Source organism: Protopterus annectens, chromosome 2.part1, assembly GCF_019279795.1.
Source record: "Protopterus annectens isolate FY-2018-M chromosome 2.part1, PAN1.0, whole genome shotgun sequence".
Classification (NCBI taxonomy): domain Eukaryota; kingdom Metazoa; phylum Chordata; order Ceratodontiformes; family Protopteridae; genus Protopterus; species Protopterus annectens.
Window position 1 is genome coordinate 961,732,362 of NC_056729.1, and position 72,089 is coordinate 961,804,450.

Below are 72,089 nucleotides of genomic sequence, written 5' to 3' on the forward strand. Positions count from 1 at the left end.
ATCTGAGGGCTCACTGGAATGGGTACCATAGGCCTACTGGCTGTGTCCAATACAATTTAAGGGGATGGCTGTATGTCAACCTTAGTGTTAAATTCAATCTCTGAATCCCTGTGACTGTGCCTCTATTTGGCCACCATCTTCATCAGAGTCTGCTAATACTCTAACATCAGGTGGTAGAAGTCCCACACTTCCACTGTCAGGATCACCAGTGATAGTAATCAACAAACACAGGAACAATTAATGCCTAAACTGCTATACTCCAATAGATGCTAAAAAATAAAAGTGCAGCAATACATATAACAGGCCTGACATCATTACACACACTAAAATATGTCTTTGAATTGCTCATCAGTACTGACATAAAAATGTTTGGCTTACCATCTGCAGATGAGGGAATACTCTGCATGCCAGATAGATCTAGAAGAAGATAAGCAGAAGTAAGGACAACATAATCATAATTAACAGTATCATGGGGAGTAATACTTTTACCCCTTTATATGGCCATTAACTGTATTTGCAACAAGAACTTGGATGACAACTCCAAACTAAGCCGATTAATCAGAATGTGATTTTAACTGCAGCAATCTTCAATCCTCCCTGAAAAAAAAATTCTTGTGAAGCAGAAGTAACACATTCTCCTGCAGAAATATGTAGTGAAACTGTGTTGGGAAGTGGTGTGTGTCACTGAAGTGTCAGTAATTTAGAGAGAAAGTCAAAGAAAGAAAGGAAAGGAAATGCGGAAAGCAAAGCAACGACTGATGTATTAACACCCCCTGCTTTAGGAATGTTTTAGCATCCCGAGAGTCAAGAATAAAAAGTCAAAAGTACAATTAGTAGACGACCACACATCTTACACTGAACCACAAAAAAAAATCACTTTACACTTGGTGCCAGTTTAGTGTCTAGTCCTTAAAGAATATCATACACTTAAACTAACAATGTGAGATGTCTATTTGTCCATGTATAATAAAACTTAGCAACCTATGTCACTTCACTTTCAGACTGTGATGGCCACCAGTCAACAGCAAATGACTAAGAAACACACTACCTTGTCACACCTTAGTAATATGAAAAACACACACTGTAGTTGTCTTCACATTCATGTAATTAAGTGTCTAATGTCAGGTCTTTTGTGTAATAATGATAATAATGGTAATTAGATTATCCTGAGTTTTTTGAAAGAAATGACACAATACAACTACCGTTTTAACTCTTTAAAGTGATATAAGCAGTCCAGAGTTGTTGATTTGCAGACCCCAAAAGCAAAAAATATTTCCCTCATCATCTTTTATCACCTCAGATTAAATCTGTTGATTTTGTTTAATGGCTCTTATAAACTCGGATGATACCGCATTGGTACTGTAATGTGGTTGCGATAATACGTAAGTACCAATTGTTTTACTATGCAACAGAATTCAACAATTGAGATACAAAAGCCTACCTGGAAGCTCTCCCTGACACATGCTTGCTGTCCCAGAGACACTACCTCTAATGTTGAGGACATAATGTTCTGCAATTTTTTGGGAGCTGGCTGGATCCCTGACAGTGGACAGGAACTCTTCATTTGGTGTTAGTGGTGGCTCTGTAGCAGTACCCCCCAGTACCCATCCGATCATGCCCCACTACACTGCTCTCCTCCATGCAGATATGATCATATCAATGGCCCTATGGTGTACCTGCTCATATATCCTGCCATGGCCCTCCACTGCATTCATATAATTCACAATATGTTGCCAAGTCTACATTTTGTGTGAGATATCTCCCCATTCCATTTCAAGCAGGAGGGCACCATGTTGCCTAAAAGCACCAACAATAACCTGATTCTCAGCATCAGTGAAGGGTAGTCTTTGAGGATTGAAACACCCAGATAGTATAGTCCTATGTGTTCTAAAGACAAAAGAAGGATAATACACATAAGTATCACATAACTACAAAATAACTGTTCCCAGATAAAACAGAAAAGGTAGCATCTCAGTATTGCCCACTGGACAGACATGAAACAATCTAGAGATCTGAAATATGAACAACAGGCTGTATGCAAAAAAAAAAAAAGAAGTGTAACAATCACAACATATCCTTGTTTGTGCCATAACAGGCATGCAGCTTTGCCTCCCACCAAAAAAGAATAGCCAAATTACACATTTTGCTAACAAACTATTTTTGAAATGCTAAAAGTGGTATAAAATGAACTGTCCCTGAAGCATGCCAACAGATTTACCACAGAACATTCCATTTTAAGGTAATGCCAATCTTGTATATCTCTGAAATGCCTTGACAAACATGCCCATGGCATCAATACAGTTCCAACTAATGCATACAGATAAAAATGTAAAAGTCTTTGCTTCAGATTTTTCTAAATTACATTCCAGCATATGCAGTATGTAGCTGACAAAATGCAAGCATACCTTTTCAAGTTCAGCAATCTTTTGTGAAGATATATCCCAAAGTAATAGCCTCTGTTCTGTCTTCTTAACATAAAAAAGTCTCCTCACCTTCAGTTGTCCTAGCTACATGGTGGCCTTTTATATGGTGCAGATTCAGGACTGTTAGCAAGGTGAAGATGCAAATCAGGTGTGAATTGATTAGAATTGTTCAATCCAAAATACTTGGCTCCATATAGCACATGTAAACATAGTGCAGGGACTCCCTCAGTGTTTGTTTTTAATAGATTGCCACTGTGAATGATTATTGGTTGGGAGAAGGAAAACACAATAGCACTGTATGCTGCCCTACATTCAGAGGGTGTGTTAGCTTAGACTTTACAAAGTGTTAGATGTAAGGTTGGAAATGTTAGTAAGCACTACATAATTCACAGGTTCTGTTCATTAACATCCAACCTCCCCTTCATTTGTTGGCAACTGCATATGCTATTATTGCCATTAAATATACTCACACTTTTTAAGGCCAATGATTAAGAATGGCTTATAGAGTGCATGTTTCAGATTACTGGTCAGATAAGAGAAGAATGATCAGCAAGCACAGAGAAGTAAGACAGAGCTGCATATTTTCAAGCAATAGTCATAACTGGCTGTGCAATCACTTAGTTCATGACATTCAAAAATAATAAATGTAGAAATAACAGTTGTATGGCTTTATATTACTGTAGATGATGTTACAGTTGGTTGTGTGCAGAATTTCAGTTCCTTGCTGCAAAGCTGTTTGTGTGATAAAGAGGGATTAAGGCACCCTTCCTGTGTTCTGAAGGTTCATTGCAGTGAGAGTTGAAATCCAGGTCTATGTCGAAATATCTTATGTGAACCAATCATTTCTAGTATGTATGTCATAGATTAATTTTCCTCATTTGAACTACTTGCCCCTTTTATTTTTTTTTTTTCCTTTTTCTTTTTTTTATTTTTTTTTTGGGGGGGGCAGTGTTTGTGTGATGCGACACTTACCACAAACAAGGGAAAGTGAACTTTAGGTTTGGCTGTGCTTATCTCATTTGCACAAAGCATGGAATTGTGCAAACTGGACAACAGGCCCACCCAGGAAGCAAGCAGAACACCTTCAGACAGGACCCAGACAGCCAATAATTGAAACTGGATACATTCAATTAATTCTGTTGGGCATCATGCAAACCCATTAAGTGGCATTGCATGGCAGTTAACACAGACACCTTAAGAATGATTAGTACATTAGGGAATGCCATGTTACTAGTTCTGTGGCACCAGGTGTGACTGTATGGCTGGTGTACAGATGATCCTGGGTTCTAGTACAGGGTGTACAACCTTTTTTTACTGTTGTGACAGTGCAGTTTATAGCAATGAACTGAAAAATAGACGTGTTATTTCAACATTCTTGTGGCAACAGGTGTAGGTGTAGGACTGCCATACAAATAACCCTGGGTTCTAATACAGGATATTCCATACACTTTTATTGTTGTTCCACTTCCCATTATATTCACTCTCACTTATAACATTTTAGGTAGTGGAGCCGATATGAATTATATGTATGAGGGATGAGACACCATGATTGACTTTTCAGATGTATGTCTGAAAGTATACTGCATACTATAGTTCTGTAAGTATAGTTCTGCTATCTGGACTTTCATGGCCTTCACAATTACCTAAGACATATACACATCTGAATCTATATCCAATAACCGTGTCAGGTTTCACACATACATGTTTAACAGCTCATACTGTCAACCTTATTTATGTATATTTTATGACTATATCTAAGCAGCACTTCTTCTGTGGTAAAAATGTAAAATCACTGCAGTGCAAGAAAATGTTTTGCCCCTCATGCCTAAGTTTGAATCTCACAGTGTAAAAATAAATGTTCTCAGTGTATAAAGATAAAAACAAATGTGCCAGGTCATTACATGTACGGCTTCCAATGCATGTCTAAAAACCTAACTAACCTAACAGTTATATTCCAATTTCAAATATATGTTTCCAGGCTACATCAGCAACCACCCTTAAACTAAGGCCAGGTGCCAGATTAACCTTCCAATTGCAATTATTTAATTCCTCCCTGCTTGGCACTGCTGCTCTCTGCTTAGCATCACATACATGTATTTGGTATCATTGCTCAGGTCTGTGTACTCCCAGTAAACACAATAACTGAAACTGGCAGAAAGGCATCAGTTTCCATTACTCTAATTCAGCTGGTAGACATGGCTAGCATTAGAGGGGAAGATGCCAAGTTTAGAGCACAGACATGGGGTGCCTAGGAGTTCAGGATATTTACTGGACTCCTGGTAAAGCACCACAAATAAAGGCTTCTGCAGTGGGACTATTCTGGCTCCCAATACAAGTTTGAGGCTTGAAATAGTTTGGCCCAGGTTGTATCCAATGTCACTGGTATCACATGCACTGGAGAGCAATGTAGGCATCATTTTAATGACCTATACATGAGAAAAAGGGATAGTCTCAACTTCTAGTTGAAGGAATTTGAGACTGTGGACATTCCAGTGCTGTGTTAGTATGACATTAAAGGAGCACTTGTAAGACTTCTGAAGCTAAATACAGGCAAGACTGGTTTGCATAATATTATTTTGTTCTTTTCTGTTCTTTCCCCAGCTGCCACTGAGAGTGAGTTCAATTGGCAAGCTCATGTTGCTCGACTGGAGAGACTGAGGGAAGCAAGTAGTATAAATGCAGCAGAAGAGATGTGATATTGTAAAATTAAAAGTTAAAGATAGTGTTTTTGTTCTTTTATGGAGTTGTATCATATTGAGTATGCATATCTTAAATGTAAAAGCAAATATACATGCTTTAGTCTGTAGCACAAACCAATTATAAGAGTCCAGTATTAGACTGTGGTCAGAGACTGTGGGTTCTAATGCCACAATTCTCAACTATACAATACTGTTACTTCTTCAATAATGTTTACATTAAATTAAAAAAAAAACATATACCGGTAGCACAAATGCCCTGCTGTAAACTGTAATCTGTATAACTGGAACACACTTATGTGCAATACATGCATATTTCAACGATTTCTTTCAGCAATCTGTAGTAGAGTGTGTATCCGTTAGAAGGTTTGGCCACCCAGGCCATGGACAACCACAAAGTATTCATTAGCTATGTCCACAACCTCAAAGACAATGCACAATTGTGTGCAGAGCTCATTATAAATGGAGCCACCTATACTGAGGCAGAAGATGTAGCAGACCCCCTGGCTGATAAATTCAGCTCCAACTTTACTCCTCTCTCCCCCTCAACCTTCCTGCAGGAAATATCATCAAATATAACTCCCCCTACTATCACTAGGGAACAGGTACTTAATGCTCTCTCTAAGGCCAATAACACTGCATCAATGGGCCCAGACAATATCCTGGGATGCCTAATAAATAGCATGAAACATCACCTATCAGGGCCTTTGAAATTACAATTTAACTGTAGCTTCCAAACAGGCTTCATGAATGGAGAAAGGCAGCAGTCATCCCTCTGCACACAGGTGGAACATCTACAGACCCTGTAAACTACAGACCCATAAGTCTCACTAGTATTATATGTAAAGCCATGGAAAGTATTATCATGGAAATGATCACTAGAGATATAGTAAACCTCCAGACACTGCACCTAACCCCAGTTTGGTTTTGTCAAGGGCAGATCATGCCTACTCAACCTGGTGGACTTCTTTGAGAAGGTGACCAAAGCAATGGATGAGGGAAACATCATTTACACTGCCTACCGTGACATTGCCAAGGCATTTGACAAAATACACCACTCAGGCATTGTTAACAAACTCAGGAGGTTAAGTACAAATCTGTATGTCACCCGGTGGATAGCCAACTGGCTCACAGGCAGGACCCAGGAAGTTAGAATTGGGGTGTCCACCTCTACAAAGAGGCCAGTCACAAGTGGAGTCCCTCAGGGATCAGTGCTTGGACCGCTCCTTTTTGGCATTTACTTCTCAGAAGTCTAGGCCAATGTAAGTGGTCTAAGGCTGACTAAATTTGCAGATGATTGCAAATTAGGAGCTGCCATTGAATCGCACATTGACACAAATGTTCTCCAGGAGGGGCTGACACAAACAAACAACTGGTGTCAGAGCCATGGACTAAAACTAAATGCCAAAAAATACATAATAGCATAATTTAGGAAGTCATCTATCCCTAGTAATTATCAAATTGACAACACACCCCTTAGAGATGACCCGGGAATCAGGGACATAAGGACACACATAGATAGCAATCTAGCCTTTGATTATCACATGTTTACAGTAGTGAGGAAATCATTCTACGTTGCGCAACTTATAAGCAAAGGTATGGCATCTAAGTCCAAGGAATTCATTGTTCCACTACATTCGGCATTCGTCAGACCTATCATTGAGTACAATGTCCCCTTTGATATGTACCTAACCAGGCATATCCAACAACTGGAATGTCCACAGAGGTTCCTCACTAAAGGAACACAGGACATAAGTAATATGTCTTATGCAGACCGCCTCAAGGCCCTATCCCTGTATTCTGTCTCCTAAATGCTTTTGAGGGGAGATCTATGCCTGGTATACAAGGCATTGTCAGACCCCAGTCTGATGGACCTCCTGCATATTTGTAAAACAAACAGTACCAGAATTGCCTGTGATATAAATAGGACCTGCTGGAGAGATAGGTATGTATCCCACCCCATCAATGGAACAGGCTCCTCATCCATGTGAAGCAGAGTTCCTCCATAACGTCCTTTGTTCAAGTGCAACTTGAACAATTTTAATGGGAAACCTAAAATTCATCCCTGGTTTGACACCTATGTTTCTAATGGACACAGGTAACCTGTAAATGTTTCATCTCCCAGGCTCATGCTTACACTTATCAAGGATATCAGAACTCATTAGAGATTTTGGATGCATGGCTAGGCTTAAAAAGGATATTGTGGTCATTAGCCTAGTAAACACATATGAACCTATGAAGTATATTTAAGTGTAATACTTCAGATAAAAGAGTTGTATAATTGTATTAATGCATCTTATGTCACATATGATGGTACTAATTTTATCTCTTTTTTCCACTCACCCCATCCCTTATCTCTCTCTCTTTTTTATTTTCTATTATGTGTCATCAGAATGAAGTGTCTCCATGTCATCCATGTGTACCATGTCACTAAATGCTACACAGCACACTGAGGTAGACCAGCCCAAGTGGATCAGCCTGCCACTGCTCCACCAGCTCCAGCACAAATGCCCAGCATGTCTGGGATCTAATCTGGCAGCACTGCTTCTGCTGCCCCTCCACTACCAGTACCCTCCAGTTGTACTGCCCCAGAAACTGGTACAGTGGTACTCTCTGGGAGCAGTGCCAAGGTGGTGATTTTATCACCCATAGTAAGTTGCCAGGGATGGTGCTTAGGGTCATGCACCACACCACTGGTGTATGACTACACTGGATGGAGAGGCAACATTTTCTCATGATCCAGATGAAGTGGAGGAAACATCAAGCTCTCCTGCCACCAACAGACTAAGGTGACAGTGATGACCGTCCAGTAGGTGAGGACTTGATTCTCACTGTCTCCAAGCTTGACAGGTATGAGCTTGAGTTGCCCCCTCCCTCACCCCAATCATGGTAATACCCAACTTTTTGTGTCCATCACCATCCTTGTCTCTTGTCTCATTTGACTTGTATGTTTGCATTTGCTTCCACACCTATCCAACTTACCTGGCACCTGTCCCGTAAAAAAAAAAAATACTGTCCCATGCATAGCTCTCTATTTTGCACACGTCTTCTTGATACACTTGAATCAGTTGAATTGGCTATGCAACATGATTGTGCTGTTGTCACCCCTCTTTGTGGAGGTAGCAGTCCAACTTCAGTTAATAATCTGACAATACATACTGTTTTCACTGTTCAAGAAATGAATAGCTATGGTTCTTTACTACCTCCCTTCTGTATATTCCTGTACTGCTTTCCCTTTGTTTTTACACCTTCTTGCTGCCATTTCACCATTTTCCTATCTATCCTATTTTAACATCTTTAATCTGGTCAAAAAAATAGAATCACACACAACACAAATAAGTAGCAGAAAAAGCAATGGATCCCTTCACTTTTTGGGCTCTATGTTTGCACAGAGGTGTGCATCATGCACCAATGCACAGCAATGGTGAGTGGAGGCAAAATGCTGTGGTTACCTCCTTGCAATGCCACTTAAACCTACTGCACTATACCAACACGCAGTAACACGTACTATAAAGAATTCATGTGATTGCATTATCAGCCTTCTTCTTTTCCTTTCAGCTTTTCCTGTTAGGGATTGCAACAGCAGAACAACGGTCTGCAGAATGACTGATAGTGGAGTTTTATGTGTTGAGTTGACAGCCTGGTGCCCAAACTTCTATAGATGGTGCGCACACACACACACACACACACACACACACACACACACACACACACACACACACACACACACACACACACACACACACACCTAGGGCCAGTTTAAAGTGCCCAATCCACCTGTAGCATGTCTTTGGGATGTTTATTTAAAAGTATTTAAAAGTATTACATACACCTGGATTCGAACCCAGTATCATCTGGGCTCAAAATGAAATTTGCCAATACATTTACACCTGCTACCACAGAGCAGTTAAGCAGCAAGTGTATTTCATAGACTCAGTACTAACTCTCAGACTTTAGCAATATAGCTTGCATTTGCACACTGCTTAACTACTCATAAATATGAAAAGTATTGGAAATGCATATCTTACATTCACAAACACTTTGCCAACCGTTGCACAAACCTATTGCTCGCTGCACTAAGGAAAAGTAAATATTATTATGTATCACTGCTGCTTACTGTCCATTTCCTGTCTATGACATGAAATTACATGTGTGAATAAAGTGTTTTAACTAAAAGGATCGGACTGCAGTCTTTGTGAACCTTGGCTCTGGGTGGCGATTTACCATCTTCGTTTACTGCTTGGTGGTGTTTGCTGATTATCAGTTCAGTTGCAGTTCCTGTTTTTTGGTTCACATGTGGAAACATAATAAACTGAAGGCTCTATCTAACAATATGTCACATATTTACCATATAACCATCTATTGCCTCTCCTGAATCATTGCAACCCTGGTGTTTCAGTACTTTTTCCACACATATATCCCTAGACTACAGAAATTAATATCCAATGTTGTGTGATATGCAATGCACATCAGCCTGGTAACATGAAGAACTAGAACTATTGACCCACAAACCTAAAAATCCTTATCTGCAAGACTAGGGAAGGGATCAGCATGGATCTTATCCACAGGGATGTAGGTGAATTTCAACACACTTGACCCGATCCATTTTGTTTTTTTCAAAGGTATACTATGCGTTTAAACCTAGTAGACTTCTTTGATACTGACCCCAAAGACCTGGATGAGTGATAACAGGATATATCACCTATGACAATCTCCCATCCACTAATTAACCCATACATTACTAGATGGATAGTCAACTGGTTCACAGACAGAACACCCTGTCAAAGTTGAGGACTGCATCTCCACCACTAGACAACTTACCAGTGGAATAACACAAGGATTTGTGCTAGGCTCTCAACTAGAAATAATTTATCTGAAGCCCAGGCAAAGGTAGATGGCCTGTGGCTTGCTATGTTTGCAGATGACTGTCAACTGGAAGCAGTCATATACAGTCCCCCAATGATGTTAACATATTACAGAAGGGGCTGACACAGACAAATAATTCCTGGCAGACTCGGGGACTGAACCTTAAAGCAAAAAATGACTCATTGCCCCCATTTGTCAATGAAGTACCTCTGCTAATTATGATATGCATAGCACCTGTCTAAGCTGAAACACAGTGTTGCAGGACATGGGAACACATGTTGATAGCAATCTACATTTCAATCACTATGTGCCCATAGTGGCAAGGCACACATTCTACATTGTGCACCACATAAATAAATCCATTACATCCAAGACCAGGGAGGTCATAGCACTGCTGTACTCTACCCTTGTCAGACCACTAACTGACTACAATGCTCCTTTTTGTCTGTAACTCACCAAACACCTGCAGCAACTGGTGAAACACAGAGGTTTATGACCAGCAGAATCCATGGCCTCTGAAACATGACATACATTGAAAATTGAAAGACCTGTCAATGTACCCAGTATCATGCAGGCTGCTGAAAGGTTACCTATGTATGACCTACAGAGCAGTCTCAGACCCTGCCCTATTGGAAATGCTGGGCATCTGAAAATCAACTGGGACAAGAATAACTTGCTCCAGGGATCTCAACCTAGCCTGTGACAGAACATAATGGGGGACAGATATATCTCCCAGAAATTGTCAATCCTCTATAATAGGCTCCCATTGCATGTGAATAAGTGTTCCTTAATGACCTTATTCAAGTGGAATTGTGACAACTGAATGGGTGGTTGTAAATTCACCTATGGGGTGGCATCTCTCTCCCTCATGGACAGGGTCATTAAGTGCTGATCACAAAATCTTTCTGCTAACAATGACCATCTAACTATGCTCAATAAGGGTACTTGTGTTTTTACATAGCTAGGCTTGTAAACTCCCTAGAGCCATTAGGTTAGTAACCTCCTATGACCCTATGAAGCTATGAACCTATGCAGGCTTCTCAACATCTTCTCTCCAACATGCCATGCTGATGTCATCCACTATAAGTTGACCTGCAGTCTTGTAAAAGGCAGACTTGTGCTGTGTTGCTTGAATAAAGTACTGAGTTCTGTAGTCTGTTTACTTAGATAAGTAGGGGTTCTGCTCTCACTGCAGTCAACTGTGTGTGTGTCTAGACAGAAGAGAAGTGTGTATCCTAATGTTACTGCTCCACTCCCATGGATTGACAATATTTTGATTCTTGCACATGCCTACACATCCATTTCATGCAGATCTTCCAAGATCAAGTCTCCAACCTGTCCTGCTGATGTCATCCACTATAAGTTGACCTAAAGAATTATAAAAATCAGACTCGTGCAGTGGCGCTTGTGTAAATTTCTGAGTTCGGTAGCCTGTGTACTTAGATAGGAAGGGTTTCTGTTCTGTGTGTGTGTGTGTGTGTGTGTGTGTGTGTGTGTGTGTGTGTGTGTGTGTGTGTGTGTGTGTGTGTGTGTGTGTGTGTGTGTGTGTTTGTGCCCTTGCTTGACATTGCAGAGAGACTTTAACACCAGCATGCTGGACACGGTTATTACCATATTCTCCTCAACAGACACTGCTGATGTCATCAGCTTTAAAGTGTTGTCTGAGACAATCCATGTCTGATTTGAGCTGTGGTGCTTGCCTTAAATACAGAAGACTGTACTCTGTGTACCTTAGACAGGTATGGGTTCTATTTTTACTGCAGACAACTGTGTGTGTGTGTGTGTGTGTGTGTGTGTGTGTGTGTGTGTGTGTGTGTGTGTGTGTGTGTCTGTGTGTGTGTCTGTGTGTGTATGTGTGTGTGTGTGTGCTCTTGAATGACATTACATAGACCCTTTTATACCAGCATGTAGGACACTGTAATTACCATATTCTCTTCAACAGACACTGCTGATGTCATCAGCTATAAAGTGTTGTTTAAAACAGTCCTAGTCTAATTTGAGCTGTGGAGCTTGACTTAAATACACAGGTCTGTATTTTGTGTACCTATATATGTTGGGGTTCTATTCTCATTGCCGTTAAGTGGGTTTGTGTGTTTGTGCTCTTGCTTAACATTACACAGAGCCAGTTACACCAGTGTGAGGGACACTGTTATTACCATATTCTCCTCAGCAAACACAGTAGCCCAACATGTCATCATGGACCTTTTCTAAATGGACACTAGTAATATCTCGGCTGTATGCAACAGACCTGTGTGAGTTGTTAATGCTACATCTTGTCTGTTACATCTGATATATGTCCTTAAAAGAGGGCATCAAGGGCATGTGTGATGACAGCACTACCATCCTATGGAACCTGACAAGGCCAAGGCATTTGACACAAATCCACACTGAGGTATTCAATCAACACCGTCAGGTGTGACCATAAACAGCTATATCACCAAGTGGGTAGACCAGTGTATCACATACATGGCTCTCACTATGTTGAAATGTTTGAAGTGACCTATATTTCAGGCCCAGTGATGAGGTCTGTACATCAGGACTGTCTGCTAGGTCCTCTCTTGTCCATTATTGAAGTGATGGACATTGCAGATGACATACACATCCTATGTCCAAACAGCTGCTTGAAGGACTGCAGATTGTGGGCAATCATTGACTCCAACTGTGATATCAGTATAATACAGACAGTATCAATACACACTAAAGACTGCTGACACAACCAAGACAATACCTGCAATGACAAGAAAACATGGGGGGATTTGTTATGTCAGGAAAACAAATATACAACCTAAGTATAATGTGGACATCACACCCTATAATCAGACCAATCAGTATGTGATCTGTGTCCTGGGGAAGATGGTAAGTGGAACATCCACCATCATGTGGTCACAGTGCTGACTACTCCCTTGTATGTAACATAAGTACTGCATATGTGAAGGACATCCACATCAGAGGCCATAATACCTTCATAGTTCCCAGTCCTCACCACACCAATAACTGAGTACAATGCACCCTTCTTCATGTACCTCCCTACACATCTTTGACTGATGTGTAACTGAAGAGTACCACCTTTGTCAGAGTGAAGCTGTCATGCAGATTATTGGCCATACCTAGGTATTCTTTATGTTGCATAAACATTACTGTCAGAAGTTGCGGAACTGCCATCAAGTTGTTACACCAAATGCATGTGTGCTACCTGTTCTGTTGATACACACAGTACATACATAGGTGTTTGACAACATTAATGGCATGAATAACATTTGTGACAGTGTGAGTTGTGCCAGATCCTACCAATTTCAGGCCCACAAACATTGCCTCTCCAGTCTCTAAAAATCTTGAAAAATGTATTCCCAACCAGCTACTCAAATACCTAACTCATGAAAATCTTCTAACCCCCACTCAACCCAGCTTTATCCTTCCATACTATTCCTGAAGCTAGAAACCAAAATCAACTTGTTTCCTGTCTATTCCTTGCCATCTCAAAAGCTTTTCATACTGTTTCTCTCACTCAACTATTAACTAAACTCTCTCATCTCAACCTCTCCACCTCTGCTATGCTCTGGTTCTTCAGCTATCTCATTAATAGGCTGCAGTCCATCAGATGGCTATCCACTTGTTTCCCTTTTTTACCTATCCAAACTGGAGTCCCCTAAACCTCCATTCTAGGTCTTCTTCTTTTCAACATTTTCACTAACAACCTCCACTCATCCTGTAGCAGTTCCTCCCTTATACAATCTACAGATGATTCTATCCTCAACTCCCCTGTCTGGTGACATCTCTCACCTTCATTCTATAACTCAAAGCTCATTTCTCTCTATCAAATAATGGCTAACTGATAACCAAATTATTCTCAACCCTAAAAAAACAAACTCACCTCTTTTTTCCTAAATCTCTCTCCCATTACAAATCCATCTTCACCATCACATCTCTTGATGCCACTGTCATTAAAGCTGTTTCACATACTAAGCTCATTTCCATCATTATGGACGACCAATTAAAATTTGATCTCTACATTCACCAATGTATTAAAAAGACACATAAAAAATTTGGACTACTCTATAAATACAGAAAATTCCTGTCTTAAAATTGCAAAGCATCTCTGGCACAGGCATTCCTCCTTCCCTGGCTACTGTATGCTTCTCCAATACTAACACATCTACAAGCTTCCTTAATAACCAAATTAGATCAAGTATATGACAAAATAGCTAGATTGGGCTGCAACCTACCACACAGAACCCACCACCACCTTGCTCTTAAACAACTCATATGGCTTGAATTCCCTCAACAACTGCTCCTATCTCAGGTACAGATCATTCACTCCCAACTGAATAATCCCTCCACCTCTCCTTCCCTCTCCTGTTTAATCTCCCCCTATGCTCCTAAACATACTCTCCATAGCTCCAATAAATAGCTCCAATCAATTCCTTCTTGCTGTATACAAACCTAATAAAAACATTGACAAATTATTCTACAAAAGTAAAGTGCTCCAAGCCTGGAACAAACTTCCCTTACATATCCAAAATATCAAAAACTACAATAGCTTTAAAAAAGAACTGAAAATGACCTTGCTAACTCTAGTTTCAGTCCTTGCCAGGACTCTACCTAACCCTCACCCATTCCATCCTTCTATTCTGCACCTTAAAACTGTATCCTCCTAGGGTTATCTATGGGATAAGTTACTGACTCCACCTCAGTAATGCTCTCTGCAGCTCCTAGGGTTATCAATGGTATAAGTTAGTGACTACACCACAGTAATACTCTTTGCAGCTCCTAGGATTATCAATGGTATACGTTAGTGACTACATCTCGGTAATGTTCTCTGCTGCTCCTAGGGTTATCAGTGGTATAAGTTAGTGGCTACACAACAGTAATGCTCTCTGCAGCTCCTAGGGTTATCAATGGTAAATCTCTGTGACTAGACTACAGTAATGCTCTCTACTGTTCTATTGTATATATCATATATATATATATATATATATATATATATATATATATATATATATATATATATATATATGCCATGTACACCAGCCATCTAGCCTGTATTGCTCATATTGTGACATATAGGTATAGCAGTGTCCCTCGTAACACCTCCAGCAGATGTTTCAGTGTCAGGACAGTGTGCGTGATTACCCTCATAGAATGTGGACGTAGCATAATAGTTGTGTAAGTGTGTTTGTGCAGAATCATCTCTGATCACTCTAAATCACATATGTTATGTCAGAGGCATGGAATTTCTGGTGGCATTATTCTGATATTGTCCATGATTGCGGTTGGTGCTGTTAATGTTGTCCATGAGCCCTTACCTGTGCCCCACTTGCTGGAGACCTCTGCTGAAATAACACTCATATTCCAGCAAATCAGTTTTCACAGCTTCACATTATGCACCCTACCCCAGTTGTATGTCAGATTCCTGATAGATGTCCTCCGCATTATTCATGTAAGGATGCTTATCTCTCACAGACATCACCCCAGTTGTTATGTCACCTTGTGTTTGGACCATATACTTAACATTCATACCTCTCAACTGCCCAGATTTTCACAGAATGCCCAGACATGTTCCTTATCAAATGTGTGGCTTTCTGCCATACCACTGGGATGATCTCTTGACTGATGTGACTCAGTCACATATCTTAACACAAAACTCTGTTTATTCTAGCACATTTCTATAGGACAAATATGTCAAATATGTCCCTATTTCTGGGTCATTGTCCCCCTATTATGTTGGCTTTTGAACATATGTCTTGCATTAAGAGATTGAAAGCTATCTGTGAAGTCCTGGTGATCATTGTGGCATAATGCATTCCACCCAAAACCACAGACCATTGGTGCTCTAATTTTAATAGGGGTGCTATCCATGTTCGCTTGCATGGTTTCCTGGCCAGCAACACTGTTGCCAGTCATGAAGCATCACTTATTTACTTAAACATGGTGTGCAGCATGAATTTGCAATTGTGTGAAACATATATAAAGTTTATTGAATCCCAGGGAGCATTTATTCATGCCCCATTGTGAATATTTTCTGTATCTTCATACCTGTGATAAATGAAAATGTTTCATGTTGTACGACAATGGAAGGTATTAGTCTTTGTTTGCATAATGTTAGATGTGCTTAGAAAAGGTCTGATGTTGCCCAGGATTCAGCAAGCTCTGCACGGTGTACAGGAATAGTGCAAGAGCTGCTGGAGGCAATATGGCTGCCGAGAGATCCAGGAACAAGCTCCCGGGACGTGCACAAGCCCTCCTGCACTATTCCTGCATGGACACAGCTCCTGTATGCTAATTACCCCATTTGCAGGTGAAAACCATGCAAATGAGGTGAATTAGCAATCCAGGAAGCTAACAACCGTCCATGCAGGGATAGTGTAACCTGCAGAAATGTACTTGGTTAATAACCGAGTACATTTCTGCAAACTACAAAATGGAGCCATGACAGCTCCAAATAATGGGTATATATAATGTGGAAGGCATGCTAATGACCAAATATATGGCCACTGGCATGGAAAACAGTTTCAAAATAAAAAATAACTTTTATTTTTTTTTGGCCGATTTTGGCCGTTTAAGCATAGAGCAGTGGCGCACAAACAGGATTGGTCTGAAAATAAAACTAAAACCTTGAAAAAAGCTTTTTCTGAAAAATTACAATTTTGCCATTATAGTCAAAGGCAGGCAGAAGAAAACAAGGCTAGTTAATAGTGGTTGCTAATGCAGAAGGCTCAATGTCAGACTTGTAACTAGGCATTAGCAGGCAATTCTATGCAAATGAAGGGAATGATACTGAATCACATATTTCTACTCATGGCTAGCCTGCACCCAACTGTGTAGGTGCAGAAAAACCATGGTGCAAGCCTAAGAGTTAGCTAACATCATAGAGGGGTGTGTCAGGCATAGTGTAAGCTTATTGGAGCTTTGTGGCTCAAGTTTGCACTTAGCTAAGCAGAGCTAAGGAAGGGGGTGTGTCTGAATCTGCCTCGCACTCTTTACACTGCCTAAATAGGTGTGTGTACCATGCACCAGGTTTTAAACGGAAAAAAAAATTAAACCAGGAATTAGTAGCTCCATTCATATCTTACCACTGGGTTTGTGCAGTGCACCTCAGGGCTTAAACAGGAAGGCAATGGGAAGGGAAAACAGCAGTAGGAAGGTAATCAAGGAGAATTAGGATAGCTGGCAGGTGATGTGTATCAGAATCAGCCAATTACACAGGCAGCAGCCCGGCCTAGCACACTACTATAAACTATGCAAGCACCTTTCCCTCTGGTTTCTCCCACAAACTCAACAAATGGGGAAATTTTACCTAACAAAAGCAACAAAATGATAGGGGCTGCTTTTGCTCTCATAAATCAACATGTGGAAGAGGCTGAGGGTGGAGACGATGAGAATGCTGATGGCCAACCCACAGTGAGGAGAAGGAGAAGACTGTACAGACCCAGGGTAACCTACCAGGGGCTACATGAGCTGGAGATAGTGGAGTGCTATAGGGTGGACAGGGACCTCCTACAGCAAATTGTTGAGCTGTTCCGGCCACACCTCACACACAGCACCAACAGAGGGGAACCCATCCCAGTGGATACCAAGGTATGTGTAGGCTTAAGAATACTATCCTCAGGAACCTTCTAAAGGCCAACTAGGGATATCATGGGGTTCTCACAGCCATGTGCATCCAGGGTACTCCACCAGTTCCTGGATGCTATGTCAGCGCATGCCGGTGAGCCCATAGACTTCCTCAACACGCGTGAGGCACTGACCAACAATATGCATCTCTTCCACCAAATAGCAGAATACCCTGAGGTAGGGGGTGCTATAGACTGCATGTACATACACATCAAAGCACCACCCGATGAGCAGGATAGGGTCTACATAAACTGCAAGGGCTTCCCCACCATCAACTGACAGGTCGTGTGCAAAGCCTAGGGCATTATAATGAATGTGTGTGCTGGCAGCCCTGGAAGCTGTCATGACTCCCACATCTGGCATATGAAGCAGCAGTACCAGAGATTTGCCAATGGGGACATCCCATATGGCCATCTAGTGGGGGATGCTGGTTATACATTGGAGCCATGGCTGATGACACCCAATAGAAATGCACACACACCTAAACAAGAACTCCATAATGAGGCACACACACAGACCAGAATCATAATAGAGCGAGTGTTTGGGATGCTTAAGTCACGGTTCCGGTGCCTGAACATATTCGGTGGAGCCTTGCAGTACTCACCAGCTACATGTACCCAAATTGTCCTTGTATGTGCCATGCTACACAATATGATCCAGCAAAAACAGCTGCAGCAAGAACAGCATGGGGCAGGACCACACTGCCCCCCTCCATTGCCAAGGCCTACAAAGGCACAGAGTGACTCAGAGGAGGAACAACCTGAGCCTGCCCCAGTAGGCAGAAGGAGGCATGCCTAGTATGCCCAGGCCTTTGCAAAGAGGCAACGCATAGCACATACACTGACATGGTAAGAACCCAGGGAATGACAACTTACTCCGGCTAGCACATACAGTAAAAGGGATGCTAAACATGACACAACCTGTTTTTAACCATGTATAGGGAGTGTACTATGTGCATCCAACATAGTCAGCCCTCCAGCACCATCCTCAATACTGGCACAGCCACAAGGTAAGTCACACTCACTATCAACTGCTGAATGTAGTAATATGTTCTGCTACCTGTATCTATGATATGGATGTGAGCATGTTAGGCGATCGGGTGGCTGAATGGGATGTCAGCAGATAGTAGACACCTATATCAGCAGCATGAAATCCTTAACAAATACTGGTGTCAACATAGTAGGTAGTACTAGACAAGGTGACAAAACTCACTGCAGGACATGTGGTGGGGCAAATGTGTGTCCATAGGACACAGGCATGCATGTCAGTGAGGCTCACATAACAATAGTCTCAGCCAGCAGGACAGGTGTAGACAAACACAAAGAAAAGCTGTGCTAAGGCCTCTGATTTATGGCTATGGAGAAAAGCCCCCCTCCAGACCTACACAGACAGACTCAACAGGTCAGGCAGTGGGATGTTAGTTCTGAAGGGTAAGAAGTCTGAAACTGAAATGTAGGTCAATAAAATCTAAGAACTATAGTACACTGATATGCCTCTAGTCTGCATGATAGGTCAGAATACAGAATGAATGGAGTACCTGAAATACCAGTACAGTCATAGCAAATGTTTACAGTTGTCAGGTGTGCCTCCCACCCCCACACAGTTCTATGTAGAAGTGTAGAAACATGTATGTGTAGGTATAATAACAGTGGAACACAGATTACCTGAACTGGCCAAAGTAGCAGGATAGATTGTAGCATGTGTACAATATGCAGGGCTCTGTGTGTTAGGTTTTTCTGTGTTGTATACAGCATGTAGGCATGGAGGGTTGTGTCCTGGGGGCCAATGGCCAGTACTGTTGATAACAGGGCCATGTTCTCACAACTGCAGTGCCAAACACAGTGCATCCCAGCAAGACCTGATCTAGCAGTAATCCATACTAATTGCTCATATGTAATATCTGTCACCATCTGAATGTCATGAATGTGAGCCCAGACATACAAACAGTACACAGGTGGAATTACCCTAGACAGAGAGTGTATAAAATGTTACTGGCAAATGAAAACACCTTTGGAATTGTACATACAGGTTAGCAGCAAAATAGTTGGCTGTGTAGTATGGAATACTGATGTCGTCTGGCCATACATTGGCAGACCACAAAAGGCACAGGTATGAAGAACTGAGAAAATGCTGATGTCCCTGTACAAGTCAGCATAAGTGGAATGTCCCTCGTATATCTGTGAGTCAGCGGCTAGTAGCTTCCATAGCAGACATGCACCCAGCTCACCCCACCATCAGCCACAGGTACCTCCTAGGTCTTATCCCTGCTGTTGGGAATGAGTACAATATGACCCCCACCTCTGTATGGGAATAGCCACAGAATTCAGCATGCTGAAGAGGTGTCCAACACAGGTGTGTCCCTAGCTGTAAGCAGCACTCTGCCAGCATCCACACCAATGGATCAATAAGGACCGAAACTATTGACATTAACACCTTGCACACCTGCCCTGTCACCAATGGGAAATATAGTGGCTTGCAGCCTGGGACTGTAGGAGTGACAGAATGCACAGGCCTGCTACAGATGGCCTGCATCACTACCAAATGCCCTACAGTCCTCTGTCAAAGGCCTGTGTCTCACCCGTACTGCCAATGTATGTTATCTCATGGACTCCCAAATAACAACATAACACAGTCCGCAGAACACAAATGCAAGCCATGTTGACAAATCCCAGTAGCATGTCTACCATGTCCCACTGCATAAATTGTTGACCAACACCTAAATACTGCTGGGATGAAGTGATAACTATAGGGATACATATCAGATAATGTTTGCATAATGTTTGGAAGAGGATAGAATAATGGGGGGCGTAGAAGCATGGATGCCATGGAGTGTGTGAAATCTGAAACTCAGATGTGTGCACATGCTATCCCTGCCTACAAACACGGGAATGGGTGGCTACAAACCTGCTCATAAACCACAATGTGAAGGAGTAATGACCAGAAATATGAGCCCTGCCTCTGGGTAACCTGTGTGAATCTGTACAACCATGAGGCATGGCCACAGCAGGATACAGCCATACTGTCACATTGATGGATGTACAAGCATGAGATCCTCAGCCACCACAGTACCAAGGTACTGAACCATTTACACAGACCCATCAGAAGTGTCTGCAGCTCCCCCTCCAGAATGGCATAATTGTGCAAGAATATGTAGGCTGCAGACCACAATACTGGACACAGCTTCATTCATCTTGTGTTCCCCAAGAAATTACTGCAAGAAAATATGTATACCTGTCAGTGGTTGATGACATAAAACATCACAGTGTAAAACAGTACATATGTCTGAATATCTCTGCTAACACCAAAACCATGTAGTGGAAGCAGCACAGACACAATTAGTTACAGTATCCCACTATCCTTTGCCCATTGTGACTCCATATTGTCAACCAAGCTACAGATATCCTGCAGAAACAGGCTGGTAGCCGTAGGTGTAGAACACAAAAGCCTGCACTGGAGTACAACCTACATGGAATGGATTCACACATTTAATGCAGAAGGTCATACTGGGCAAGCCCATTTCTAACAACAAAATACTGAAAGATCATACTGGGCATGCTCCCACACTTACAGAAATGAAGCCCATGTCTGGCAACAACCGTGGACTATACATATCTATCAGTCGCAGATGTTTGTGCACACACTACATTGCACACCAGTCATGCTTTGCAAAAACATCGGATCGGAATACACACATATATCCAAGGGCAACACACTATAATAGGCCAAACTTACACATACATAGATATGTGGAAGAGAGTGACAGATAGTGACAAAGAGCTTCCCAGCATGAGGCCTGTCCCATCCAGCACACATCCAATTGGCCAATACCACATGATGTGAAAATGTTAATCATTGTAGACATTTGCTTCTGGTATCCCTCAGCACTATAGTGTCTGGTGCTTGTGATAACTGTGTAACATGACTGTACAAATCACTATTCATCTAGCAGTTGTATACATGTTCCTGTTAAATGTAAACATGTGTGTGACTGAGTGTTTTGTGTTTGCTTCAAGATGAATGGTTTATGGCCATTCACACACACTGCACTCCCCATTGCCCTACTTTGGCAAGCCTGCTGATGTCATTCACCTTGAAATACACCTTTGGGAAAAGTGTAGCTCTATAAGCTCTGGGGTGTGTGCTGTAACTGCATGATGCTATAGTATGATGTACTAGTTAGATAGGAGGTCTAATCCCAGACATAGCAGATGTGTGTGTGTGTGTGTGTGTGTGTGTGTGTGTGTGTGTGTGTGTGTGTGTGTGTGTGTGTGTGTGTGTGTGTGTGTGTGTGTGTGTGTGAGTGAGTGTGTGTGGGTGTGTGTGGGTGGGTGTGAGTGTGTGAGAGTGTGTGTGTGTGTGTGTGTGTGTGTGTGTGTGTGTGTGTGTGTGTGTGTGTGTGTGTGTGTGTGTGTGCATGTGTGCGTGTGTGTGTATGTGGGGATTAATGATTTTGATGCCATTCACAGTCACTATACTTTCCATTGCCCTACTTTAGCAAGCCTGCTGATGTACTTCACCTTGAAATACACCTTTGGGGAAAGAGTTGCCTTATAAGCACTGTGGCACATGCTATAACTGCATAATGCTGTAGTGTGATGTACTAGTTAGGTTGGAGTTCTAATCCCAACCTTAGCAACTGTGAAACTCTGTGTGTGTTTGTTTGTATGTAGGTGTAGGGATTAATGCTTTTGAGGCCATTCACAGTCACTATACTTTCCATTGCCCTACTTTGGCAAGCCTGCTGATGTCATTCACCTTGAAATACACCTTTGGGGAAGGAGTCACCCTATAAGCTCTGTGGAACGTGCTATAACTGTGTAATGTTATAGTGTGATGTGCTAGTTTGGTAAGAGTTCTAATCCCTGACATGGCAACTGTGAGACTCTGTGTGTTTGTCTGTCTGTGTAGGAATCAATGCTTTTGAGGCCATTCACAGTCACTACACTTTCCATTGCCCTTCTTTGGCAAGCCTGCTGATGTCATTCACCCTGAAATACACCTTTGGGGAAAGAATAGCCCTATAAGCTCCGTGGTGTGTGCTATAGCTGTGTAATGCTGTAGTGTGATGTGCTAGTTATGTAGGAGTTCTAATGCCGGACATGGCAACCGTGAAACTCTGTATGTGTGTGTTTGTTAGCCTGTGTAGGGATCAATGCTTTTGAGGCCATTCACAGTCACTACACTTTCCATTGCCCTACCATGAAATACACCTTTGGGGAAAAAGTAGCCCTATAAGCTCCATGGTGCATGCTATAAATGCGTAATGCTATAGTGTGATGTGTTAGGTAGGAGTTCTAATCCCAGACAGGGCAATTGTGAAACTCTGTGTGTGTGCTTGTTTGTCTGTGGAGGGATCAATGCTTTTGAGGCCATTCACAGTCACTACACTTTCCATTTCTCTACTTTGTCAAGCCTACTGATGTCATTCACCTTGAAATATACCTTTGGGGAAAAACTAGCCCTATAAGCTCTGTGGTGCATGCGATAAATGTAGTATATTGTAGTAACAATACATAGCTAGGTAGGGATTTGAATCTCAGTACTGTCCTGTGTGTCTGTGGGTTTCTCTTCAGTGTCATGTGTGCAGGTCGCTGTAATTGTGTAACAAAGGACTCATTTGTGGGTGGGTTTTGCAAATTTCTTATACGGAGGACTTATTATATGTCACAATGTCCACCTTACAAGGACAACAGATGTCAAACAGCAGAGAGGCTGGTGTAGACAATCCATACTCCTACATGTGACATTATGGATTGGGGAAGAATATAGGCAACCCTTGTATTACCCAGAGAATGCTCTCCACCCATGTCTCATACACAAAAACACTTGGCTAGGCAACAATCACTATGTTGTTTGTTCCCTGCATATAGTAATCAGAGTAACCATGGTGTGATTGCAGTGGGCAACAGAGGACATAACACCTTGTTCCATCCCTACAATAGGCAAATAATTGCTTACAGTGGTCCTTTGCTATGTTTCCAACTGGATGCCTGCAACAACTGTAGAGTCAGCAAATGTAACCCACAAAGGAAATACCATGCCTTATACACATGCCCTGTATGGACAGATGCCACTAACACCAGTGAATACCTGTATCATGATGTCAATGTAGGTGCAGGATCAACCTGAGTTCCATAGTGAGCTCTCACCACATGAGGTCAGGAATGTCACATCAGATGATAACAATCTGTCGACACTACATGCTCCAGACACCCCATGTACACTTCCACATGTCACAGAACATGCATGTGGGACATGTGCACATCCCAGGCACTGTCCATGTTATGGGATATAGAACACATACATGACAAGAATTGCACAGCACTGGACACCCACCATAGTAACCCAGATGAGTGGATGGTGACTACAATAACCACCTGTGTGGGCCAATCCAGGGACTACACCCCTGAGCCACACTGCAGACCATTGTCATGTGGCCTGATGCCAAGGTATACCCTTTGCCTAACCTTGTACAGCCTTCAGGCAAAGTCAGCCACTACACACATGTGAAGCAATGAACCCATGCATGTCAGTACTGGCAAATTTGTGTCTGTGTGTCTGTGGATATCAATTATTTGGAAGCCATTAACACTCACTACATGTCCCATTGCCCTACTGAAGCATGCCTTCTGATGTCAGTCACCTTGACATACCCTTTGCCCATATATCAGCCTGATAACTTCTGTGGTGCATGTGATACCTGCGTAATACTGTAGTGTAGCAAACTAGTTAGTTAGGAATTCTAATCCTGATCCTGCCAACTGTGATAATGTGTGTGAGTCCCTGAGAGATTGTGGTTGTGTAGTCCTTGACACCTGTTTTTGTGGACAGGCACATGTACTACACCTACCTTATCCCTCCTTTATCACTGTTGCTGATGTCACTCACCTTCAAATATACCTTTGGATAGTTCTCCAACATCCGAGCTCTGTGGCGCATGAAATAACAGCATAAAAATGTAATAGAAATACATAGTCAAGCAGGGGGTTGAAACCCCATACGTGTAAGTGTGTGACACAAACATGCTTAGCTCTTACTCTCCTACTGCCTTCTTTTCTTACTTTGTCTCTGTCTGTCTATCTCTCGCTTTCTGGTGGATGTGGAAAAGTACACCTGCTTTGCTTAGGCAGAAGCTTGTGTTTTGTAAGTGATGCTCATGATCAGCTGATGGCCTGTGCATGAATTGCAGTCCCACACTAGCTGATTGCATGTGGAACAGCTGTGGTAACATTCCCATAGCCAATTGCATGGAAACACACTCCTATAACTAGGAACATCATTTTGGTGTTGGCCCTTTTCATTTACTGTGAGCAGGACTTAATGTCAGTGTTTGGCAAACAGCATCAGAGAGGTTAGAGGGATATACCTCTTACAACATACACTGTGGAGAAAGGCCAACAAACAGGAGGGGGATGTTCCAGACATGAGGACAGAATGTAAGTATTGCTCTTCTACATTTGAAGTAATGTTGGTTTCGAAAGGGAACCAGAAGACCCAAGAGCGGCAAAGTTACGATGACAATTACAGTACTCCACATGTTTATCACAGGTACTAGAATGCTGCAGTTGGAAAAAAATTCTCCTTGGTATTGAAAATCATGGAACAATTCTATTTATTATTAAAAAGACTTGAAGTGTTATAATTTAATACACTTTTCGTCGCACAATAAAAACGCAACTTCCTCAGAAGACAACATCAAATGCTTTCAGCCCTTTTTATATGAGCCGTATTAATTAATTAGTAATTGAATTAATAGAAATGCTCGTATATACGTTCTTCCTTTGTACTTCCATGTTTTTATGCCATTTTTAAGGTAATAACATAACCACATATTAGTATAGCATTTTCCTTAATTAATTGGATGCTATTAACACATCTGATTCTGTTGACACCATAAAAAAAAATATATATATATATAACAAATAAATAAAAATATAACAAATAAATAAAAATCTATAAGAGACATAAACACCATTTTAAAACCACATTTTCTAGGAAACTCTCCCTACTAGAATTAATTGTTATAAGTGTATGTTTTATTGCATGTAGGCTCCAATAGTTTAAAATTAAATCCCCCTCCATTCCAAAGCTAATAGTTCCTAACTTAGATTGTCCTTAATATTTATACTAAACATCAATATTTTTATTTTTATAAATAAATTAGCCTCCTATAAGTCAGTATTAATAAGTTAGATGCTTAAAGTAAACAATTGAATTGATGGCATTTTAACTCAGACTCTTTCCTTGTTCTATAACTTTTAAGTTTTAAGTTTGTAAATTAAAGCTATTACCATAATGGATCAACATGTTCAACCTTAGTTGTCATTATTGATGTTATTATTAGTTGTTGCTACTAAGATACAATTTTCGACACTAGTTAGCAATATAGAAATGTATAAAAATTAATAATTAATAATTATTAATTTTATATAACTAATGTTATATGGAATATTAAACTTTTATTATTATAAATTAATAATTAATAGTTAAATTAATTGTTTGTTGTTTGTTGTTGTTACTAATTGGACTAACTTTTTATTGTTATGTATGTAGGAATAGCCAGACACTGAGTTTAATAAATTGATTTCATCATAGACAATTTTATATAATTTTTTATAAAATTTTATATAATTTTGTATACAATTTCCTATATAAACAGTTCCATACATCTCATCTCTCCATATTTTTTAATCTCAAAATACATTTAATGGAGGACATTTCATTAGTGCCTGGATATTGATTTGCATTAGTTCTCAATTGCCATACTAGTTCTTTTCTTTCTAGTTTTAGTGGTTCATACTTACATCTTGGATCCTCACTGATTTGCTCTATCGCTTTAAATTTGAAACTGTGCCCTTCGTTTTCCAGGCAGTGTCTAGCTAGTGCGTTTTCTAACTTTTGTCTACTAATACAATAGTTGTGTTCGTATATCCTATCTCGTAATTTTCTGTCAGTCTTACCTATATAGAAGGCTGCACATTTCACGCATTTTGCTTTGTATACAACTTGTTTACTGTTACAATTAAATTTTTGTTTTATTTTATAAGTTGTTCTATTTAGCGTGAATGTGTGTTTTATAACGACTTTTAATCTAAACTCTGCTGATATTAGAAATATTACCTTGAAAAACTGGGAGTTAATATCTTCCGACAGTCATTTAAGAATTTTGTTACCAGATAAACCAAAGTTAATATATAGAAGAGGTACTAACTTAAAAGAATTACTACAAAGGAAAAATTTAAAAAAATCTACTACTGTAGGGATGTTAAAATGTGGAAATTGTAACTTTTGCAAGTTTATAGAAGAAGGCTGCACATTCACGCTAAATAGAACAACTTATAAAATAAAACAAAAATTTAATTGTAACAGTAAACAAGTTGTATACAAAGCAAAATGCGTGAAATGTGCAGCCTTCTATATAGGTAAGACTGACAGAAAATTACGAGATAGGATATACGAACACAACTATTGTATTAGTAGACAAAAGTTAGAAAACGCACTAGCTAGACACTGCCTGGAAAACGAAGGGCACAGTTTCAAATTTAAAGCGATAGAGCAAATCAGTGAGGATCCAAGATGTAAGTATGAACCACTAAAACTAGAAAGAAAAGAACTAGTATGGCAATTGAGAACTAATGCAAATCAATATCCAGGCACTAATGAAATGTCCTCCATTAAATGTATTTTGAGATTAAAAAATATGGAGAGATGAGATGTATGGAACTGTTTATATAGGAAATTGTATACAAAATTATATCAAATTTTATAAAAAATTATATAAAATTGTCTATGATGAAATGAATTTATTAAACTCAGTGTCTGGCTATTCCTACATACATAACAATAAAAAGTTAGTCCAATTAGTAACAACAACAAACAACAAAAAATTAATCTAACTATTAATTATTAATTTATAATAATAAAAGTTTAATATTCCATATAACATTAGTTATATAAAATTAATAATTATTAATTATTAATTTTTATACATTTCTATAATGTTAACTAGTGTCGAAAATAGTATCTTAGTAGCAACAACTAATAATAACATCAATAATGACAACTAAGGTTGAACATGTTGATCCATTATGGTAATAGCTTTAATTTACAAACTTAAAACTTAAAAGTTATAGAACAAGGAAAGAGTCTGAGTTAAAATGCCGTCAATTCAATTGTTTACTTTAAGCATCTAACTTATTAATACTGACTTATAGGAGGCTAATTTATTTATAAAAATAAAAATATTGATGTTTAGTATAAATATTAAGGACAATCTAAGTTAGGAACTATTAGCTTTGGAATGGAGGGGGATTTAATTTTAAACTATTGCAGCCTACATGCAATAAAACATACACTTATAACAATTAATTCTAGTAGGGAGAGTTTCCTAGAAAATGTGGTTTTAAAATGGTGTTTATGTCTCTTATAGATTTTTATTTATTTGTTATATTTTTATTTATTTGTTATATATATATATATATTTTTTATGGTGTCAACAGAATCAGATGTGTTAATAGCATCCAATTAATTAAGGAAAATGCTATACTAATATGTGGTTACGTTATTACCTTAAAAATGGCATAAAAACATGGAAGTACAAAGGAAGAACGTATATATGAGCATTTCTATTAATTCAATTACTAATTAATTAATACGGCTCATATAAAAAGGGCTGAAAGCATTTGATGTTGTCTTCTGAGGAAGTTGCGTTTTTATTGTGCGACGAAAAGTGTATTAAATTATAACACTTCAAGTCTTTTTAATAATAAATAGAATTGTTCCGTGATTTTCAATACCAAGGAGAGTTTTTTTCCAACTGCAGCATTCTAGTACCTGTGATAAACGTGTGGAGTACTGTAATTGTCATCGTAACGTTGCCGCTCTTGGGTCTTCTGGTTCCCTTTCGTTGGTTTGTTTTGCTGTGATTTTGATACCGGAAGTAATGTTGGTTTAACAGGGTTTGTGTGGATATGGCTGGTATACATGATCTAATAGCTGTCATGACAGTGTTATGTGGTTGAAGAAACTCTTACCTGTAGGGCTATCTGCAGACTGGCCAGTGTTTGGAGTCTTACATGTGTTGTGTTACTCACAGATGACCTATCTTTAGAAATCCAGTAGCATAGTCTGAGGATTGCAGTCAGTACATGGTGACAGCCATGAGAGTTACTGACTTCATAACATTCAGAAGACATATGTCACAACAAACCCTGTTGCACCAGTAAATGTATAAGTTTATCACAGCAAGATGTCAATATTGGTCCTGTGTTTGTGCCTCCAACCACAACTCTGTCAACCTTTGTACATATGTCATGCAGTAAGAGGTGCATATGTTCAGTACACCATTATTTATTGACATCATACCTGATAAAATGCCAGTGAGATATCAGACTGCTAGACATGTTATGTATAGTAGAGCTTATATTTGAGGAAAAAACTTGGACATTCTGTTGTAGTGTGTACAGTAGTGAGGTCTGTGTACTTATAGTGATTGTTGAAAGAGTGCGTACTGTGAATATCTACCTTGGCCTGTGTACAGACTGTGGTAGATATAATTTTTCTTGGTCCTGTTCTATCTGATGTTGCATTCTGCTCCTGTGTATGGTACCCTATCGGCGTACATGTTTTTAGGGCCAAACCCACACATGTCCCATACCATAGTCAGGCATCAGAATACACTGTGTATTGGCCCAGTATATGTTGGATTAGTGTGTGAATGGCACATATGAGGATGGTGTTGATCAAACAGTCCATATACTGTAATATTAAGCACGCTTACCATATGTGGCTATGGCTGTGTTCAGATTGGTTGTGGGTATGCGCTTTCACACAGATGTCTGCTATTCCATGCTGTTACATACCTGTAGAGCCTGCTATATGTGCAGGTACATGTGTATTCCCCCATAAGAAATGTGGGCCAGTGTTGTGGCAGTCTGCCTGTAGTTTGCATAGTGCTTTGTGACATGCCTAGCAGCTCAGTGTACTTACCCAGTGTGTTGTTATGCCCAGATATTTGTCAGATGTATTGCTGCCGGGCCACCATAACTGTTGTGTATTTCTGACAAAGCACTGGAATGCTGTACAGATATATGTCACTAACTAGTGGGTAGTATGTGAGCTTGTGACCTCTGCTCCTCCAGTTATTATGTGTCAGGACAGACAGGAGTGTATGAATGCATAAACTGTGTGAGCATATCTATTCCAGTATTTATGTGATATCCCCATTTACATGGCTGTTAACATCCACTTTTTCAGGCTTGATCCACATGTCTTGCACTAAGGGGTTCTGTGTATGCCTCTGGACTGATCAGAGTGTGTCAGACTGTCCATATTTATTGGACATATCTCTGCTGTATTCCACAGGACCATTACTCTGATATCTGTGGTACTGTACTGTGATGATCTTAGGTTGTCTGTCAGTAACTGATGGCATACATGTCAATATCAGATGTGATTTCCCATACACAACATTTCTGTTAAGACAGCCACTGTTACAGTAGCACCAGTCTACATTTATACCTGCAATACTTACATGATATCCCCTTGCACTAAGAGGTTGCGACTCTACTACATGTTCTGGACATATGTTAAACATATATGTATGTGTATATATATATATATATATATATATATAATATTATATATATAGATATAAGTATCCATATATCTATATAGATACACACACACACACACACACACACACACACACACACACACACACACACACACACACACACATATATATATATATATATATATATATATATATATATATATATATATACATATATAGTTCATAGGTTCATAAGTTCATAGGTAGGTACTAGGCTATCGGCCCAAGGGCCTACGTAAGCCTAGCCAGCAAGGTACCATAGCTTATGCCACCTAAGAAAGTTATTTTCCTGTGCCACTGTCCAGCAGAGACACAGAAATGATCCTAGGGGTGTATTTCCTATTTCCCGTCCACTCATCAAGATTTTTCTTGAAGAGTGATATGAAGAACTTTTCTTGACATAGATGGGTAGCTTGTTCCAGAGTATGGGAAGTCTCTGTGGCAGGAATCTATCCCTCCAATGTGTCCTGTTTATTGTGGTAACAAGGTTTAGGTCCCCAGAGAGTGTAGCTTGGAAGGATTGGGATTTCTTCAGGAGTAGCATGTCTAACAGCTCTGGGTTTGACATAGCTTTATATGTTAGGCAGAGATCACCTCGGAGTAGGTGATATGCTACGGAGTAAAGCTGGAGTTTTTTGAGGGGGTCAGTGTAGGGCATTTGTTTGAGGCCAGTAATCCTCTTTGTGAGGTATTTCTGTGGCCTTTCCAGCTGCTGCAGATGTCTTGTGAGGTACATTCCAAAAGGGGCATTGTACTCTATAATGGGTCTAATCAGTGATGAGTAGAGGGGAACAATGACCTCTTTTTTCCTAGATGACAACCCTTTTATGATGAGGTGTGCCACGTCGAAGGACTTCCTGACTACTGTGGCGATGTGGCTATCAAAGGAGAGACAACTGTCCACCTGGGTCCCAAGGTCTCTTATCACGCATTTGGTGTTAAGTAGATTACTGCCTATGTGGTAGTTCATGGGTACAGATTTTTTACCAAAGGGGGTGATACTGCACTTTTTGGCATTGAGCTTGAGGCCATTGCTCTGACACCAGGCATCTGGCTCAGTGAGGCCCTTCTATAGGATGTCCACATCATTTGGGGACTTGACTATGGCTCCTAGTTTGCAGTCATCTGCGAACTTCATCAGCCAGAGGCCTTCTGTGTTAGCCTGTACTTCAGAGAAGTAGATACCAAGCAGGAGAGGTCCCAGAACTGAACCCTCTGGCACTCCACTTGTCACTGCCTTGGGGTCAGATTTGGAGTCTGCAACTTTTTCAGGGTGGGTTCTGCATATATATATATATATATATATATATATATATATATATATATATATATATATATATATATATATATATATGTATATCCATATCCTTGTTATGTGTAAACATGACTGTTGCATATACCTTCCCAGATGTATCACATACCGTTTTTATCTGATATGTGTATATTTAGATATAACAACATACGTGATTCAACAGTAATATCACTATTAAGTACTACACAACTGTAGAAATCATAGCAGTTGTTCAATACTATTTACGATGTGTAATGACACATATATTGGAAAAAAACAACTCCCTTCACAGTTCTGATGGCTTAGTGGTTAACTGCTGTGGCTGTAGTGCACAGGGTCCTGGGTTCAATACCTACAACGGCTGTTTATTTTTTGCTGGGAAGAACAAGGTCTGCTGGATACACAGTGATTAAGGCAGTTTTGAACAGCTTTAAGTGCGTTTGCATGGGTTTGTGTGATGGTAAGTGCTGCTAACGTATGGTTAAATGTACAGGTGCTTACACCGTTTAGGCTTCTCTTACCAGTGTGCAAATCTGCTTTGCATTTATATTGCAGCAATGCTGAAACCTACTAAGCGTGGCTCAGCCCTGGTAACCAGTGCTCACATTCCGGTCTGATAAAATAGTAGGGTAATGACATCTTTAATAAGTGTATTTAATTCCATGTACATAACATGCGTCTATGTGCTGTCATTATAGTAGCAAGGGATGTGAGTCTGCTGTCTGGGACACTTGAGTATATATGGCTTGTACAGCAATTTTTTTCTGTTTGAATGTGTTGCATATATGGGTAGTATCCCAAGTTATATGCAGTCACACTGGCATGTAGTGTATCATTACGTTACTACTGTTGACAGTGCTTTCGCAAGTAACAGTAGATTGCAGATTGTAGTATTGGAACCAAACACCCTTGCATGCAAAGATGGACTCTGAGTCCTCACTGTCGTGTTCTTGGTGTATGAGCTGTGTCTCATTAAATATTTCCTACTGGATATTGATCTGATGTGGATATTAACTGTAGATTACTGTGTTTATACCATGTGCCAGTGAGGGCTGCTGTCATGTAGTAATGGCATAGCTATCGGTGTCAGACATCTATCTGTCAACACATTCATTGTAATGCATAGCCAGTTGGCTACCTGATGTCTGTCTGTCCTCTGTACAGATGTGCAGATGTCAGGTATCCATCTTGACTATTTACAGGCAATCTATGCTTGACTGACACTGACATGTCTGCCCAGCTGTGTTATGAATGCCACAGCTAGGAATCCACACCCTGTATGCACCACCTGCCATGGATACCTCAACTACACTACCACAGTCAACAGAACATGATTGTGTATAGGTCTCCAAGACAGACACTGACCATGTTGTGTAATACTTGTTGCATACATGTCAACTGGAGCACCTCACTGGCCCTCTGCAAGAGGCAAACAGATGGTTGGATGTTGCATGTAACTCTCACCTTGAGGATCACCCCTGTGGTATCTGTTGACAGATGGCCTGCTGACACATGGCAGGTGGCATGATACCACTGTACACACATCCCCTACACTTCCCATCTCTTCATGAACTATAGCCTGGTACACACCTATGAACTGCACTGATGGACCCCAGTACTGACAAATGTGTATGTGTCCATTACTGAGAATAACAGTATCTGTGTGTTTGTAGATCTGTAGTTTAGAATACCCTGAGGCCCTTCACACCCACCGCACCCCCCATTGCCATAGTTAGATGTGGCTGCTGCTGTACCGGACATTACATGTACCTTGTTACACTCTTCTCCCTAAGGGCTACCTGGGGTTTGCAGTACCAGCACAACACTGTTGTATAAATGGGGTGATAGGCATGGGATACCCTCTGAGTTCTGGCAAGTGTGTGTATGTATCCATGTGTGCATATTTGTAGGATACAGCATTCTGAGGCCACATTCTCCCAATACAATATGCCTTGCCACACAGTATTATGGATAGTGATGTTGCTGACCATAGGAGATCCATGACAATGCATCACCCTACTATCCCTGTGGCATGTGCATTAGATGCATATTCCTGTAGTAGCACTCTTGGGATAGACAAGGGGTTGTATTGCAGTCCTGGTCAATGTGTGATGTGGGGTATGTCAAAGTGTTATCATTGGTTTCAGTGCATACAATATCCGCTGTGGGGTGTGGGTGCTGGGTATACTGTCTTTACACCATGATACCCTCAGTGCATGTCCCATGTTCCACTGTATGGGGACCACTGTCACCATCAATCATACAGGTAAATGATAACACTATCCAGCCCGGTTATGCATGTGCTGTGTGCAACTTATCTGTAACAGAATGGACACATTGACAAGGTAGTTAGCACTGATAAGCCCAGATCTCTCAGATGTATGACAGTTATGTTTTTGTCAATGTGTATATGACAGTATGTTACACTATGTATTGTCCATAAACAACCAGTACATCCACCATTACCATACTGTACAGGCCTGGGGATGTTCTTCACATAACCTGGAACACACCAGCTCCTAAAACCTGTGTGGTGTGTGCAATTAAGGCCACACACATCAGTAGCACTACATACCTAGGTAGGGGTTCTAGTCCCACTGTTGCCAAGTAAGAGTATCTGTGTATGTGAAGGAATCTACTTTCATTTGCAGAGTATACATGTCCCAGGATATCATCTGTCTGAGAACTGCCTGGCGTATGCTAACATTTCACATGTATCATCCTGTGGAAATACATTCATCGCAACTAGTGGTAGATGTGTAAATGCCCTCTTCCCCACTGTATAGGTGTACAGTGATACTGGGGTTGGTATATATAGCTGGGTGTGGCTCTTGTGGACACAGCCACCATCATTGCAGTTACTGTTGAGTGTATCCCCCTGCTTAGCTGGCCATAATACTGTGCAGTTCATGTTAACAGGTTAAGTAGCTGTCTATCACACTATCTGCGGTTCTGCAGCACCTCTCTCACCATCCAAAGGGTAGGGCTGTGCCACTCACACCAGCACACCTATGTTTACTGAGTTGATGATTGCACTACATTGGGGAAGGGGACATATACCCTGCCAGTACCATTGTCAAAGACATTACTGCTTATTTCCCAATGTGTTGTTGTGCCTATTCTGTCTTGGTGGAATTACATAGGCTAAAATGGGTTCCTTACACAGGTACATACATCCATGTGTACAGTATTCTCTGTGTATTGCATCAACACCAAAGCCTCTGTGTGTGTTATACACAAAATGTGGGGTGTACCACCCAGTACACTTACCATTGTTCACTGTAGAAGGGCTGCTGACATCAGCCACCATGCATTCACCTGTATACACCACCCCAGACCTATCGGCCATGTGCCACATGCAGTAACTGTTATACAGACCTGTGACAAGTGTTCACCTGTACCCAGGACATGGCACAGCCAAGGTGTCACCACAGTGCCATAGCCCTTGTAGGATATAACAGCAGACCATCATCCTGCTGACACATGGACACCTACAACACAAATGGAATACATTATGGAGACCACAATCACTCAGTGCTAATAACAGTTATAATGCATCGTGGCTGGACAGCTACACTTCCTGACATGTATGCATTAAGCTTTACTGCTGACAACATGTCACACAGCATTACACTGGTACACAATAGTACAGTCACCCTGTGCATCAGAACCATATTAGGCTGTCACTGCATCGATGTTATGGAAGACAGGGATGTGGCACAGGTATCATCATATGCACAGGGTGTGTTGTTGGTTTGCCAGAGACCTAGGCTGAACCATACATTTGACACCATGTGTGTGAGTGAGGGGGTTTAATTATTAATTTGGCTTTGGTGATGTGGTGTGTATAGGTACAGGGTTGCCCTAGGTGTGTTGGTATTGTGTGCGTGTATGCATGCACACAGTTCTGCTATGTGGCTGCCCTATACAGGAGTTTGTTGGACAGCTGCAGAATGTACCTCTCAGGGTGTGCAGTTCACTGTTTCTGGCCATGCACACATTAACTGTGCCTGCCAGGGGTTCCACGGTCACCACCAGGTACAAGCCATGATATGCTACTGTACCCTGATGATGACATGTGTCCACTGGATCCGGGTCCCTCTTGGGACTGGCCAGGGACACGTGCACATGGTTTGCTTTCGTGTGGAGAGCACCCCCCTGCAGTGCTGGGGCTGGTACTCCCACTATGGGAGCAGCTCTATGTTCTGGCATGTTTACGTCGACCTCCAGCTGTTGGTGTTGCTTGCCTACATCCAAGTGGCTGTCACACAACTCCCACCATTCCATGGTCAAGGATTCCCACCATTTCAACCAACCATCTGTCCATGTATTGACCATGCCTAGTTATGGGCAAACATACCCAGAACTACTTAGTCATTGGCAAATGGTTAATTTAGAATGCAGCACTAAGTATATGCAGCTGCTTATAGAGTTCTTTCAGCCTGAGGAGAGTGATCTATTGATTGATATATTTCGTATGCAAAACGACATTTATGATAACTACAGTACTAATGCCTATGGTGATAAACTTGATAATTTACATGACAGCATATCTTTGTATGAGAAAAGGCTCTCATCTACTAAAACTAATAAAATACAGAGAGACCTGAGCGATTTTCGGGCAGGGAGTGTGTTTTCTTGGGCCAGAGAGGTACAGAATGTAGGTGGTACTCGACAGGCATCAGGAAATGGGCTGGACAATGGCGCTACTAATAGAGCAATTGGAGTACCCACCTCTTCTCCCACAATAGCTGTGCCACTACTGGTGGAAGATGCTTCCACTACATTGGTTAAACCACCAATGACAATGGATAAGTTACAAGTCATTACATCGAGTGCTAAGAAATGCACTGAGACTGGAGTAATGGATGCACCAGGGAATGAACTTCTACCAGTTGGAAAACAGAAGCAAGTTCCATTATTTAGAACTGGCCAAGATAATATACAACAAGGGGCGGCTGCCTCTTGCTCAGTGCAAGGTAATTTTGTATTGTACAATCCACACGCCATCAGAGGGAGGTCCAGGAGCCAGATCATCAATGGAAGATTACGATGCCCACAGAGTGTGGATGAACACACCAGAACTGGAAAGGGCCAACAGGTCTAGTTTTTAATATTTCTTCTCAGCCTTTAACTGAAATACATTTGTCTTTGTTAAATAGAGGGTTGAGTTTTGTTCCAGCGCATAGAGTGGATCTGGGTGATGCCTGAAAAGATTTGAAATTATTTGGAAGAACTTTAACCCTTAAAGCTATGTTTCAAGGGGATTCTTGTGAACATAATATCTTTAAGAAACCTAGTGTATATATTCCACCTGTGAATGCAGTGATTGATTTGTTTATTAATTATGTGAAAAACAAATTACAGATAAACTGGCTGAAGACAATAGTGCTAGTTCTATAACCTAACTGTAGCTGAACAGCAGGCCTCGATGAACTTAAAAATATGACATGTATTGAAATACACCCTGCTGACAAGGGAGGTGGCATTGTTGTTTTAGACAGAGGTTTGTATATAACCGGTATGTTGAACCTTTTGCAGGACAGTAATACCTATGAGTGTATATCTCTACAGACAGTTATTACTGTGATTGATAAAACACAGTTTTTTGTTTTTGACTTACTTGTCACAGGACTGATATCAGAACCTCTCTTTGAATATTTTAAAGTTGATTCACCCATTATTCCCATAATATATGGGCTACCGAAAGTGCACAAAAATTTGTCTAATCTCCCCATGCGTCCAATTGTGCCTGGTAGAGGTTGGGTAACTTGAGCCCCTTTCCATTTTTGTAGAAAAGAACTTGCATTCTGTCTTAAATTACTGTGCCACTGTGCTTAAAGACACAAAGAATTTTTTGAGTGACCTATGTATGCATATACAATTGATAGATGGCACCTAATGGCTTGTAACCCTTGATATAGAGTCACTCTTTACTGTAATTCCTAATGTTTGGGGCATAGAAAATATCCAAGATCTACTGACTAGAAAGAATATGTGCCCTTGTAAGGTTAGACTCTTTTGTGAGCTATTGGAGATTATTTAAATAATAAAGTCTTCATGTTCAATGAGCAATATTTTATACAAAATGTTGGCGTGACGATGGGCACGGCTTGTGCCAATAGTTACGCTAACCTTTCTTTGGTACAATGGGAGATGAATTTTGTCCTATCTGGTAACATCTTCAGTGGCTCAATAAAGTGGTACAAAAGATTTGTTGATGGCATTTTATTTCTTGTGGCATGGCACCAAACTTGATTTAACTAAATGTTTGTGTTACCTTAATAATGCTACAGACTGCCTTAAGTTTACATGTAAATATTCCTGTACAGATATTGAGTTTTTAGATGTTAAGGTTAGAAGAGATGCAGTTAGCACAATTACAACTTCTTTGTATAGGAAACCAGTCAGGAAGAATAATGTCTTACATAATGGGAGTATGCACCCTAAACATACCAAACGTAATGTATTGAAAGGGCAGATTTTTCATATCATGCACCTCTATAACGACAATGAGCTTCTACAATAAGCTTTATCTGTCTTGAAAAAAGACTTTATTGAGAGGGGCTCTATAGATAGACAGATTAATATAGCTTGGACTGAAAGGTCAGGTAGATTCAGACCTTATTATGATGACAGACATGCAGTAGCTCCCATATCGGTTGGTAAAATGGAATGCACCCACCAGGATGGGGAAGATAGAGCTATTAGAATGCCATCAACCTTTGCTAGTAATGTACAGGTATTCTGTGATGTTGTTAGGAATAACTGGGGCATTCTTTCTATGGTTAAAGAGCTAGATGGCAAGATAAGTGATGCACCTCTTTTCTCATTCAAGAAAAATAGGTCTTTGAGAAATCATTTATGTTACAGGGCAGTGGATAATCGCAAGTATATTGTATCTGATAGATTAGATACTTATACTTGTAGGAGATGCATGGCCTGTCCTTCGATTTTCTCTGGGGGGCAGTTCACACACCCCCATTTAGGATTTTAGATTGAGGCTACATTCTATACTGATTGCTGCACCAATAATGTAATATACCTTTGTTTTTGCACAGAGTGTTATCCCATCTACATAGGGAAGACACATTGTCTCTTTAAAGATAAGGTATTGGAACATCTTAGAGATATCAGGAATGTGAAAGAAAATAATGCATTAGCCATGCATATAAGTAGAGAAGGCCCTGCCCATAAGTTTAAGTGTTTTATCTTGGAAATTGTCTCAGAGAGTAAGGGGGGCTCTTAATAGCACAGAGGCAATTGAACAGAAATGGATCATTCAGTTACAAGCTGACAGACCTCCAGACGTAAATAGTATGGTGTCCTTAAAACCTTTTTTAAAGGACCAAATCTTTGAAACATTAAGTTTTATTTGTTCTATGTATGCCATCTATATATGAATATATATATATATATATATATATATATATATATATATATATATATATATATATATATATATATATACTTTTTATAACATTTTAATGATTTTTCCATTTTAATATGAGGCTTAATAATGATGGATATAGAGGTTTTAGCATTAATATATATGTTGGGTTTTTAACACTATCCCCGGGATTCATGAAGCTTGCGCCAGACGCAGGCGTAGCATAGGCGGTATAATGCCAAACATGGCCGCCGAGTGATTCAGGTATGATCCAATTCCACGTGCACTACCGGTGTATGCAAGATCTGCGCAGCCCTCAGCTTAGGTATGCTAATCACCCCATGCGCAGTGCGCACCATGCAAATGAAGGTACATAGCAATTCATGAAGTGATGCAGGCGTAATGTAAGCCCACAGAAATGTAAACCAAAAAACACGGTTTACATTTTTCCAAACAGAAAATCGGAGCTATGAAAGCGGACCAGACTCATGTATTACAAAGTTAACATATGCCAATGGCTAAATATACAGCCAATGGCATAAGAAAAGATGCACAACACCTAAAAAACAACATTTAATGTAATATCCACAGTAACGCAAAGTACAACTGCAGGGCATGTGTGCGCAAATGGGAACACAAAGAAAATATATACAAATGTCATAAAATTGCAATGTAATACAAATCATGATTTCACCATAATACTCAATGGTATGCATGGTACACCACAACCAAGCTGCAAGGGTTGCTAAGGGTCTGTGACAGTGTTCGGTGTGGTAACTAGGAATTAGTAGTCAATGCCATGCAAATGAGGCAGGTAATAGTGAATCGCAAATGTCCCGACGGACTATAGATGTACCATATGGGGCAGCACTGCAACACTGAGGAGTGACTTAGAGGTATACATGACATCAGCAGTGGGCTGTGCCACCATAGCTGTAAGCACATTGGAGCAATGCAAATCCAGCCTGGTCATTGTTAAGCAAAGCCGCAGGACAGGGGTGGGGAGGTAGATATAGCATTGTTTAGCTGAGAGCACATATGGTGCCTGAAAGTGCATGTGTACGGGGAGGAAAACATGCCCGAAACCTGGTAAGTGGACGCACGCGCTGTGCACCATAGCTCAAACAGGAAGGTCAAAGGAAGAAAATAAGGAAATGCTGCAGTAGGGTAATTGTAGTACAGCTGAGCAATTAACACCTATTAACTCATAGCGGGCAATCGACAGCAGCTGACAAGTCTGCTCGCAGAAACCTGCAAAACAGGATAGGGGAGGTGTCGGATGGCAAAGTAAAGAGAACTGTCATAGCAGAGCAAAGCAAACTTGCAGTAGACCGGCCATAGAGCACATTACGCAAGATAAGCCAGGTGTAGGAAAATACAAATGAAAGCAGGCTGCTGGATGCATGCCAGAAATTGGGAGTTGAAACGTTAAGAAATGTAAAGGGAAGGGCAAGAGGTAATCCACAGCAGCCAAATGTAATTCAACACCAAAGGCACCACAATAGTAGTTCCTGTCGTAAAACACATACGATACCCTGTAGCTACGATCGTACATACACACCCTATGACATCATCAGTGTTCACAGCACAATAGTATAAAGAGTGAAAGCACCCCACACACACACCTGTGTATTCCCAAACACTGCACCATAGGTGTAAACATACGGGGAACTTTTACAATGTACATGTTGGGAGCTGCCATAGCTGTGATTCATCACCATGTGTTAGAAACTGACGGTGTTGTGGAGGATGATGCTGACAACCACCGCAGGCCTCGGAGGAGGAGAAGAGTGTTCAGACCAAGGGTAACCTACCAGGGGCTACATGATCTGGAGATAGTAGAGCATTACAGGGTGGACAGGGACATCTTACAGCAAATAGTTGAGCTGTGCCGACCACGCCTGAGATTCTAAAACAACAGAGGGGAACCCATCCCAGTGGACACGAAGGTATGCGTAAGCTTGCGAATACTAGCCACAGGTACCTTTCAATGGCCAACTGGAGATATAATGGGGATCTCACAGGCATCAGCATCCAGGGTACTACACCAGTTCCTGGATACCATGTTACCACATCCCAATGAGCATATATACTTCTACCAAACTCAGGAGGAGTTGGCCAGCAATATGCGTCTCTTCCACCATGTGGCACAATACCCGGAGGTACTGGGTGCGATAGACTGCATGCACATACATATCAAGTCACCACCCAGTGAGCATGGTAGGCGCTACATAAACCGCAAGGGATACCACTTCATCAACTGCCAGGTCATGTGCAATGCCCAGGGCATTATCATGGATGTGTGTGCTGGCAGCCCTGGAAGCTACCATGACTCCCACATCTGGCATGCCTCACAGCTGTATCAGGTATTTGTCAGGGGGGGGGCATTCCAAATGGCCACCTTGTGAGGGATGCTGGCTATGCACTGGAGCCATGGATGATGACTCCCATCAGAAATGCACACACACCCATGCAAGAACGCCATAATGAGGCACACGCACAAACCAGAATCATCATAGAGCATGTGTTTGGGATGCTGAAATCACGGTTTCGTTGCTTGGACATATCTGGTGGAGCCTTGCAGTACTCTCCAGGCACATGTGCCCATATCCTCATAGTATGTGCCATGCTACATAATATGATACTGCGGAAACAGCTGCAGCGGGGACAAAATGGTGAAGCCCCTCACAGCCCACCGCAATTGCCAAGGCCATCACGGGCACAGAGGGATTCAGACCATGAACACCCTGTGCCAGCCACAGTAGGCAGACGGAGGCATGCCCAATATGCCTATGCCTTGGCAAAGAGGGAACGTATAGCACATACTCTGAAAGTGTAGGCCTCTACAGACTGACACACCTCTCCACCTGCACACACAATAAAATGGATGTCACACACACACAACCACCTGTAAATTGTAATGTTTAGGTGGCCTACTGTGTGAATCCTACATAGGCAGCCCTCAACCATTGTACACACAACAGCTATTGGAACAAGGAATGTCAATACCTGAACAGTACACGCACCTGACAGCATATGTTGGTACTGTGTGTATAGGTTCCTAGGTACATCGGTAGGTACACGCCCGATTGTCAGAGGCCATTCATCAATCGAGGCAAACAGTGTCTGCTGTCATCACCACATCAAGTAACCAACTGTCGCTCAGTGGAGCAGAGCCAATTGCAGGATCCATGTGTGTAAGCACTGTTCCCCACACACTCTGCATGGATTCCCTGGTGCGTTAATGAGGGGCTCCATATAATGTAATCATGGATGTAGTGGCGAAGCATGGGGTGTACCCATGACAGGTATCTGTCACCCCAGCATGCTCCACCTACGGTTGTGTGAAGGTGTAGCACATTATAGTGTGTGGCTCATTGTGACATACATACCCAATGCTGGAGCACATCCATTAAACATCACTTGGACATACCATTAATAGGTCTCATCCATATTTAAACTAACAGCCGTAGTATAGTCCACATACAAAATGCCATAACACGTGTACAAGTCCCAGATGCCCAAGTGGTAAATGCAGTGACTGTCGTGCATGTTCCTGGTCCCACATCCTGCAAGGGATGTAACATAATCCCAAATGCACGAATAATGCATATTGGATGCAGGTCATCAGATCATGTTTAGCACATGTTAGCAGGAATATGCATTGCCCAATGCTGGTAAGCATCGTTTAAATATGACTATACAGATATGCGCGAAACAGGGCTAAGCTTCTCTGAATATCACACAGATCACGGTCAATGATGTCCAGAACAGGTGAAACCAGCATTATTCACCCCTGTACTAATAGTGCCTGCTCTGAAGAGTAAAATGACCACTGGCAGGAGTAGAACATGCAATCATGTACACAATCACCTAGCACTAAGCTACCCAAGATGTACCAATGGCAGGTGTGTAATGTGACAGGTTCAAACACAAACGTGCAGAGTCCAGGTAACAGTATACACACTGACATGTACCCAATGAAAGGTGTATTTTGACTGTCACTCTCTCTGTTTTTTATATATATATATATATATATATATATATATATATATATATACATAACAGAGATAGAAAGGGTGATAGAGAGATATATGTTGATATATACGGATTCACCTATATCTGCAAATATGTAGATAGGTCAACGACATGCACACAACCATGGAGGTACAAATAAATAGGATACTGCCAACTATGGAATGTGTCACATACCGACATGCATAATCACGAGGCTGAAAGACCGAAAGAACACAGTACTGGAACACTAGAACCGCGTGTAATATTATCACGATATTAAAGGACATTTAGTTATCGCTGCCGGTGTTGCGGTCCACATAGGTACTGTGTTCAACTGTGTTTGTGATTTCCGTAGTCTGTGTATGTGTGTGTTGAGGGTGCCATGTATGTTTCCATGGGAACTGTAATGTGTGTGTGTGTGCGTGTTTGCATCGTGTATCTGTTAGTGCTAACTCGGAGGTAGATCATTACGGTAGGTGTGGTTATAGCTGGCCGTAGGCATACGGTTACCACCTGTCCCATTTTAAGAAGGACAGCCCCTCCCTGGGCAGTTGTGTCCTGACAAAAAATATTAAAAAGGGCAAATGGCTGAGATTGTAGGACATAATTATGTCCCATATATTATGTAATAGTTGCATTAAATAGTTATACCTATATCTAAAAAACGTAAATGTTACATGAAACATGATAAGTAGCTAAAGTGCTACAAGAATAAGTTTGTATTCAGGATAAAAGTATGTGCTATCCTGTGTACTGACTGTGGGTATGTGTTGGCCTGTAAACACCGATGTGTGTCCTGCAAATGTCCCACTATGGCCATTTGAAAAGGTGGCAACCCATGCCAAAGAGGTTCAGTCACCAACACAACTGCAATAAGTGCAAATATCTGTGACAGAAATACACGGGACAGCTGTCATTTAGTAACATTCCTTTACATATCGCTGTATTTCCAGAGGTATGGAAGTATCAACCTCACCTGCATACTATATAGAAACCAATTAACAATGGCCCAATGTATAAGCCCAAAACAACCATAGTTTCAGTCTACTAACTGATAGGTCTTCAATTAGGGAAGGAGCCCACACACACATATATGGAATAAGTAGAAATGTAGTCCCCACAAACCTGTATATGCTATGTACACCCACCTACATCTCCCACACACAAAACAATAGCAATACAGACTGTAATAACATCACAAACATCCACTCACTCAATTACATCTGCAGAAGCGTTAACATACCTTGTGAGAGACATATTTGTAAAGGCACCATGTGAAATCGTAGCTGTTGTATAATGGAACAGACGGCAATGATACAGGTTTTGTTTGCAATAGTCCCTTATCAGACGGTTGAGATGACAGGTACACTCACATGTAGAACCACATAATCTAGCCGTCACACACAATCCACGGGGGACATGAATCCAAAATATCCGTGACTCTACAAATAGCAGTTGCAATTCCACACAACAAAACACATACAGACCGTCTCCCCGAAGGTAGGGCAAAAGGGCAACGCCCAAGTGGAGTATTCAATTATACCCCACTGTTGCCGTGTAATTGGCAAATGGAGTAGCTGCACAGCTGATGTGCATGTAATAATTTACTCAGGAACACCAATTGGCAGCAGGAAACTACGTTACAAGTATTGACGTATATAAGGATGACTTGCCAAACATTCAAACTGTATGCTCATACCATAGAACCATTTAAACAGTAAAGGTGTAAGAGAGATATTTACGAAAGTTCGGAATGCTAACAAGTTATGTAGAACACTCAGTATGTTAGTGTATGTATAGCCTGTTTTGTATTAATTAAAAGTGTCCACAATGCATAAAGTGGGAAAAGGTATTATGTAGTGATGTCTTGCTGAGTATAGTAATGCTTGTAGAAATTGTGTGTCCTGCTGTGGGCCACAAGGTAAACATCGCAGACACCACAAGGGATGCTACATGATGGCTTTAAACAGAACAATTCTACAACACCCACCATCAGTGGTAGGGTATGTCCAACAAGTACCTGCCATAGCAGGGGATAGTATATGTTGATATACATTCACAGTAGGCATGTGTATGGGCATATAACAACAATAACATGCCTAAGGTGGTCCTGCTGTGCAAGTATGCTTTGCATTATGGGATAATGTGTAAAATATGTGTAATGTACAGTATTGTAGGTAGATATGTCAGATATTCTACACAGCATAACTGTTATATCATGCAAACAAAAGGTATCATCTATTGGCATGTACCATACACAATAACAGGATACATATGGCTTGTAGTCAAGGGACACTGTAACAGCATGATAGCTAACTGAAATGGAAGAGCTACTCAAATAACCATGCACAAAGGACATGTAATAGCTTCACATGTTAATAGTGAGGTACTATGCTGTCTGGCAAGTCTATGTGTAAGCCCAGCTACAGTGTTTACACCTGCGGCACCTCTCTAGGGTAGTGTCCTGTCTGTGAACAGCAGAGCCATGTGCTACCTGCACCTCTGCACAGTACAGCCACTGCAGTGATCCCTGGCAATACATGCGTGTCTCCCATCCACCAAGTGAGGTATCTCATAAACAGTGCTACTGAATGTCCCTGCGTGATGTACATAGGAATCATGTTCCAGAGCATGATGAGTATCTGGTTTGGGAATGTAACCCTCAAGAACATCCCACTCATCATTGCGTTTAACATCCCACTCATCGTTGCATTTGTGCACATATCCATGGGTATGTTGCTCTCAGTGGCTTTTGCTTATGTTGCTTATGTGGAGTATATCCATGAATATTGTTGTGGACATGGGCCCTGTATGTTCAGCAGAGGTCACCCCTGAGTATGCAGTATGCAAATGTGTACAGTTGTGGTGTCCATAGTACTGTCGCATATGTCAACCTTCGGAGCTCAATAATCCTCATGGTGTGTTAATGTTGTGGTATGTAAAGCCGTTGCTGTTCTGTAAGGTACACCCTAAATGGGGTGTTGTTCCCTTGAATGTGTGTATACGTCAGGAGTTTAGAGGTACAATGGGTGCCTTTGTTCCAACTACAAACTCAGTACAGATAAGGGTGGCCACGTAGAAGGATATCCACGCCACATTGGCAATATGGTTATCAAAGGAGTGGGTGCTACATACGTGTGTACTAAGATCCCGTATAATGTCACATGTATGTAGGGGACTACCACCTATGTGATAGTCAGTGCGTGATTGGTGTAATCCAAAGGGGATGTTCATGCACCATGTGTCATGCAGCTTGAGGCCATGTTATCGACATCAGGCATCCGTCACAGTGACACCCTTATGGAGGGATTCTGTATCAGCTGGTGGATCAGTCATGGTGCCTTGTATGCAGTTGTCTGGAAACCTAGTCAGGGAAAGTCCCTCTGTGCTAGCCTGTACCTCAGGGAAGCATATACCGAACATGAGGGGACCTATGACTGAGGACTGTGGTATGCCAAGTGTAACTGAAATACAGTAGGTACTACTGTATGCTCCCCTCATTGTGTGGGTCCTGTCCATGAGCCACTTTGCATAACATCCTGAGACGTAGGGGTCGATGTGCAGGTGGATGTGTATGTTGTCAATACCAGAATGGAGAACGGTGCTGAAAGCCAATGAGAGGACAATGTAGGCTGTGTGGACCCCCTTACCGTCATCAACTACCCTGGTAACTGTATCAAAGGAGTCCACCAGGTGTAGGAGCCATGGTCTAGCCTTAACAAGTCCAACCTGGGTGGCATTAAAGGTCTGGAGCCCACCAATGTCTCTGTGAATGACTTCCATGATGATGTGCCCCATAGCCTTGCAGAACAGTCCAGTCAGGCGTATAGGGCAATAGTCCCTCTGGTTCATTGTGGTGCCACCTGTGTGGAGTGTGATAACTGTTGCTGTGTGCCATTCAGGGGCCACAATGTCTGATACAAGGCTATTAGTGAATCTGGTGGCCAAGTGGGGAGACATGTCATTCTGAGGTTTGTGTAAATCACAGCCTGGGATGTTGGACGGTCACATGGAGTCTGTGTTCCAGGCCTTAGAGAGTGCAGGTTGGAATTGTGTAGTTGTGACCGCAGGGACCCCGCAATGTTCCTGCATGGATTATGGCCCTGTTGGGATTGAGAGGGTGTAAAGTTAGTATTGAAACCATCCACCAGGATGTTGCCAACATCACTCGGTTCTGTAATGTTCCTGAGTAACCGTCGTATGTCAGAGCAGATGTGGGTATTGCCATTGACTACTGACATACCACCATAATGCTTTGTGGTGCACCCTGGAATGTGTCGCAGTAATGTTTACGTAGCTAGGTTTGGAGGATGTGATAAGGGATCCCAGAGCCCTACTGAGGCTGACCAGTGAGCTACCCCACCCATGGAATTGTACTCCACTTTGCAACAGCCTCCACCTTTTGTTGTACATTATGTCCATGGAACTGAACCCCCAGAGTGGTGTCCATTATTTGGTGGGTACCATCATGGCTCTGTTTGGAATAGCATGATCCATGCAGTCGTGTAAGTGCTAATGAAGTGCACTGGGGTATGTTTCAGTGTTTGTATGTGCATTGTCCATCTGCACGGGTGTCATGATGTTTACTACTGCTGTCATAAGATGTCTGTAGTAAGCGTTGTACTAATCTTGTACTGTGTATGCCATGAAGGGTGTGGTGCCGGGATGTGGATAACAAGGGTGATTAGCATATGTTCGGAAACTACCAACGAGGGGATAACCACTGGTGTGGAACACCAGTTACATGTTGGTAATGTCCATATCTAGGATAGTGTTGGTCTTGGTGGTTGTGTGTATGGGTTGATCCAGCCGAGTGGTGGTTATGAATCCTGGACTGCATTGGCCTAATGTGTCGGTACATGAGTAGCTATCCCAGTTAAGTGTGGGGTAGTGTCAGTCGCACATCAGTAGTACCTGTCTGAACCCTACTGTCCAGTACACCAAGAAACGAGGGCCAGTAACAGTGGGGTATGTTGTTGAATCCGTAGCATGTTACAATGTGTATAGCAGTTCTGGCCACAGTTAGTTGCACGTGGATCACCTCTGATGCATTGTGCTAAATAACCAGCCAGGAGGTGTGTACAACATAGTGAAATATGGACACACCTCTGCCGTGGGTGTTCCGGTCCAGGTTACATGACTGAAAGGTGTGGTCTGCGTATAACCTGTCAGTGCAGGTGTGCTCTGCAGAGTCTAGAGGCAGGTCCCTGCCACTGCAGAGATATTGAAGTGGTCCATTATAAGGAGTGCCGTGCCTGCGTGCGTCAGAGATGATGACAAGCATTGAGTCACATGACCACAAGTTTTGCTTGCCTGTTCCTGTTCTGTTGGTGAATGTTATTGGAAACTGTGCAAGACAGGCAGTATAGGAGCAGCAAGAGCCTTACATGTTATCTGTACTCCCAGGGCTGACAGGTGCAGGTCATCTGTGCCAAAGCATCGTGTTTTGTAGACCATGTCATTCAAAGCAGACAGATATCGGATGCCTGTGGAATGACAGCAGAAGCATAGGCAACTCTTGAAGTGAAACAGTCAGTTGTTGTACAGTGGTACCTAGTCTGGATGAATGCAGAATGCTCCCCAGGGCTTGGCTGACACCTTCTGGGTTACAAGACCGGAGAGCTATTGCACGTCCCTGCACATGTAGTCTGGGAAGTTACATCAAAGGGCAGTCACACTAACATGGAGAATGACAGTCAAATTGTACCTGGTGAGGTGTGGCATGGGTGCATAGGTTATGTTGCAGAACCAGTTACCCAACAACTAGATGTAAGCGACTATCGCCTTGTGTAGCCTGCTGAGTGGGACATCAGTGTGACCGCCTACAGAGTCACCTATGACTGGTGTGTTGGGTATGTTATAACACCCTATTGGCTGTATTTGATAGGCACACATGAGTCTGTGGGCTATAAGTAATTGTTTGTTGTGTTTGGTGATGGGGGCTGCCTCTGGTGCCTACACAGAGTATGGAGAGGTTCTGCAAATGTTGTACTCATACTATGTGTGACCTGTGGGGGTGGAGATCTTGTGAGACTATGTGATGAGTGGGGTGTGTTGCAAATGTTACATGTCCCCACATGAATGTCAGGTACAGTCTGGGTTGGTGAGAGCATTATCCCCAGCATGGCTACATATGTGCATCTCCCACAGGCTGTAGTGTCGTATGTTGGGAGGTGAGCATTGACTGTGTACATGACACAATTGCTCTATTGCCACATGTTTGACATAGTCATCATATAGACAAGCAATAGCACTGGTACGTGACAGTTGGACATGCCTGTATATTCAACCATGTCTCACAAGATATGTGAGTTACATGTGTACAACAGCTGTTGTACTGCAAGCAAGCTGGAAATGTAAGGACAGACAGTGTACTTGTAAGAAATGAGTTGGAATGGGTGCTATAGTAATTAATAGCTCATGAAGTGCTCACAAATTCTGAACAAGTGCTGAGCATGAATATGCAATACAGATAGGGTGTTGGATAATATCAACCCACTGCAAGCCACAAGTGGAGACGACAGTCATAATTGGAGGCACTGCACTATTACCCTGCTGAGTATGGTCTGCAAGTCTATGAACCTTTATCAACGTAGATGTTAGCAGTACAGAAGTAGATGACAGTACGGATGATTTCACACTGCATAGTATACCTGTGACAGGTCATAGGACATCATCACCCATACCGTGTTCCAGCTACACTGAGTATACTAGATGTACCTTTGTATGTCACAGGAGTGTTCTACCAGTGGCCTGTTGACAGAATCAACACTACAAAAGGTGTCAGAGTGCCATGTGCATATCACACCAGTGGCAGCTACAGTAAAACAAGGTTAATGTTTTGTACTCCACCCTCATTTTAGCCCATACCACACAGATAAATGGGAGGCATTTGTGTATGTAAGGATGTGAATGGCCATGACCTAGGAGCAATAGCTGTCTCAGTGTTGTGGTCAACATACAGAATGGGCTTTGTGGATGAGGTGTGTGACATATGTGCACAATCTGACAGCTGATAGTAGCATTGTCACCGCTAGGTGAATAACCCTGTACCCATTAACTACCACCTAGGCAGCAGTCAACATTATGGACACTGTGTAAAGGATGGCGATGTGCAGTTCATCTTCCTGAGTTAGTGGCATCTCCAGGCCTATTAAGTAGTCATACGAGGCACCCATGTCATGACAGGGTGCCATCCATGAGCATGGAGATCATTGGACAGGCATACTCAGCACTCAGGTGACCAATATCAGATCACATATCACCTTTAAGGGGTATTGGCCATGCATGCATGGGTGATACTAGCCTTCACAATTCTCACCTCCACTATGCAGCATGCTGGCTACCTTGCATAAAGACATGTGCTATACTGTGATGTTGGACATGCTACATGTACATATCCTGATCTGAAAGACATACATCATGGACAGCCACCATCCTACTACAAGGATCGCCACATGCTGGACAGATCCCTGTGCCATACATGTTACATACTTCCACCATACCATGCAACCCTGTCCATCAAAGCTGCATATGTCATCTCTGTCATACATGGTGTGATGACTGCATGGTAGATGTATTATTAACTGTTTGGATCAGTAATGTGGCACTGATGCACCTTGCAGTGGCAAAATGGCTGTCGGATACAGTTAGGAAACTGTCTATCACATGTGCAACACAGGTGATCCGTGGCAGGATGTTGAACTGCTGTACAGTGCCGTGTAGATGTATATGGCAAAACACATGCATGTAAAGTTTCCGTGTGTATGTGTGCATTGTCACTGCTCATGTCCATTAAGGCAGTGTATGTGTTGATATGTGACATATACACAGCATCAAGGTCAACAGCATCACTGTGGACACATCCAGGCATGTGCTGATAGGTAAGAACACAAGTACAGGCAAACAGACATGCCCACATCAAGACAGCATTCACATGGAGTATGAACAATGTAATGAGGTGACACACATATATGGTGGTGATATCCAATGCATAATGGGTGTTACATGTGTGACACAAACATGTCAGTCGTGTCAGTGTCATGATGATTTGCAAATATAACTGTGCAGATGTACTAGATTTAATACAAGTGTATGTGCAGCTGTATCTCTGTACATCTCTGTGATACTGTGACCTGTCACCATCATTATGTCTTCCAGATAATGCCTCATTTACGCCTGCCAGCGTACAGCCGCCAGGAGGATGATGTCCTCATCCCGTACCTCCATGAGAACTATGAGGTGTTGTTCAGTCATGTGCCACAGCATGCCCTGGAGTGTGACGACCTGTGGCAGGACCTTCACAGGAGGGCTAATGATGTGGGCGGCCATAACCGCACCTACCAGCAGGTGCGCAGACACTACATGGACTTGATATGACATGCGAAACAGCGTGCCACTGCAATCGCCAGGGAACATGGTGGAACAGGTGGTGGGCCACCAACCCAGCCCCCACTCACACACACCGAGGAGCTACTGGCCAGCCTGGCCTCAGAAATGCATCCACAAACACTAGCTGCCATCGTGGAGGTGGGTGCCTCCCAACCAATGAGCCTGGAGTTGCCTGGTAAGTCACTACTGCACATATGACTATTATATCCCATTTAGTTGCATGTGTCACTGTACAATATGTAATGTAACATCATATGCAAGGTATGTTTACACACATGCTGCATACTACAGTATGCTACCCTGTGTATGCACACATGTGCATACTATATGTTATTGTACAGGCAAATGTGTTAACATGCACAGTGCACCCTGTGGCTGTCATACAGTCATGGATAATGTTCAAACTGCTGTGTCACCCCTATACAGGTACCGCTGGCATGCCACACAGACATCAGTCCGTTGCAGGTGAAACTGTCATCAGTATCAGGCATGTTAATGCATATATCTATTCACCATGTGGTCAGTCAACACATGTACATATGATGTTTGGTCCAGTCACGATATACAGGTCGCATCTCTCATCATTCACACTGGCTACCCATGTGCAATATATACAAACAAAATGAAACACCGTCATGAACCCACAGTATCTGTCATTGCTACATGTGTGGACAGCTGTGCATACAACGGTGGAGGTGTTGTTCAATGTAGGTATATGTACTATACATTGGAACAACACATATGTGGTATGCAAACAGTACCACACAGTGAGCTGGGATTTGGGCAGCCCACAGGAGTCACCATTGTGCTATATGTCCCTACAATGAGTGCACACATTGTGATGTGCCATCTGACATGTCCCAAACATGTAGTGTTCTGGCTGCAATATTGTCACACTATCCCATAATACATACCCCACATACCAGACATGCAACCCGTTGTCTGCATAGGCCTGTGGACGGTGACATATCTGACATCTATGGGTGTATGTCATATGGGACTACACAGACATGTGAGATAGATGGCCATCACAAACATTTGGCCAACATATGTTCACACATGGCCATGGAGGATGGCCAGAGACATGTAGCCACACAGTAGATGTGATGTGTATACACCCTGTTGCACATTGTCCACACATGGTCCAACTATAGCCTTAGTTGACTGATTATACAGTTGCTGTGGTACACTGGACATCCTAAAAGCCTGTGCACAGCTAGTGGAGGTGTCACGTAAGTTGACCATATAAGATGTGTTGAACATCACGACTGTGTCATAGCATGACAGTAGTCACCTGTACAGTTTCCAGAGACATTGACACCACATCAGGCCACAGATACCGTACATTTCCCTTGCTGCTGTAGGACATCACCGTCAGCCATGCACCTCGTGTGTGTGGTACATCAATGTCATGTGGGACCTGGTGTATTGACAAGTCTGCCATGTGTGGACATTTTTGCCACACAGCTAAGACTCTGTAGTAGTTGTGCAGGGGTGTCATCCGTAGTTCTTCCAGTGACCTGTCACATGACACAGCATGGTTTGTTGTGTATACACCTCAGTAATGTGGGTCACAATCCACAGTTATGTCATGTGTATGCATGCAGTTATGGCTATGCAATGTGTGCATATTACACACTGTATAGCAATATAGATGCCTCATGATGCCATGCAATGGCACAGTGTCTGTACTTCACACTGTATAGCAATGTAGATGGATCACACTACCCTTCCATGCTCATGCACATTTGCTAAACGTGCATTCTATCTGTAGGGCATACAGACAACACTGCAATGTGATACCCATTACAACGCTGTACATGTGTCAGGACACCATTGTGTCAGACATGTATGCATGTCAATGCACACGTCAGCAGATTACATGTCAACGTCACTTCAGCCATGTGTACTGTTAACCTGTGCTGGTCCACATGGTGTGACACAGGGATGCATGCTTACTACCATGATTGTGTGAACTGCATGGCTACTGGTATGACACCTGCTTGCTGTTGTGTGCAACCCAGGGAGCTATGCTAACTACCATTATTAATGTCTGAGCTGCATGCCGTCTGCTGTATCACATGCATGCTGCATGCCGTCTGTCAAATCACATGCATGGTGTGTCTGTGTGTGTGTCTGTGTGAATGTGTCTGTGTGTTTGTGTCCGTGTGTGTGTCTGTGTGTGTGTGTGTGTGTGTGTGTGTGTGTGTGTGTGTGTGTGTCTGTGTGTGTGTGTGTGTGTCTGTGTGTGTGTGTCTGTGTGTGTCTGTGTGTGTGTGTGTGTGTGTGTGTGTGTGTGTGTGTGTGTGTGTGTGTGTGTGTGTGTGTGTGTGTGTATGTCTGTGTGTGTCTGTGTGTGTGTGTGTGTCTGTGTGTGTGTGTGTGTGTGTGTGTGTGTGTGTGTGTGTGTGTGTGTGTGTGTGTGTGTGTGTGTGTGTGTGTGTGTTGCAATGTAGAGTCTTTCTTTGCATTCACAGGTGATGTAGGTGCGTTATCCTCCTGCAGTCCATCTGATGTTAGTGTCCCCACATATACTAGCAGTGATGAACATATGCATGAGGTACAAGCAGGGTTGTCAGGGGCTGAATCTGTGCCAATGGTTGCCATCCCAGCTATGTCCCCCTCTTCCCCGCACACAGTTCTCATGCCAACACATACCCCATCACCAGTGTCCATAGAGGAAGGACAGTCAGCGTGTGTTAGCTTGGAACAGGAACATGTGGTGTCTACAGAAGGTGTGTCTCCACACCATGGTGTCAGTGTAATGACTGCAGATGTGCCACACAGGCATGTGGCCGGTGCTGCTCATATGAGGACCTCTGGCAGACATGCACCTGCAGGACAGAGTGCAGCAGCTGGTGTCACCAGATGCATGTTCCAGACTGTAATGGCGGCACAGGCACATGCTGAACGGCAGAACAGAGAAGGGCAGAGGCTTCAGAGGGCTGCTATCTGTACTCTAAACGACAACATCCAGGCATTGGCAAATGCTCAACAGCAGATTGCTGATGCTCTGGACAGACAATTGAGTGACATGGTTGGAATCATTGACCGTGGCATGGCAATCCACGAGCGTGAGCTGTCTATGCTGGAACATCTGGTAGGAGTGAGGCATAGGCCACGTGGATGTAGGCCAGCTACACCACCTAGTGCAGGTCAACATGAACGAGCCACCTCACATGCCCACTCCCATAGTGCCGGTAGCAGTAGCAGTGCAGCTGGTAATGCTCTTTCCACACCAGGACACAGCAGGCCATGTGGACGTGGTCCTGGACATTCCCAGCGAGACACGGTTCCAGTGGACATGTGTCATCGGACAGTAGCCAATCTGTACCTCCGCCTGGTAGTGCCCGTGCAATCCCTGGCAAGCACAGTTCACGTGGCCGTGGCCGGACACAGTGAGCTGTACATCCTGGTCTGTACAATCTGGAGCTGTCAATAATACCCCTGTTTAGGCCTGGCAAAAGGCAGAACTGTGTGCAGTCATACACGCACACAGCAAAAACATCTGTAGGGCACCGCAACACCCACATGCATAACGACCACACATGTCCAATCAGATCACCGGCCCTTACCCACACACATGATGTCATCCACTGGTGCAGCCTATGCCCCTGGCAAACATTATCACCCTGTGCATATAATGATGCCTGTGCTGCATCCCTGTCATCCACACCATCGATGCAGGTACATGCTCAAATGGTCTGATGCACAGGGTGAACAGAATAGTGAGAGAAGTGTATATTACATTAGTTGTGTACTGTTGACACACACCAGACATACAATGTAGTACAGGTTTATAATGCATTGTTATATGTTCACAGTATGTGTCTTGGTAACAACAGTAACAGCATGTTGGTAATGATGCCCTGGTTCCCTCCTTATGGTCTACTTGCATGTGCCAACAAGTAGCAGTGTTTGCAGTTTCCCATGTGTAAATGGGAAGTACTCACAGGCATGTATGGCAATACCAGCATGCTATACGTAGCCTCAACCTGACTGTTAGAAAGGCTACCATACCACAGATGTCCACACATCTACTGATCCAGAAGCATGTAGGCTGTTTAATAGGCTATAGTGGCTAGAGACATGACATCCATACCAGGTCACATCACAGGTATGTTGACATGGTGTGGGGGGTTTACACAGCGGTCTGGCCGAGGATAGTGTTAGAGGCCACTTGATAGCATGAGGCCTCACTATGTAGCAGTAATACCCTGTCACATTACAGGATGAGAACACACACAAACATACACAGAAACACACAGTAACATGGCCACACTCACGGGGTCAACAACACTATAACACAAACTTGATAGTGTTGATGTGAGGACCCCTGCCTATGTCGTAACTACCCTCACAGTACTGTGCACCCACATGACGCGACACAGAGAATGAACATGTACAGGTAGCCAGTAAGGCTGAGACCGATGGCATCAACAGGGTAGTAGACTGCATCACCATGAGGGGTTGGATATCCTGTCTGCTCTGTATGGTAGCATACACCCTCACTCCATGCACCAGACAGCCATGCATACATACATACATACATACATACATACATACACACACACACACACACACACACACACACACACACACACACACACACACACACACACACACACACACACACACACACACACACACACACACACACACACACACACACACACACACACTGTGGAGTCCACAAATGTTATTCACATACGGATAGCTGACGTGTGAGATACACACACCACCCATGCCTACGTCATGCTTTCCACACTGCAGTATGTACAGATCTCTACAACAGTGTACAGGGGTGTGTAACAATTGGGATGTATTCCCCACCATATGTGGCATATATGGTCACACAAGCAAACACACATGGCAGTACTGTGAATGATACACCTTCTATATAATAATAAGTCTGACAGACATGCAGCAGTATTGGCCGCATTATGTGTACCAACGCTACCTTCGGCAATTGTGCTGCTATATGCACATGGGAGGATGTAAGTGTTACAGGTGTCACATGACTTACAGTCAGTAACACCCGACCGCTGTGTAGGTTTTATGTCTTCACCATCAAGTAACAGTAACATAGTGTACTGTTTGCACATGTAATGGTAGGATGGCTTGTGACACACCTGTGAGCTGTGCCCGACAAACATCCATCTGCAAAGGTGGATCACCACTTTATGTATACACATCCATCCATACCTGATGTACATCCTACCGTACTGTCAGCATGTCACCATATACAGGTGTCAATGAAGGGCTGCATTGCAACTGCATGTTGTAGTTAGGCACAGATGAATTACATACATCAGCTACTGCACATGCATGGTAGCTGCATGCACACCACTTCATGTACATGCGTGTTGGTCCTACATGCCTATCATGTAGCCATGTTTGTATGCATTGCAATTGGTGGACATGTGTGATGACATACATAACACATGGACTGTTGTATGATATGATGGGTGTCATGGGTAACTAGTACAGGGGGAATGTTTCCTCGGTCAACATTGCTACCTCATGTACTGTTAGCATTCAATAGCCATGGACCTACCTTCCATGTGCATGCGTGTGATTGCTGTAGCCACTTGTCTGCATGGAGGACAGCAAAAGCTATGCTATGTACATATGTGTTTTGTGTGTGTGTGTGTGTGTGTGTGTGTGTGTGTGTGTGTGTGTGTGTGGTCCATGCACATATCCACTGCGATTACATGTATGTCATATCCAAACATGTGTGTTCTTTGGTGTACAGCAACAGTCATCTGTCACAGCTGTGTAAGACCCAGGGCCCCTGTTATGTGTAGAGCCGACCTGGTTATGTACAGTGGTATCATTGCATTGCATAACACATGATGGAACCCTGTCAGTACATGTGTAGTCTGCACAGTTGCTGCAGACCTATGTACAGTCCACTGGTCATGAGTCACATAGTGTTGTGGTAATGTATGGATGTGTGTTGTTGGTCCAAGGACATGGTGATGTCTGAGGGATACATAGTAGAATGCGGCGTTTACCTCAGTGATCTGCACCTGCGACATCTGTGATGGCTCTTGAGTGTGTACTGGTCAGTACATGTCAGTGGCCTTCATGTACGCGGGGACAGTAACACCATACTGTGCCCTTCCGTGTTTAGAATCCATGTGTATGCAAGACAGCCCTTTGCTACTGCTGTGTGAGCATGCCCAGTATGCCATTGTGTAGATGGACACACAGTACATTCCAAACTGTGCCCTTCCATGTTTAGAATCCATTTGCATACAAGACAGCCATTTGCAACTGCTAAGTGCGTGAGCATGCCCAGTACGCCATTGTGTAGATGGACACACAGTACATTCCAAACTGTGCCCTTCCATGTTTAGAATCTGTGTGCATGCAAGATAGCCCTTCGCTTCTACTAAGGGTGTGAGCATGCCCAGTATGCTGTTGTGTAGATGGACACACAGTACATTCCAAACGGACGTGTGATACTAAGTGTGTGAGCATGCCCAGTGACACCTTGTGTCGGTGATGTGCCTCTGTGTATTGGCATGGCCATTGGCATCCTATATAGCGATGGTGGTCATCCAGGCAACAGATTACCATACCCCACGTCAGGACGGATGCCTACATTGAACACACTGGTTGACTGTCTTGAAGGGTGTACTGTCTGTGGCACGTCTCGTATCTATGTAGTGTTGTAATAGTGATCCATAGATAGGCAATTGTCCTGCTCACACCACTGCCGTGTGTTTGTCTACATCTACCTTGGGACAGTAATATGCTTTTAGACTGCTCACACTCTATACATTCCCTATCAGCATCTTTGCCTTTGCAGATGATGTCATCCACCTAGAAGTATGCCTCTGGGAGTGCTGCGTTCCAGTAATCTTGGTAGCGCATTCTGTAACAGCGTAATGCTGTAGTGTGATAAGGTAGTTAGGTGTATGTTCGACTCCCAGCCCTGCCGAGTGTGTGTGTGTTTCCAGCTGCCTGGGAACAGAGTAATGCTTTTAGACGGCTCACTCCACATACATTCCCTATCAGCGTCTTTGCCTTTGCGGATGATGTCATCCACCTAGAAGTATGCCTCTGGGAGTGCTGTGTTCCAGTAATCTCGGTAGCGCATTCTGTAACAGTGTAATGCTGTAGTATGATAAGGTAGTTAGGTGTATGTTCGACTCCCAGCCCTGCCAAGTGTGTGTGTGTGTTTCCGGCTGCCTGGGGACAGAGTAATGCTTTTAGATGGCTCACTCCACATACACTCCCTATTGGCATCTTTGCCTTTGCGGATAATGTCATCCACCTAGAAGTATGCCTCTGGGAGTGCTGTGTTCCAGTAATCTCGATAGCGCATTTTGTAACTGCGTAATGCTGTAGTGTGATAAGGTAGTTAGGTGTATGTTTGACTCCCAGTCCTGCTAAGTGTGTGCGTGTGTGTGTGTGTGTGTGTGTGTGTGTGTGTGTGTGTGTGTGTGTGTGTGTGTGTGTGTGTGTGTGTGTGTTTCCTGCTGCCTGGGGACAGAGTAATGCTTTTAGACGTCTCACACCACATACATTCCCTATCGGCGTCTTTGCCTTTGCAGATGATGTCATCTACCTAGAAATATGCCCCTGGGAGTGCCGTGTTCCAATAATCTCGATAGCACATTCTGTAACTGCATAATGCTGTAGTGTGATAAGGTAGTTAAGTGTATGTTCGACTCCCAACCCTGCCAAGTGTGTGTGTGTGTTTCCAGCTGCCTAGGGACAGAGTAATGCTTTTAGATGGCTCACTCCACATACATTCTCTATCGGCGTCTTTGCCTTTGCGGATGATGTCATCCACCTAGAAGTATGCCTCTGGGATTGCTGTGCTCCAGTAATCTAGTGTGATAAGGTAGTTAGGTGTATGTTCAACTCCCAGCTCTGCTAAGTGTGTGTGTTTCCAGCTGCCTGGGGACAGAGTAATGCTTTTAGATGGCTCACTCCACATACATTCCCTATCGGCGTCTTTGCCTTTAAGGATGATGTCATCCACCTAGATGTATGCCTGTGGGAGTGCAGTGATGCTGGAACTCGGTAGTGCATTCTGTTACTGCATAATGCTGTAGTGTGGTAGACTAGACAGGTAGGTGCTTGATTCCAAGGCATGGCAGGTGTGTGTGTTTGGCAGTTATACCATATGTGTTGGTATCTGTGGGTGGCTAGCTGCGGGATGTGTTCAGTGTGTTTTGTTGCTGTCCTATATAGTGTCCACAGCCCGCATATTCTTCCAAGACACTGGGTTGTCAACACATACATTTGCCAATAGGTCTGGTGAGTAACTGTCAGCAGCCCTACTCTTACCCTTGATACATTCTGACCCATGTGACGCAATATGACACACGTGCCTTGATAGTAACAGCACTACATGATGCAGGTGGCACATGTAGTTTCCTTTTTATTCCTGTTAATGCATTGCTGTCATGTGGTCTGCTGTTGTGATATAAATGCCATATCTACATATGTGTGTACATGTATATGTGTGTATGTGTGTATATATAGATATATATATGTATATATATCTATATATATATATATATATATATATATATATATATATATATATATATATATATCCATGTATATGTGTATACAAATAATATATATATGAGATATGTAGATGTAGAGGTGGACATAGATGTGAATGGCTGGGGACATAAGCACTATTGAATGTTTGTGCCAGATGATCTGTACGTGATAACCTGGGATCTATGTATATCTGCCATGGCATGGTGGTAATGCACATCGTCTGTAGTGTGCAGGGCCACAGGTTGTAGTCGTGTAGACACTGGTTATTTTGTTGCTGGGAAGGCCATAGGACATCGAATATGGTGATAGTAATGCACCTGTTGCCAGTTGTGTATGGATCTGAGCGACATTGAGCAGTGGTTATTCATTTGGAGGTTCGGTATGGGTCATATAATTATTCATTAGAAGACTATACTATGCAGATGAGGTTGACTATAGTGTATCACATTTATCACCAGGGTGTGCTGCTGGTCTCTAAAGTGTATGTGTGTAGTCAGCCGGGTGCAGGTCTCGAATATAGTTGACAGCATGGGAGGGGGGGGTCAGGCATACTGTACGTACATTGCAGTACTGTGCCTCAGGAGTGCTCCTGCCTTAGCACACCTAAGCTAGGGGTGTGTCTATACCTGCCTGGTGACATTGGGAGGGATGACAGCAGTGCTGGGGTAGTCAGGGTGTACAGGCTGCACAAACAGGTGTTGATCAGCACAATCAGCAGATGACATGGCCAGCCCGCACATGAACAGTACGTTAATGCGAGCAAGCAGCATACACACATGTTTCGTCCGCACTCTACACCACCGGTGTATACCTGCAGGGACATTTCATGACACAGTCCAACCAAATTACACGGGCTGCAGCAGGCAACATATACCCACACGTGCAGGAGGCTGGGGCAGTGAGGATGTGTATGCTGCCAAACAACCCTTACTGGGGTGACATAAGACTTTATAGACCGAGGGTGAATTACCAGGGGCTACATGGGCTAGGGATGTTGGAGCACTATGGGGTGGACAGAGACCTCCTACAACAGCTTGTTGACCTGTGCCTGCAACACCTGACACATCAAACAGGTCGAGGGAAACACATCACAGTGGATACCATGGTATGTGCTGGCCTAGGTGTACTAGCCACAGGTACCTCACACAGCACAACTGGGGATATCATGGATATCTCACAAGCATCTGCATCCAGAGTATTGCACCAGTTCACAGACGCCATGTCAACATATGCTAGTGAGCACGTACATGTCCTCAACACACGTGATTAGTAGACCAGCAATATGCATCTGTTCAACCACATGGATGACTACCCTGGGGTACTGGGTGCTATAGCCTGCACACACATACACATTGTAGCACCACCCAGTGAGCGGGGTAGGGCCTACAGTCACTGCAGGGGCATACCCTCCAACAGCTAAGCCATATGCGATGGCCAGGGCATGAGATTGAATGTATGTGCTGTCTGCCCTGGAAGCTATGATGTATCTGATATATGGCTTCAGACACAGCTGTAGCACACCAGTGCCAATATGGACATCCCCTACAGTCTCCTAGTGGGGGATGCTGGGTAAACACTGGTGTTGTGGCTGATGACACCCATCAGCAATGCACACACACCTGAACACTCACACCATATCGAGGCGGATGCACAGGCAAGACATATACTTGTGCATGTGTTTGGGATGCTCAGTTCACAGTTCTGGTATCTAGACACATCTGTTGGAGCTCTGCAGTATTCATAAGCTGCATGCATACAAGTTGTTATGGTATTTGCTATGCCACACAATCTTATCCTGCAATAACAGTTGTAGCAGGAACAGCATGGGGCAGGGCCCAACACCACTGCCAAGGCCTGTACAGGCACAGTGTGACTTGGTGAAGGAACTACCTGAGCAGGGCGCAGTCAGTGAAAGCCCGTTTACAATATGACCTGTCCTTGGCAAAGAGGCAACACAAGGTATATGCACTGACACAGTAGGTACCCACAGATTTCCCCTCTCTGACTCGCACACAGTACAATGGATGCCAAACATGACAGTACTTGTGCTCGGCCATGTATAGGAGGTGCACTGTGTGCATCCGACATAGGCAGCACTCCAGCACCGTCCTGAAGTCTGGAACACACCCAGGGTATGTCTATTGACCTAACAAGTGGCAGTTGTATTAGAATGTGTAGTTACCCATTGCTATGGTATGTATGTGAACATACAAGTGACTGTGGTGGCCAAATGTTAGGGCAGCAGACAGATCAAATCCATAGTGGCACCATGACCTCTATAGCACATACGGGGGTCACAATGGTAGCCTGTAGTACACAGGGTGTCCTAACCCACTGCAGATTATGGGCTGACCATCATGTGTGTCCGTACAGCCCACACACGTTCCATACAGCTGGACAGATGTGGACCAATACAGACAAATGATATACGATGGCCTATGGATATGCCCAATGAATGACCCCAACCCCCTAAGACACACACAGATGACAGCAGGCCAGGCAGTTTCATGTAGGTTGTGTAAGCTAAGACGTCCAACACCACTGTGCTGGTAATTAAATCTGGGAACTTACGTACCCTGGTATCCCTCCAACCAGCAATTTAGGTAGGTCCACACACTGACATGGAGTACCCAGCATACCAGTACAGTAGTGGCAGATGTGTACAACTGTTGGCTGTGCCCCCCCGTCAAACCTACACATGTGAGAGTCATGTGTGCCACCCACGGTGCTGTGTAGAACTGTGGTTGTGGTTGGATGTCCCCCCATGCTATGCAGACATGTAGCAACTGTCAATGCCACATGACCATTAGCTACAATGCAGACACAGCATGACACCTATCTGTGTAGAACGGAGGGGTCAGCAACACAGTATTGACTATCTGGACATGTGACACTTGCAATACATTTGACCATAATTGGCATGCTCACACACATGACGGTATGATGGCAATGTCGGTCGACAACATGCATAACAGTCATACTGGGCATGCTCACACACTAAAACACAGGTTGGCCAGGCATGCAAACACCAGTGGTCTGGACATATCCGCCAGTACATTGCTATACTTTTGGAAGTCTGTGCTGTATGGTGTGTGTGTGGTCTATTGTCTGTACATATGCCATGGTCTATTGTTAATTCACATGAGCTATGTGCGCAGGGTACTTCTACCATCACTTGTATAGGGCGGTTCTTTGTTTGCAGACAGGCCGACGCCTTTGGATACAGACTGGGTAAGGCACATTCCAGCAGGTGGGAGCAGTTGTGTGTGGGTGTGCACAGTGTTAAGCACTGCTGACCTCTGGTCACAGCACCTTATACACATTTAGACTCCACATTTCTTTGACAGTGCACTACCCGCATACTGGTAGACAAACACGCTTTCTGCCGATCGCTCACCATTTCCACTTACATTTGTCACTCACGCTGGGTGTGTGCGATCCCTTGTGATGCGTATTACATCGGACTACATGACTACAGTATCGGGTATGTGTAACCATTTTGCGACGGCAAGCGTTTGACTGTACGGACTCGGCGGCCTGTCCAGTGACGTAAGTTTATTATATGCTTGTTCCTCATACGATCTGCTCCCATCTGCCTGATACATGGGAACCGATACTCTGCAATGCTGACATGTGACTTGAGTTTGTTAACGCAGCTGTCCGCCGAGTCATGCTACCACATACCTACTGCACATTGTCCACCTTTCAGATTGCACGATGGGAGACTGTCGGAGTGACACCTTTCCTACTTTGTATGGGACAATCCCTCATCATGCATATCTCATGTGACAATACCAGAACTCTCCACCAATCGGGGACACATTTCTACAGAATCAGGGACAGGTCAAGAAAAATCAGGGACACTTTTACAAAAGTAGTGCTATTAACTTGAAACATTGACAGAATCAGAGCATATGACTTAATACACATATTTTGAGGTAACAGTTGTTTATAACTCTTACTTATTGTCATTAGTCAGTAAGTGTAATTCACCACCTTTCCTTCAACAGCCACTAATTTTAGGAGGGAATAAGAGGGACAGAGTTAAACTTTCAGTCAAACTCAGGGACGTACCTGACATTCAGGGATGGTTGAGTGGTATGGACAATACTCTAGCCATTGCAACTGTCCTGATTAGGGGACATTCTCATGTTGTACGTGTCTGTACTGGTTGCTTGTTACAGGTCTTGTATACCTGACACGTCGATATGTCATATGTAGTAGCATAAGCAACTTTACTGCTGCTAGACTACGCTTTGATTTGTTCCGATATGTATATTTCTGTACTATGCATGGCTGTAGGTATGTTCTGCCCTGGTACATCTGACATTTCTACAGAGCAGGTTCCACTTTGGCCATTCAGAATGGTGGCAGCCCTATAGACCCTATATGTAGAGCTATCACATGTCAAGGCAACACATACGCACAGCCAGTAGTAAACAGACGACTTCCACAGTTTGCATACGTTAAGGTTATTCATGTGGCATTATAATGGATAATACTGTTTCCTATTACATGTAGCTGTTACTGGTACAACAAATTAATGTCTGACACCACTACACACACTATATAGCATCTATTCCCGAACTCACAGGCCATGTGCAATAGCTGTCACTTTGCAGAACCCAACTGCCCAGATGGGTGTGTCCCTCATAGGCGTACAGGTGTTGAACCTCTTCTATTATGCTATCATCTACCTAAGGTGGTCAGCAAATTATGCACTTTCCGTCAGTAGCAGAACTCACATACTAATGGGTGTGAATGAACACTGTATCAGGGACAATGCATAACACACTGTGGGACACGTTTAGATGATTGGTTTTATTAACCAGACACATTCACTGTCACAGAGCATATGTATTCATTCACGTTTGTCGAGGTACATGCTGTTTATGACTCATACATGTTGTCATCTGTCATTACCTGTATTCCGCCACCTGTTCACCTAATATCACTAGTTCTGGAAGTGTTTAGTTGGACTTTGTTACATTCTAATACATAACTATGGATGTCCATGCTAATCGGGTACACGGCACTGATTTTGTCTCTATGTATTCCCCCGATGGTTTACAGACTATCCGGTAGATGTGCTCTTCAGGTTTGGGAGGTGTAGGCATATGCTATGCCCACACAGGAATATTAATGACTTCCACTGGGTGGGCCTACTACATCTCTGCCAACCAGCACCTGCACACTTACGCCCATTAATGCATATCCATGGTCCACCTACCTGGCACCCCTCTACAGCAGTCATGACAAATACTTACTGCGAGCGCAGCTGGGGTATGAGCACACCCCTACACATTGCCAACTCTCCCCATCTCGGGACATGTCGTACATTTTGTCAACCCATGTATTATCACACTTGCGCAACCTACTGTTCCATGTACACCTACATCCTGCTCATATTAATGTCAGCAGATTCACACGTACCCTGAATTTTTGGTCCCTCAAGGGACACCGTTATCCATGTTTAAAATGTAGACCTTGCAGAACTCTACCACTGGTACTTTCCTACCATTGTTTTGGACAGCGGCAGTGTATTGATCTGTATTGCCTGTCTGTATGTCTGTCCGGCCTAGCTGGGTGATGTGGGGGGTACAACTTTTATTTATTGGACCTCCCAGTCACATATGCCTGGGCTGTAAATATGTTACCCCTAATTGCTGTGAAGTAACCTATTTATGTACATGTGTATATCTACACTGACATATATATTTTGTTTTGTGTGTATGTGTATATATCAGTACCTGTTGTTTGTGTATATATATCTATCTATATATATTCATAGTATATCCTTGTGTGTGTGTATATATATATATCCGTATGAATATATATGTGTATGTAAATGAATATAGATATATGTATATGTATAATATATATATATATATATATATATATATATATATATATATGTTTTTATCTATATATACATCTGTGTGTCCGTTAACCTATACATTTCCTGGACACGGACACTTACACATGCGTATTGGGTTTTATTTCTGCTTCAACAGCATACTATTGCCTTAGTCATTATGACACCGACACTTCACTCCGGTGAACTTGTGCTCAGTATATTGCACATTATACAGCAGACAGATGTCGCACGTTTTTCATGTCTGGGGTGCCGCTGCTAACTGGGATGTGATACAGTGTCATTCGACCTATTGCTCGTATGCATAAGTTCATAGGTTCATAGGTTCATAGGTTCATACTAGGCTATCTGCCCTGGGGCAATTATAAGCCTAGCCCGATTCTGTATGGCTTATGCCACCCCTTGATTTGAGTGTACTGTGCCCTTTTTAAGGTTTAGTTTACTGTGCCTCTGTCTAATAGTGACATGGGAGTAATCCCTGGGACAAACCTACGATCCTCCATCCACTTATCGAGATTCTTCTTGAAGAGATTCAGTGAGGTGCTCTGCCTCACATAAACTGGAATTCTATTCCAGAGTGAAGGGAGCCTCTGGGTTATGAACCTGTCCCTCCAGCAAGTTCTATTTATTTCTGTGCTGAGGTTCAAGTCCCTCGAGCGTGTGGCTCTAAGGGATTTAGATTTACTGAGGTGGAGCATGTCCATTAATTCTGGATTTGACATAGCTTTGTATGTCAGGTATAGATCGCCTCGAAGTAGGTGGTATGCAACTGAGTAGAGCTGGAGTTTTTTTAACCGAGCAGCATATGGCATCTGTTTGAGACACTTGATCCTCTTGGTGAGATACTTTTGGGGTCTTTCTAATTGCTGCAGGTGTCGGGTAAGGTACATCCCAAAAGGGGCATTGTATTCTTTGATGGGCCTGATGAGGGATGAATAAAGGGGCACGATTACCTCTCTTGATCTAGATGTGAAACCCTTCATGATGAGGTGGGCTATGTAGAAGGTCTTTCTAACCACTTTGACAATGTGGTTTTCAAAGGAGAGATTGCTATCAACTTGGGTCCCCAGGTCCCTAATAACTTTCTCTATACTTAATGGGTTTCCGCCTATGTGGTAATTTGTGGGCACATCGTTTTTGCCAAAGGGTATGACTATACATTTTTTGGCATTTAGCTTTAAACCATGGCGCTGGCACCAGTTATCTGTCTCTGTGAGACCTTTTTAAGGATGTTTGTGTCAGCTGGAGAGTTGATTATGGCCCAGTTTGCAGTCGTCTGCGAACTTGGTGAGCCATAGTCCTCCCACGTTTGCCTGTACCTCGGAAAAGTATATACCGAACAAGAGTGGTCCCAGGACAGAACCCTGTGGGATGCCACTTGTGACCGGTTTCGAGTCTGACATGGCTCCAGCAACTCTCACTCTGTTGGTTCTGTCTTTGAGCCAGTTTGCGACCCATCTTGTGACATAGGGGTTTATATTTAAGCTGGATAGCTTATCTATGATGCCCGAGTGGGGTATTGTGTCAAATGCCTTTGCAAGGTCCAGATAGGCTGTGTGGACAACTTTCCCTTCATCTATGGCTTTGGTGACTGTTTCAAAGAAGTCAACCAGGTTCAAAAGGCAGGATCTGCCCTTGCCAAAGCCGAACTGGGTAGGATCTAGTGTCTGTAGGTCCCCAATGTCTTTGTTTATGAGCTCCATGATGATCCTCTCCATAGCCTTCCAGATTAAGCTAGTCAGGCTTAAGGGGCAATAGTTTCCAGGGTCCGTAGAGGCTCCACCTTTGTGGAGTGGGACTACTGTTGCTGTACGCCATTCTGTGGGCACATATTCTGTAGAGAGGCTGTGATTGTATAGCTGTTTTATTTGAGGGATTAGTTCCTCTTGTAGTTCATGTAGGAAGCAACCTGGGACGCCATCTGGTCCCATGGAAGCAGTGTTTTTTGCTTTGGAGAGGGCAGCCTTCACCTGAGCATCTGAGATGTTTGGGAAGCAGCCTTCTGCTGGGATAGATACTTGCTCTTTTGGGGGGGAGGGGGGGAGAAGTTTGCATTGAACCTGTCTGCCAGGATATTGGCGATGTCTGTGGGTTCAGTGTATTTTTTGTCATTTAGAATCAACTCAGAACAAGTCTGGGAGTTGCATCCCAGGTTTCTAACATAACTGAAAAAAGCCTTATGATTGTCTTTGGTGTCCTGTGCAATTTTTCTCTCGAAGCTGGCCTTGGAGGATTTTATGAGGGATCGTAATTTTTTGCTAGTACTGATCAGAGATGCCTTCACTATTAGGGATTTTGCTCTATCATGTAGTAGCTTCCTCCTTCTGTTGTACAGTTTATTTATGGCAGGGGTCCACCAGACTGGATGCCTGCCTTTGGATGATTGGGTCTTGGTTTTGTTTGGGATAGCATGATCCATGCATTCCTGGAGATGTCCGTAGAATGCATTTATATAGGATTCTGCAGTTTGGGCTGTAGTTTCCACTGGCCCTGGGGCCTTGAAGGATTCCACTTCGGTTTTGAGAAGTGAGAAGTTCACTTTTGAGAAGTTTTTCACTTTGGTTTTCTGGGCTAGGGGAGGGGTCTGGATGTGGACATCCAGTGAAATTAATTTATGGTCTGATCTTACCAATGAGGGATATACTTCTGGTGTGGAGCATAGAGTCCCCATGTTGGTAATGATCAGGTCTAGTATGTTGTCCCCTCTTGTGGGAGTGATGACTAGTTGTTCCATAGCATTTGAGTTTGTAATTTCCAGGAATCTTTGGGCTAAGGTGCTGGGGCTTGAGTAGTGCTCCCAGTCAATGTTTGGGTAGTTGAAGTCACCCAATATAATGGTGTTCGGAGAGATCTTCATGTTCTCCAATGTTTTCAGGTAAGCCGAATGGGATTCCTGGCTTTGAGAGGGTGGTCTGTAGGATGCTATAAACTGAAAAGCAGTCTTGCCCACTGTTAGTTGCACATGGATGGTCTCCGATACTTCGTGCAATGCCACAAACCTGGAGGTGTGGATATCCTTGATAAATATGGAAACACCCCCTCCTTTTGTGGTTCGGTCCGGGTTTTGGGGCCGAAAAGCATGATACGAGGTATAGCCTTGTAGTGCTGGGGTGCTCTCTGGAGCATTGAACCAGGTTTCTGTTACTGCACAGATATCGATGTTCTCCATACTGAGGAGAGCTTTGAGTGTGTGCATCTTGACGTTAAGACTTCTGGCATTTAGCAGTATTACCCTTAGTTTCTTGTTCCTTGTGCTGTCTATGGGGGTGGGTTTGACTTTTGAGCCTTGCCTAAAAAAGGCACTATGGGGGTGGCAAGAGCCTTTGGCAATATCTGAAAGCCCAGTGGTGACAGGTGCAAGCTGTCCCTAGCGAAGCAACGTGGCTTGTCGAGCATGTCATCCCAGGCTGACAGACACTGTATCCCCTTTGAATGACACCAAAATTTTAGCCAATTGTTAAAATCGATCATTTCGTCTTTGCACTGTGGCATAATTCTAGGTGAGGGTAAGATGCTGCTCAAGATTAGGGTCATACCAGCCTGGGCTACATGATCAGAGAGCTCCTCTATGTCTATTTTCATGTAGTCCAGGGAGGTACGTCTCAGGTCATTCACACCAGCATGTACAATGACTGAGTCATATTTGTATTTGCTTTGGAGTGACCTGAGTGCTTGCGATATGTGTCGGATCCTAGCACCCGACAGGCAGCTCACAATGACATTCTCTTTATTCAGCCTGGTGAGCGGGACGTCAGTGTGTCTGACAATAGAATCACCTATAACAAGAGTATCAGGTGTGTTATTCAGCCTTAAGGGCTGTGGCTGCTTGGCACACTGACTTTGTGGGTTATGTGTTGTGTGTGTTTTGTTTTGAGGTAGCGTTTGCTTGGATGTCTGCTTTGGAGGTCTCTGTTGCTTAGGTAGATTTTTATTTAGAGCCTCCGAGTATGTTTTTGTGTATTTATGTGTTTGGTTCGTTGATGTGGTGGGACTACGTGATACTGGAATTGTGTTGTGTGAGGTTACCTTCTCCTTCTGACTGATTACACCAGTTTTGAGATGAGAGAGCTCAGCCTCCAGTTTGGATAAATAGTTGCATCTCTCGCATATATTTGAACCTGTTTGGAGGAGGAGAGGGTTGCCCGTGTACATGAGACAGTTGTAACATTGCCTCAAAATTCCCAGATTCACCAGCTGGACTGGAGAGGAAACCATTGACTGACCTTTGGACATGCTAGAGTAACAGGGAAACTGAATTTAAGACGGACCAATAGAGGACAGGGTAATCGTAGAGAGTATAAGAGTAAGTAGTGCTTATGGTTTAATAGTGCTAACTTGTAGGATTACTTAATTGGACCAGTGAAGGGCCTTAGAATTAGAATATGGTGTTTAAAATTGAGAGATAGAACAGTTCTAAGGGGAAAAAGTGAAGAGCAGACTTTGTGGAGCCAGGAATAGTTTAAACCCAATTAGGCGGCGCTGCCCGTTGTTGCGCTATGCTCAAAAACACGCAAAACCACGCAAAAGAGGGTTTTAAGAGAGGAAGATGAAGGAGTTTTGGAATTGACCCAAAATGGCCAATAAAAGTACAGTTTCAAGTCAGTAACCACTCCCACAGGGGCAGGTAAGCTGCTCAATGTTTTTCACTGCCACTGATCAACAGAGAGACTTTCCTTTAGCCCAAGCAAAAAATGGCCTCACAGAAACTTACAAACAGTTCAAGAACAGCAAGCCTATAACTGAACTTTTTTAAATCTCAGAAAAGTGGGAAAAAAGCAAGATTTTTTTGTTTTCTTGTTTTTTTTTAGAGATAGCAGAGGTTAACAAGTATCAACAAGTTATAACAGTGCAGTAAATGACCCCACACAAGAGTACTAGGCCAAAGACAGATAAAATGCAAGTTTTGAGAAAAAAACGATTTTAAAAATAAGTGCAAACAGGAAATTCAGTAAACAGCTCTAGGTTGTGCTCTAAATACAGTTACTAATGCAGAAATCAAATTTAACAAGCCAGTTGATGTAGCACTTCAACAATGTTATGGCCTATTATTTCTGCTACTGTGTTTGTTTCTGTGCACATTCATATTATTACTGTTGATAGGATGTGTGTTTGTGTTACTGTGACTGTACGTCAACATATTGTTGTCTTCATGTAGTTGTGTCTTTCTGTTTTTCCTGGTTTGGGGTTGTCACAGCAGAACTCCATTCCACTCATGGGTGGCGTATAGGTTTTACGTGTCGGGTTGCCAGCCCTGATGCACAATGTCCGACAACGATACGCCCATTCACGCATGTCTCCATGCAAATGATACTCTATCTGGGAATCGCACCTACATACTAGCTGACCTCCACGGGCTGCTCCATTGCACCTGGCGCAACATACCCTAGCACTCCTGTGTCCATAATCGCATATCCATAGTTTCTCCTGCACACCCGTGTTGAGTTTCCAGCATAACAGCCATTATACACCTGATATCACAGCCATGACACATCTTTACACATTGCCATCTCATGAGCGTTGGGGCCTTACACACATTTTGTACCACCTCATGTATTCACAGGCTCACCATCCATTCATATTTGCACACACATGCCTTTCCTGGTGTTATGGATTACGAACGATTTGCGGGTTACAAGTGTAGGTGGTCGCAACATGCACTACATTCCATCTGTTTACAATATTGACGTAGCACTTCAAAGATGTTATGGCCACTGGTATAGTCCTGCCTCTGGTTTGAAGAGCGGTGCTCTACTCACACTTGTGCAGCTTTATGTGACATACGCTGTGAGCACTTCATAATTCCTTACTTGCTCTGGATTCCCTTCAAAACCCTCATGTTTGCTTTTATCTTTCGGCGTTCCTTACATATTTATATATATATATATATATATATATATATATATATATATATATATATATATATATATATATATATATATATATATATATATATATATATATATATATATATATATATATATATATATATATATATATATATATATATATATATATAGATAGATAAATATGTAGATATATAATTGCATATTTCTGTTATGTCTGTGGATATTTATCTTTACACACATCTATCTATCTATATATATAAAAGTTACAGCTGTACAAGACAACATACATTTGCTATGCTAATAGCTGCGTACACCCGGGCAGGTGCACTTGCATCTACTTATTCTGAGTTACATATGTATAGAGGCACTTCTTTGGGATTACATGTGCCTTATTCCTTATGAAAGTACCACTTTGATGGAATCCGGTTAATGGACCCATGCAAATGTGGTCACCTTTACATGTATAAATGTTGTCTTTACAGCACAGAGGCATTCATTACACAATTAATATGTGCTATAGTCATACTTGAACCAGGAA